Source organism: Equus przewalskii, chromosome 5, assembly GCF_037783145.1.
Source record: "Equus przewalskii isolate Varuska chromosome 5, EquPr2, whole genome shotgun sequence".
NCBI lineage: Eukaryota > Metazoa > Chordata > Mammalia > Perissodactyla > Equidae > Equus > Equus przewalskii.
The window spans coordinates 67,230,102-67,302,190 of NC_091835.1; the positions used below are offsets into that span (position 1 = coordinate 67,230,102).

Consider the following 72,089-nt stretch of genomic DNA (forward strand, 5'->3'; position numbering starts at 1 on the left):
TCTTTGGTAAAGAACTCCTCCTGTTCACTAATTTTATTCCTGATTTTAATAAATTGACTTTCTGAATCTTCTTTGTAGTTTGTTGAATTCCTTCATCACAGCTTTTCTTTATCAAGGAGATTACAATATTCCATGGCTTTGAGTTCTCTTACTGGAAAATTATCATTTTCTTTTTGTGATGCCACATTTCCTTAATTTTTCATATAGCTTGTAGCTATATGTTTCTGCTTTCACATTCAAAGTAGCAGGTGCCTCCCTAGCTAAGCTTTTATGTCTTATTTGGGTCTTACAATTCACCAGGTTGGCTATTAGAAACTTCTCTTTTGTGTTCAGAAGGTTGTGCTAAAGCTCAAATGTGTGGATTCTCCCTTGCTTGCTGACTATGGCCTATTTTCTGAGCATGCTCCTTGTCTACCAGAGTTCACTCTGGCAGATACACAAGGGAGCATGCACTAAGAGGCAGCAACAGAGTGCAGGGAAGTGTGAATCTCACACTGGGTGGGTACATTTGGGAACCCTGCAGACACAGTGGCACTCCCAGAAGCATGTGGGTGGACTTTCTGATGAGCACAATCCCTTCAAGGCCATTTGAAATTCTTATCTGCATCTTTCTCAATATCCTCCCTCCCCGCAGTTGCAGAGTTCTCATCTTAGTACTGCAGGTGCTGGTGGAGGGAAATGGGTTTATTCAGCTGTGTCCAGCCTAGCTAGGATAACTGTGCTCTTGTTCACTACCCTCCTCTTTGCCTGAGGGAGATGTCACCTCTGCCATATAAATCAGCCCCTTCAACACCTTCTTGGGAGTTGCCAGGAAAGTTTCCCTTACTGCCTCTGCTGCAACCAGACTCACATCTGCTGCAACCAAACTCATACGTTTTCTTTCCCTCTTTTTTTTCTTCCATGATGTGTTGGATTCTCCCTTTGAGAGGGCTGGACTTCTGCAATTTCTCTCTCATGGTTAAATGCCTCCCCAATTCAGCATTCACCTGATTCTTGCCCAAGAAGAGCAAGAGGCATACAGGCAATGTGCCTGGCTCTGCTGGTGCTGCAGCCTATATGGAGGTTTGTCTATCTCCTACTACCTACTCTCATGGGTAAGATTCCTCTTGGGTCCCTTGGAGCAAGATCCAAAGTCCGGAAATCCTCGCCTAGATGTTCTTGATTGTGTATGGATGTCTATTTATTCATTAAAAAGGGAGATAAAAAGGAGAAATGTCTTATGCTGTCATGTTGCTGATGTCACCACGAGTGGGAGCATTTTAAGAGTTTGGGCCATGTCTCAATTATCCATATGTTCCAAGTGACTGACACAAAATCTATGCCCTAGTAGAAAGCAAAAATCTTTGCTGTATAATAATGATATTAAAAGAGAATCAATGCAATGAGAAAATTCCATGGGGATAGTAAAACTTTGTGGCCATGCCTTTTCATATTATTTCTAGGGAAAGGCCTTTGTCAATGGACTTGGGGAACAATGGAACCATCACAGAGTTCACCCTCCTCAAATTCTCTGCCAACCCCCACATCCAGGCTCTGCCTTTTGTGTTGTTACTGGATATATACCTCCTAACAATAAATGAGGAATCTTATCATGCTGCTGGTGATAAGTCTGATACTCACCTCCAGTTGTCCATGTACTTCTTCCTCAGTCATCTCTCTTTCCTGGATCTTTGTTTATCTCAGTCATCATGCCCAAGGTGCTAAAGGACCTTCTCTCAGACAAAATCCATCTCGATAAGGGTCTGCCTGGCACAAGGCTTCTTTGTGCTTATCACTGCTGGGACTGAGGACACTCTGCTCTCAGTAATGGCCTATGACTGTTATGCCACCCTCTGCCAATCTCTATGCTCTATGGACAGATGATGAGGAAACAGCTGTGTATGCAGCTTGTGTGGAGGTCATGGGGGTTGGGTTTTTTGAATGCTCTTATCAACATCCTCCTAGCTGCCAAATTGGACTTCTGTGAGAACCATACCATCAGCCACTACAGCTGTGAAGTACCCTCTCTTTTCCCTCTGTTCTGCTCTGATGTCTCTACCAACCTCATAGTCCTGCTCTGCTCCAGTCTGCTGCATGGGCTTGGGACCCTCTTCCCAATCATCTAGTCCTATGCCCATTTTGTTTCCACCATCCTGAGCATCAGCTCCACCACAGGCAGAAGCAAGGCCTTCTCCGCTTACTCCTCCCACATCATTGTAGTGAGCTTTTTATATGGATCTGCCTTTCTTCACTATCTCGTGCCAATCTCAGCATCCTCTGGAGTTGATCTCTTCTGTGAAGTATGCTGTGGTTGCTCCCATGCTGAATCTTCTCATCTACAGCCTGAAGAACAAGGAGGTGAAAGTAACTTTAAGAAGAACACTGGGGAATTACTTTCCATGTTATTGGTGGGAAAATAAAGCTAGAAGATAACAAAGAATCATAAAATATAATACTAGACAGACATTAAGAAAAAATTCCTAGGTCTACACAATATCAAGTGTTGGGAGATAAATTAATAGTGCGTAAGAAATGAATGTAGAGGTATTATACAAGTGTTAGCTTAGTACAAATAGAAAACAATTTTTATATTATATTTATATTATATTAATATTATATTTTAAATAATATTATTTTTTGAGATAAATTGGAAAATAGGAAATAAACATGTTGATTCTCACTACTCCTCAAATATTCACATTGGTCTTATTGCGTGTCTCAACTTAAAAAGCAAATTTGCCTGTTATTTTATCCTTAAAATGAGTTTATTCAGGAATAGCCAAAAGGATTGCAATTCAGAATGTGCATGCTATGGCAAACTATAGGCAAATCCAGAAAACAAAGCAGGGAAGCTGCTTTTATAGAGGAAAATGGAGAGCAAGGATGGGCTGTTGTAAATGAAAGTCCATTGGGATAAAGTAACAGTTCAGGGGCAACAGCTTCTCATTGGCTGAGCTGTGGCACTTCTCATTGGCTGGACTATTGCCAGGTGGGGAGAGAAATCTTCCTTTAGTCTTAAAGTAGTTTTACTTCCTGTGGAAGATGCAAGCATATGTTTCTTCCTGTTTGTTGAAATTCACGATATATGATAGGGCATGAGTACTCTGCCTGCAGGCCTTCCCAACTCCAATTTAGCTAAGATTTCTTTTATTAACTTCCACAGGTGAAATATTTGTGTCTTAAATCATTATTTGCAATTGAGTTTAGGAAGTTCAATGGAAGCCATAACTTCACTATTAAGTAAAGGTTCTGGACAGTTGGATAAAACTAGTGATAGACTTCAAGTCACATGGGAGGAGTAAAGGGGTTCAATATTTCTGGATATTTTGTGGTAATATGCATTAAGAACTTTCACAAAGCTCATATCCTTTGCCCCAGCATTTACAGGTTCAAAGAATTAAACATATATTGCATCAAATTTTGGCCACAAGATTGTTTATCACATAATTTTTTCATGATAGCTATGAAAGCTAGAAATGCTTTGTTATATTACAGAATGTGTAATTTGATTAAGGTAAACTCATGCTATTGAATACTGTAATCCATATTTTGAAATCATATTTAGGAAAGTATTTAATGTAAGGAAATTCTACACATTAAAATGATACATAAAAAAGATTCAAAATTATTCTTGGATTTAATCCACTGTTCATCAAACTTTTATGTGCACATGAATTATCTGGAGATGTGGATGAATGTCAGTCCAATCAATAAGACTAGCATGGGGCCTAAGAGTTTGTATTTCAAACAAATTTCCAGATGATGCTAATAATACTGGCCCATGACCATACTTTGAGTTGAGGAGCAAGAGAGTAATCAATTTTGAGAGAAAGATAGATAGATAGATGATAGATAGATAGATAGATTGACAGATTATAGATTGATAGACAGAATTAAAAGAAAAATACCTTAATATCAGAGTATTTTTCCCTAACTTGTGGCAAATAAAGAAGACTTTATATTGTCTTAATTACATTTTTACTTAAACTTGTGTTACTTTTGTAACTTTTATTGTCTTATTTTAATAGAAGCTCAATATAGAAACACAGAGAATCCCCCTAAAAAGAATAGATAATGAAACACTATTTAATACTGTGCATCCAGAGATAACTACTATTAATACTTTGCAAATATTCTTTACATGAAAACACACACCAACACCTTGCCCATAAAAATATACAAACATGCATATACATGAATCATCTACAACATTCCTAGATTTTATATATATAAATTTTATAATCAGAGAAATATATGAAAATATTATTTCTTTGCATAGATCTATAGAATGACAATGGTAGACCTGAGCTGTTCAATGTGGTAACCACTAATTACACAAGACTATTTAAATTTAATTTTTCATTAATTAAAATTAAGTAAAACTAAAAATCTAGTTCCTCAGTCTCACTGGGCACACTTCAAGGGCTCCATAACCACATGTAGCTAGTGGCTGCTTTATTGGACTGTGCACATATAGAACTTTTCCATCATCACAGAAACCTGTTGGACCACACTAGACAATCGGACTTGAGTTTTCCAGTCTTCTCGGAATTTTATTTGGTTGCTTTCCTAATAAATATTAAGGATTAACTTTTTTTCCTAAAACTAATTTTACTGATAAATCTTGTAGCTCATTTTAATAAATAAATGGAAATTTGTTTTACATCAAGACCACGAAAACTTAAGCAAATGATTCCCCGCATGACATCTCCAATCTGTGGGCATTCATACTTTAAGAGAGCCATTGTTTAGACTGAACCTACACAGATGCATCACAAAAAGGGAGTCAACTGGCTTAAAGAGATCGAGTTCATTGATTTTTTTTCTCTTTACCCATTTGATAATCACCTTAGTGAGTCAGCAGCTCACATCCAGGTAAATTCCCATTGCTTCATAAGGACCATTCAAATACTCTTGGCCAAATCTATCTCCAATCAACTCCCTCTAGACTAACAAAGGTTCACGTTTAATGTTTCATAGTCATCACATCAACCTGGTAGTTCCAAAGGTCAGATTTAAGCAAGCTGCATGAATTTAAACTTGCTGACATTTTTTGGTACGTTTGCTAAAGTTCTTGAGTACAAGATTGACTTCAAATTGTGACTACGGGGAACAGCAGAGTTATCATTCCCCTGAGCTTCTAAACCAGGGACTTAATGCTCAGGCTGTCTAAACATAGCTATTCTGAGGATTCATTAGTCCAGATAATTCTATGAGTGGCTGAGACATGTTATAAACAATCATGTAGAAATCCAAGTGAAGAGCTGCCTGGGTGAAGACATCTGAGATCATTTGAAAGAGGCAACTGTTCTATGCCTATTTCGTATGTTAGTGCAGAATAAAGAAGTAGATTTAATTATCAATTGGATTACATGAATTTAACTATGTTTCAGGATGCAGAAAACTATCTTCTCCAGTTCATTCATCTTCTTAGAACCTTGATATAAATCACATTCTTGCAGCCTTCTTGGGGATGAGATTATCTTGGACAGAATTTACAGGTAATCAGCATTTGGGTTATGGGAAGGGCTTTGCAGCTGAGATTATGTATGAAGAATTGATAAGTAAGGGCTCAGGAGGCACCCTGGCTGGGAAATTAAGTCTGGGCTAGACCTTGCATTATCAGGTACCAAGCAACTCAGGATTAGCCAAAACCAGGAGTCATGCTGTGGCACCATGATGTGTCCTGGAAGTTACCTAAAGGACAGTCTCTAGGCTCTCAGGCTAGAACTAGGAACCATCTGTAACAATGTTTAACTAGACCCCCTGACATTATAAACTAGATATAGAGTCTTAGAAAAAAGTAGAATCTAAGGGCAGGGACATAATCCGGGCATGAGAAAGAGATTTGGGATTTGGACATTGAGAAAGTACCTAAGGATCGAAATCAGAGAGGTACACAACTGAGGTATATACAGGACCGAATGTTTTAAGCTGCCTCTCTACACTGGAGAAAGAAATATGAGATCTATTTTTTAGGGGCAGGGGTCAGCAGTAACTGACAATTTTAACTGAAGATAGGGGCCCCATCAAGCACAATCTGTCACAGGACTGACAGGGTGAGTCCCTGATCTTGTTCTCTAACACTATCCCTGTTCTACCCTGTCTGGGGCAATTGTCCAGAGTGGATTGATCTGGAGAGGGTTTTCTATCCTGGCTGCTCCTTTGAGCACCAGCATGATTTCCATTCACATTCTTTGCTTCCTTCTTTGCCCAGAGTTCTCCACCCAACCAGGATATGCATCCATCCCAGAAAATAACGTAAGGGCAAGCGCCAAAGTTACACCTAGCGTCTCTAATATCTCCCGTCTAATTTATGGCTGCTCTTCCTTTCCAGAACAGTGACATGCCCTCCGTTCCTGAGGGAAATTGCCCTCAATGATTGTAAAATGTTTTAACTTTGGAAGGGATCCACTCCAAAGTGATTTCAAAATGCCAATCTTCAGCCACCTTAGTGATCTCTACATGATTGTCTGAGACTTCCTTTAGAAAACAAGTTCGGTCATTGTCACAGCAAAAACTTTAACTCCTGATTGATAGTGCATTACCCTGAAAGAGGATTTATTTATTATCTGACTTCTGCCCACAATTGTAACCTAAAGGAATAATAGTGATGAAATTAATAATAATAATAATAAGTGAGCCTTTTGTGTAGACATTTTTCTAAATACTTTATATATTTTATCCTTGAAAAAATCCTGTGAGAGTGGTGATACTATTACCTTATTTTATAGACAAGAAAACTGAGGTACAGAATAGGTAAGCCACCTTAATAAGGTCTCACAGCTCATTAGTGGTCGAGCTGGGATTTGAACCTAGACTGATGCCTACCTGTGAATGACTACACTACCTGTGAGTGACTACACTGTGCTGCTAATTCACATTGTAGAGTCATGCTAAAAAGAACTATCCCATTTCCTAATTCTTTATCTTTGAGTGCGCTATTCTCTCAAACTACTTGTCTCTCTAGAGAAGCTTACATTTTCTTAAAATCTTTGCTTACGTACCTCAATATTAACTCATTACTGACTCTTCCAAAAATCATCTTTAGAACTCTCATTTCACCAATCACAATGGTTTCTAGTAGCCTATGTTTATATATGTATCTCATTGAAGTGTGACCTTTAAAATGAGAGAGACCATGTCTTATTTTCCATTATATTCAAAGTGACTGACATAAAAGTTGGCCTAGTGTAGAAGATAAAAATTTAATTGCTGATTAATAGTGATAATAAAAGAGAATCAATGCAATGTGAAAACTGATTGGAGAATAGAAGAAACTTCACTGTTGTGACTTTTTTATATAATTTTTAGGGAGTAGCCTTTGTAAATGGCCTTGGGGAACCACAGCACCATCACTCAATTCCTCCTCCTCGGGCTGTCTGCCGACCCCCACATCCAGACTGTGCTCTTTGTGTTGTTCCTGGATATTTACCTCCTGACCATAATGGGGAACCTGACGATGATGCTGGTGATCAGGGCTGATTCCCACCTCCACACACCCATGTACTTCTTCCTGAGTCACCTCTCTTTCCTGGATTTTTGTTTTTCTTCAGTCACTGTACCCAAGATGCTGAAGGACCTCCTATCTGAGATAAAAACCATCTCAGCAAGGGGCTGCCTGATACAAGGCTTCTTTGTGCTTATCACTGCAGGGACTGAAGTCGGCCTACTCTCAGTGATGGCCTATGACCGTTATGCTGCCATTTGCCACCCTCTGCTCTATGGACAGATGATGAGGAAACAGCTATGTGTACAGCTTGTGTGGGGGTCATGGGGCTTGGGTTTTTTGAATGCTTTTATCAATATCCTCCTAGCTGCCAACCTGGACTTCTGTGAGAACCATACTATCAGCCACTACAGCTGTGAGGTGCCCTCTCTCTTCCCTCTCTCCTGCTCTGATGTCTCCAACAATCTCACAGTCCTGTTGTGCTCCAGCCTGCTGCTTGGGCTTGGGACCCTCCTCCCAATCATCTCATCCTACGCCTGCATTGTCTCCACCATCCTGAGCATCAGCTCAACCTCAGGTAGAAGCAAGGCCTTCTCCACCTGCTCCTCCCACCTCATTGCAGTGGCTTTCTTCTATGGCTCAGGGTTTGTCCGCTATCTCATGCCGACCTCAGGATCCTCCCTGGAATTGATCTTCTCTGTGCAGTATGGTGTGGTCACTCCCATGCTGAATCCTCTCATCTACAGCCTGAAGAACAAGGAAGTGAAGGCAGCTGTGAGAAGAATACTGGGAAGTGTTTGCCATTTTCCTAGTGGAAGAATAAAGCTAAAGGATAATGGAGAATCAAGATAATATGATACTAGCTACACATGAGTGAGTTGACCTTATGAAAAACTCCCTGGCTCTACATAACATCACATCTTACAAAATAAATAAGCAGTGCATAAAAAATGGACACAGAGGTATCAGAAAGCTATTAATTTAGTCCAAACAGAGTGAATACAATGGGTTAAACAACTATCTCAATTTAGAAAATGTGGTCATGATAGTGCTAATTCGTTATTCCAAGTACTCCCCAAATAATCACTTGGGTCTTCTTATTAGGTAAAACATTTGTGTCTTCAGTCATTACTAGTAAGTCACTTTAGGAAAAGTCAGTGGAAGCCACAAATTCATACTTAAGTAAAGGTTCTGGAGGCAAATACCCTTTTAGCCACTCTTTCTATTTTCAACTCCACTAGACTCAGAAGAGTTTAAAATTAATGACTATAGGTCATTGCATTGTCCAGACCTCCCAAAGGCCAAACCTAGGACATCCCTATTGGTCCTTGTAAAATTCAATGTTGAAAACATTGTTTCAAAACTAAACAGTTCTCAAAAACTAAATCTGACTTCAGACTGTGATTACAGAATATAAAATGTGTTGCCTTCACCATGCATTGGGCTGCCAAGGGTAGGAAATCAAACCAACCAACTGCCTAAACACAGCTGCTCTGCAGACTGGTTAAATGCAAACAGTGCTACGCATGACTGAGACATGATATTAGAAACGAAGAAAACGAAAGTATTTCAGACCCTTTGAAAACAGGAACTGCCACAAGGCTATATAAATTTTTTAGTGTAGAATTCAATAAACATTTCATCATCAATAGGATTTCATAAACTCTACCACGATACAAGACTTAGAAGCCACTTTCTCCAGGTCATCTTCTTTATTAGTAGATGAATCTAAATGAAAGTCTTGCAGTCAAACTGGAGAGCAGCTTGCCTTATTGGACAGGATATACAGGTACTATGTGTTTGGGGTGTGGGAAGGATTTTGAGGCTGGGTTTGTGGCTAAGGGGTTAATAAGTAAGGAATCAGAAATACCCCTTGTCTGTGCTTTGGACTTAGGAGGAATGTCCAGGACCAGGAAATTGACTTAGCCACCAAAATGGGTCCTGGGGGGTAACCCCAGGTCAGACTTTAGGGTATACAGCCAAAACTGAGAGTCATAGGTAAATAGTTAGGGTTCTAGGAAACTGAGCAATTTTCTAATCCAGAACTGAAGATTTATGAAAAACAGAGTTGAGGGACATGAATACAATCTGGTCAAGAAGAATAAATTTGGCATATGAAGACTGAGGACAATGTCTTGGGATGAAAGCCAGAAAGCTAATCTAAAATCTATATGACAGAGGAATACATATAAAGGATACATAGAATGCTCTATTCCTGTTTGAAACCAGATTCTGAGGATGAGCAGAGAAAAGTTAGTGGGTGGAGCCTTCTTCCTATGGGGCAGGGATTAGTAGAGTGGGCGTTTCTAATAGAAGCTAGGAGCTCTGAGTGAAGTTCTCACTGTTGTACAGGATGGCTTCCCAAACTTGTTTCCTATACTGTCTGGGAGCATGGTACAGAATGTGTAGAATGGGGAAGAGTCTTTTCTTCTGGCCCCTTCTACAACCAGAATACACAGTTAAGCATTCCCTGACATGAAACTTTTCAAGCATTCCTCTTGGTTACCTTTCTAGAGATTCTGGTCTGTTCTGGAATGCACATCCATCCTAATGACAGCCATCAGGGCAGGCCCAGGGGTCCATACTGTGTCACAATCACTTTCTCTCCCTCTTGTCATTTCTGTGGTCTTGCAGTCATACCTTTTGCAGCAGTTACATGCCCTCCTTTCTGAGTGAAGCTACCCACAGTAATTGCAAAATGGAGACATGCTCCGCTCCAAAATAATTCTAAGCTTCTAATTTTCCTTCCAGCTTGGGTCATGAGCAGGGGAGGGGAGATACTTGTGAGTGGTTTCAATGTGACTTTCTTGCACCTTTCTTGATAAAGGCATTTGAAGTAGTAAGAGCAACAGGAGCATTGGCAGCAGCAGATTTGGCCTTTGCTGGTGCTTCCCCCATGTGAGAATTTAGGTGACATTTGAATAGACTTGCAATCTCAAATATAATAATAATAATAATAAATAGTTAGGAGTAGGTACTTTTGAAGAGCTTTATGTATAATTTCATATTTAACTCCAAAAACCTTCTGTGGTGCTGTTACTAACTGCATTTCGTACACAATTATATTGAGGCACAGAGCTTCATGTATCTTGTTCAAGGTCATATAGCTAATTAGGGGTGGACGTGGGATTTGAACGTAGTCTGATGCAGGAGCCCACACATTTATCTCTTGCTCTATGATGGCATTTATTCCCTAGGCATCAACTTCTCAAAGCTACTCATGTTTTACCAAACTTGGCTCAATTTTTTTCAGTCCTGAGCCTTTGAATACATCGTTCATGCAAAATAGATGTCTCTCAGAAAGATGTTTTTCAAGAGCAATCTTATACATTCTTAAAAATTTTGCTCTAGTTTCCTCAATGTAATATCATTACTGATCCTTACTAAATCACAATTTGTGCTCCCATTGCATTAATTATACTGTTTTAGAATTTCTTATCTTCATATCCACATTCTTCAGTAGAGTGGGAACATTTTTTGCAAGTCGAATGTTTATAATACAATTTTGTTGTCTATAATCACTGTACCATGTATTATGTCTCCAGGAGTTATTTATCTACTAGTTGCAAGTATGTACCTTGAACAATATCTCTCCCATTCCTCTGCCTCCAGACTGTGGTAACCACCATTTTATTTTCTGCTTTTACAATTTCATTTTTTTAGATTCCACATATAAGAAAAATCATATGATATTTGTCTTTCTCTATTTGACTTATCTCACTTGGTATAATGTCCTCAAGGTCTATCCATGTTGTCACAAATGGTAGGATTTCCTTTTTTTCTCATAGCTGAATAGTATTCCATTGTGTACTTGTCTTTATCCATTCATTCGTTGATGGATACTCAGGTTGTCTCCACATCTTGGCTATTGTGAATAATATTGCAACAAACAAGAGAGAGCACATGTCTGTTTGATACTCTGTTTTCGTTTCCTTTGGATACTTACCCAGAAGTGGAATTGTGGATGATATGGTAATTCTACTTTTAATCTTTTGAGGAACCTCCATAATGTTCCTCATAATGGCTAAACAAGTTTACAGTCTCACAAAGAGTACACAAGGGTTCCCTTTCCCCACATCCTCACCAAAACTCAACTCTTGTCTTCTTGATGATAGCTATTCTTACAGGTGTGAGGTGATAGCTCATCCTGGTTTTTTTCTTTTCTGAGAAAGACTCACCTCGAGCTAACATCTGTTGCCAATCTCTCTTTATTTTTTTTCTTTTTGCTTGAGGAAGATTAGCCCTGAGCTAGCATCTGTGCCAATCTTCCTCTATTTTGTTGTATGTGGGACATTGCCACAGTATGGATGGTGGGTGGAATAGGTCTGTACCAGGATCTGAATCCATGAACCCAGGCCTCCGAAGCAGGAGCACACAGAACTTTAACCACTCAGCCATGGAGCCGGACCATCATCATGGTTTTGATTTGCTTTTCCCTGATGATTAGTGATGTTGAGCATATTTTCATGTACTTATTAGCCATTTGGATGTCTTCTTTGGAAATGTCTATTTAGGTCCTCGCCCACTTTTAAATCAGATTTTTTTTGTTGCTGAGTTGTATGAGTTCTTTATATATTTTGTATATTAACCCTTTATGTGATACACGGTTTGTAAAAATTTTCTCTCGTTCTGTAGGTTGCCTTTTTATTTTGTTAATTGTTTCTTCTGCTGTGTAGAAGCTTTTAAGTATGATGCTGTTCAACCTGTTGATGTTTTCTTTTGTTGTTGTACTATTGGTGTCATATCAAAAAGAAATCGTTGCCAACACCAATGTCAAGAAGCGTCTTCCATACCTTTTCTTCTAGAAGTCTTATGTTTTCAGATCCTATTTTTAAGTCTTTGATCCATTTGAGCTAATTTTTGTAAGTGGGATAAGACAGGGGTCCAATTTCATTTTCCTGCACTTGATTATCCAATTTTCCCAACACTATTTCTTGAAGAGACTATCTTCTCCCCACTGGATGTTCCTGGCTCCCTCATCAAATATTAGTTGACCATATATGCAGCAACTTAATTCTGGGCTCTCTACTTTATTTCATTGGAATATGTGTCTAGTTTTTATGTCAATATCAAACTGTTTTAATTACTATAGATTTGTAGTGTAGTTTGAAATCAGAAGGTGTGATGCCTCCAGTATTGTTCTTCATTCTCTGGATTGAATTGGTTATTCACGGTCTTTTGTGGTTCCATACAAATTTTAGAATTGTTTATTCTGTTTCTGTGAAAACAGCCATTGGAATTTTGATAGGGATTATGTTGAATCCGCAGATGGCTTTGGATAGCCTAGACATATTAACAATATTAACTCTTAAAATCCATCAACACAGGATGTCATTCCATTTATTTATGTCTTCTTCAATTTCTTTCAGCAAAGTCCTTTGTGCTGTCATAGGATCTCTCTTGGAAAAGTTCTGTGTGCACTCGAGAAGAGTGTGAATTTTGTTGCTGTTGGATGGAATGGTCTATAAATGTATGTTAGTTCTATTTGGTCTAATGTATAGATCAAGTACATCATTTCCTTTTGGATTTTCTGTCTGGATGATCTGTCCATTGTTGAAAGTGGGGTATTGAAGTCCCTACTATTATTGTATTGTCTATTTCTCCCTTCATATCTGTTAGTATTTTGCTTGATATATTTAGGAGTTCCAATGTAGGGTATGTGTATATATTTATAGTTGTTATATTTCCTTGCTAAATTGATCTCTTTATCATTATATAATGACCTTACTTGGGTCTTGCTACCTTTTTTGGCTTAAAGTCTATTTTTTCTAACGTAAGTATACCTACCTCCGCTTTCTTTTGATTTGCACTTGCATGGAATATCTTTTTCTATCCCTTCACTTTGAGTCTTTAAATGTGTGTCCTTTATGTGTGTCGTTAAATCTGAAATGGGTCTCCTGTAGGCAGCACGTAGTTGGGTCTGGGTTTTTTAATCCATCCAGCCACTCTTTGCTTTTGATTGGTGAATTCAATCCATTTATATTTACAGTACTTATTGATATTTAAGGAATTACTAATCCATCTTATTAATTGCTTTCTGACTGTTTCATATTTCCGTTGTTTCTTCTTCCCTCTGTCTATGCCTACTTTGTAAATTGGTTAATTTCCATGGTGGTATGCTCTGTTTCCCCTCTCTTTGTCTTTTGCGAATCTGCTCTAGGTTTTTGCTTTGTTCTTACCTTGAGAATTGCATAAACATCTTATAGATAAACAATACATTTTAGGCTGATAGCAACTTATATTTGAATGCCTATAAAGACAATGCTTTTACTCCTCTCTTTTATACTATTGATGTTGCAAGTTACCTCTTCTTATGTCATATACTCATTAACAATTTGTAGTAGCTATAGTTATTTTTAATATTATTTTCCTTTGAATTTTATACTATAGTTGAGTGGTTAATACACCATCCTAATGTAGAGTTACAGTTTTCTAATTTCTTCCTATTTTTCACCTTTACCAGTGTGTTATGTACTTTCATATATTTTCGTGTCCCTGGTTAGAGTCTTTTCATTTCAGCAAGACGAACTCCTTGCAGCATTTCCTGCAAGACAGGTCTAGTGGTGGTGAAATCCCTCAGCTTTGGTTTGTCTGGAGAAGCCTTTGTTTCTCCTTCATATCTGAAGGATAACTTTTTCAGATCAAGAATTCTCGGCTGGCAATTTTTTTTAAGATTTTTTATTTTTTTCCTTTTTCTCCCCAAAGCCCCCTGGTACATAGTTGTGTATTCTTTGTTGTGGGTCCTTCTAGTTGTGGCATGTGGGACGCTGCCTCAGCATGGTTTTGATGAGCAGTGCCATGTCTGCACCCAGGATTCAAACCAACGAAACACTGGTCTGCCTGCAGCAGAGCGTGTGAACTTAACCACTCGGCCACGGGGCCAGCCCCTTGGCTGGCAATTTTTATCTTTCAGCAATTTGAATATGTCACTCCACTCTCTCCTGGACTGTAGAGTTCCTGCTGAGAAATCCACTGATAACCTAATGGAGATCCTTTGTAGGTTACTTTCCCTTGATTTCTGGCTGCCTTTAAGATTCATTCTTTGTCATTAATTTTTGACAGTTTCATAATAATGTGTCTTGGAGAAGATCTATTTGCATTGAGTTAACGGGGTGTTCACTTAGCTTTATGGACTTGTATGTTCAAGTCTTTACTCAGGTTTGGGAAGGTCTCATCTTTTATTACTTTAAATAAACTCTCTGGCCCCTTCTCCTTCTCTTCTCCTTCCAGAACCCCAATTATTTGGATATTTGCCTTTCTGATGGACTCTGATAGCTCTTGTAGGCTTTCAACACTGTTTTTAAATCTTAGTTCTGTATTTTCTTCTAAGTGTATTATTTCTATATTCCTATCCTTCAAGCCACCTGTTCTTTCTTCTATCTGGTCTGCCCTACTACAGATGCTTTCTATTGCATTCTTGATTTCATTCACTGAGAACTTCAGCTCCAGAATTTCTGTTTGGTTCTTTTTTTATCATTTCAATCACTTTGGTAAAGAACTCCTTCTGTTCGTTAATTTTATTCCTGCTTCCAGTGAATTGTCTTTCTGAGTTTTCTTATAGCTTGTTGAATTTCTTCATAACAGCTATTCTTTACCAGTTAGATTGCCATATTCTACATCTTTGAGTTCAGTTACTGGAGAATTATCATTTTATTTTTGTGATGCCATATTTCCTTAATTTTTCATATTGTTTGTAGCTATGTGCTGCTGCTTTCACATTTGAAGTAGTGGATACCTCCTTAACTAAGTTCATATGTCTTATTTAGTTCTTACAATTCACCAGGTTGGCTATTAGAATCTCTCTTTTGTATTCCAGAAGGTTTGCTATAGCTCAGTGTTTGGTTTCTCCCTTGCCCAGAAACCATGGCCTATTTTCTGAGCATGCTTCTTGTCTACCAGAGTTCACTTTGGCAGACACACTCAGGAGCATACATAAGAAGATGGCAACAGAATTGGGGGAGGTGTAGGTCTAGCACTCAGTACATTTGGGGCTCCCACAGACCCAGGAGGGTAATCCCAAGAGATGGTGTTCCCAGAGGCACGTAGGTGGACTTTATGCTGAGCACAATCCCTTCAAGGCCATTTGAAATTCTTATCTACCTCTTTCTCAATATCCTCCCTCCTGCCGGTTTCAGAGCTCCCACATTAGTACTCCAGGTGCTGGTGATGAGAAATGGATTTATTCAGCTGCAACCAGCCAGCTGGGATAGCTGGGCTCTCTTTCACCACCCTCCTCTTTGCCTAAGGGAGGGATCACCTCTGCCACATAAATCAACCCCTTCAGCACCTTCTGGGGGGTGCCAAAAAAGTTTCTCTTACCCACCTCCACTGCAACCAGACTCACATGCAATGCAAGCAAACTCATACATTTCTTTTTTCCTCTGTTTTTCTTCCACTGGTGTGTTGGATTATCCCTTTGGGAGGGCTGGACTTTTGCCAGTTCTCTCTCATGGGTACTTGTCTGCCTAATTCATCACTCGCCTGATTCTTATCCAAGAGCAGTGAGAAGGATATAGGCAGTGTCCCTGGCTCTGCTAGTGCTGCAGCCCATATGGAGGTTTGTCTATCTCCTACCAGCTACACTGGTGGGTAAGATTCAACCTAGGGCCCTTGGAGCAAGATACAAAGTCTGTAAACCCCCACCTAGATGTTCTTGTTTCTGTATGGATGCAAAATTCATTCATTAAAAAGGAAGATAAAAAAGAGAAGCATCTTATGACATCATGCTACTGGTGTCACCATAAGTGGGAGCATTTCAAAAGCCTGGACCATATTTCAATTATCCTTATGTTCCAAGTGACTTAAACGAAGTATATGCATTAGTAGAAAGCAGAATTGTTTGCTGAATAATAGTGATATTAAAGAGAATCAATGCAATGAGAAAATTCCTTAGGGATAGTAGAACTTTGATGCCATGGCTTTTCATATTAGTTCTAGGGAAAGGCCTTTGTAAATGGAATTGGGGAAACACAGCACCATCAGAGAGTTCACCCTCCTTGGACTCTCTGCTGACCTCCACATCCAGGCTCTGCTCCTTTTGTTGTTCCTGGATATTTACCTCCTGACAATAATGGGGAATCTGATGATGCTGTTAGTAATCTAAGCTGATTCTCACCTCCTCACACCCATGTACTTCTTCCTGAGTCAACTCTCTTTCCTGGATGTTTGTTTATCTTCACTCATCATGCCTAAGATGCTGAAGGACTTTCTATCTGAGACAAAAGCCATCTCAGTAAGGGGCTGCCTGGCACAAGGCTTCTTTGTGTTCATCACTTCAAGGCCTGAGGTTTTCTGCTCTCAGTATTTAATGGCCTATGACTGTTATGCTTCCATCTGCCTCCCTCCGCTCTATGGACACATGATGAGGAAAAGGCTGTGTGTGCAGCTTGTATAGGGTTCATGGAGCTTGGGGTTTTTTTTAATGTGCTTATCAACGTCATCCTAGCTGCCAACCTGGACTTCTGTGAGAAACATACCATCAACTACTACATCTGTGAGGTGCTCTTTCTCTTTCTTCTGTCCTTATCTGATGTCTCCACCAACCACATAGTCTTGCTCTGCTCCACCCTTCTACATGGGCTTGGGGCCTTCTTCCTAATCATCTCTTCCTATGCCCACATTGTCTCCACCATCCTCAGCATCAACTCTACTTCAGACAGAAGCACGGCCTTCTCTACTTGCTCCTCCCATATCATTGTGGTGTACTTCTTCTATGGATCCGCTTTTCTACGCTATCTCATGCCTATCTCAGGCTCCCCACTGGAATTGATCTTCTCTGTGCAGTATGGTGTTGTCACTCCCATGCTGAATCTTTTTGTCTACAGCCTGAAGAACAAGGAGATGAAGGCATCTGTGAGAAACACTGAGAAAGTACTTTCCATGTTACTGGTAGAAGATATGATACTAGGCAGACATTATGGGACTTGACATTAGGAAAACGTCCTAGGTCTACATAATGTCAGATGTTGGAAGATAAATTAACAGTCCTTAAGACATGAATCCAGAGGTGTTGTAAAGGTGTCAGCTTAGTACAAATAAAGGGAAAACAATGGGATAAATTACTATCTCAATTTAGAAAATATGGAAATGGAAGTGTTGATTCTCAATACTCCTCAAATATTCACTTTGATCTTCTTATTAAGCAAAATATTTGCAACTTAAATCATTTTTTGTAATTGAGTTTAGGGAATTCCATGAAAGCCATAACTTCAATATTAAATAAAGGTTCTGGACAGTTGAATAAAAACAAAGATAGACTTCAGGTTATGGAAGGAGAATAATGAAATTCTACTGAGTGGCCCTTGGATATAGGCAAAATGAACTGAAATTGCTGAAGAAATTGCTTTTGTATATTTGGGCAGAGAACAAACTCAGATAAACTTTCCAAAAACTCTATTGTTTCTTGCTACAAAACCCTTAAATATGCACATTCATAGATGTAGAAATTTTTAGATACAGGAGTGAATGAATGTTATCAAATAATTTTTTAAAAAACTTTAAAATCAATCTATAGATTAACAAAGAGAGCAAACATTCTAAAATATGGACTTAATTGTTCCAAATATGCTTGAATCATGTTACATTTGTTACTTATTTAATTGACAAGTAAGAGTAACGAAAAAATTATGCCGGGACAGTCTAGTTTGACTAAAACCTATAGCTCATTGTAAATAAATAAAAGAAAATTTTGATTTATGTAACGGTTTATTTATGCTTAAGATTACAATAAACTTTTTAAACAAGTGCTTCACTAAATACTCCCAAATTTGGAGCACTCAAACTCTAATAAAGTTTCATTTAGAAATCTAAATGTATTCATAAAGAAATTGATTTGAATAAATAGGTTAGACAATTAACTGTGCTTGTTAACTTTTTTTATGTCTTCATTTAACCAACAAATCACTTTACACAGCAAATTTAGCTGGATTTGATTTTGCCTGAGAAGTTCCAGAGAGAAGACATATCCCTTAGAGTATAAATTGAAAACTATTCCTTTCCTGCTTGGGGAGAGGGCAAATGCCCTTTTGGCCACTCTCTCTACTTTTAATTCCCACTAGACTCATAAGAGTTTATAATTAATGATTATAGGTCATCGCATCATTCAGACATTTCAAAGGCCACACCTAAGTGCTTCTTGTTGGTCCTTGTAAAATTCAATATTGAAAACTAAATCCGACTTTAGGTTGTGACTATAAAATATAAACGCTATTGACCTCACTATCCCCTGGGCTGCCAAGGGCCAGATATCAAACCAAACAGCTGCCTAAGCGTAGCTGATTTGTGGACTGGTTAAACCCAAACAATAATATGTGTCACTGAGACATGATAATAGAAACACAAAAAAACTAAAGTATTTAAGACTCTTCTGAGAAAGAACTGCCCTATGGCTGTATAAATTTTTTAGTGTAGAATTCAGTAAAACATTTTATCATCAATAGGATTTTATAAACTCTACCATGATACAAGACTCAAGAAGCCACTCTCTCCAGGTCATCTTCCTTCTTCATAGATGAATCTAAATCAAAATCTTACAGTCAAACTGGAGACTGGATTGCCTTATTGGACAGGAGATACAGGTAAAGTGTGTTTGGGGTGTGGGAAGGATTTTGAGGCTGGGTTTGTGGATAAGGGACTAATAAATAAGGAATCAGAACTACTGCTTGACTGGGCTTTAGGCTTACTGGGAATGCCCAGGACTAGGAAATTGACAGCCACCAAAATGGGTCCTGTGGGTGACCCAAGGTCAGACTTTAGGGTGTATCGCAAAGCTGGAAGTCGTGGGTAAATAGTATTTCAGGAAATTACGCAATGTTGTAATCCAGACCTGAAGACTTATGAAAAACAGAGTTGAGGGACATGAATACAAGCTGGTCATGCAAGATAAATTTGCATATGAAGACTGAGAGCAATGTCTCAGGATGAAAGCCAGAAAACTAATCTAAAATCTGTATGACAGAGGAATACATATAAAGGAGTGAATGCTCTATTCCTGTTTGAAACAGTCCTCTGAGGATGAATAGAGAAAAGTTAGTGAGTGGAACCTTAGTGGGGCAGAGATTAGCAGCAGTAGGTGTTTCTAACAGAAGCTAGGAGCTCTGAGTGAAATTCTCACTGTCCTACAGGATGACATTCCAAACTTGTTTCCTATACTGTCTGGGAGCATGGTCCAGAATGTGTAGTACTGGGCAGAGTCCTCTCTCTGGTTGCTGCTACAGCCAGGATACCCATTCAAGTATTTCCTGGTATGAAACCTTTCAAGCATCCCCCTTGCTTACTTTTCTCCAGATTCTGGCCTGTTCCAGGGTTCACATTCATCCTAGTGATACCCATCAGAGCAGGCCCAGGGGTCTACACGGAGTCCCAATCACTTTCTCTCCCCTGAGTCATCTCTGCAGGCTTGCTGTTCTACTTATTACAGCAATTACACACCTTCCATTCTTAGTGAAAGCACTCATAGTATTAGGAAAGTAGAGACAGGCTCCACTCTCTCTCAAATAATTCTAAACTTCCAATTTGCCTTCCAGCTTGGGTCATGAGCAGAAGAGAACAGCTATCGGGCGTGATTTCAATATGATTTTCTTGCACCTCCTGGTAAAGGCATATAATGTGACAACAGCAACAGCAGCATCAGCAGCAGCAAGTTAATCTTCAAAGTGCTTCAACCTATATGAGAATTTAAGTGACTTTTACCTATAGTTACAATCTAAAGAAAGAATAATAATAATAATACTAGTAATAATAGATAGGAGTAGGTACTTGTGAAGAACTCATATCTCATTATCTCATATTTTTCTAAAAATTTTCCATGATACTGTTATTATCTGCATTTATACATAAGGAAATCAAGGCAAAGACATTCATGTATCTCGTACAAAGTGACATAGCTAACTATTGCTAGAGCTGGGATACGAATCTAGTCTGACACAGGAGCCTACATGTTCAACCACTGATTTTTGATGCCCACTTATCCCCTACACATCAGCTTACCAGAACTACTCATGTTTCACCAAACATGGCTTGATTTTTCTCAGTTCTGAGCCTCTGAACACATTGTTCATACAAACTAAATAGCTGTCAGAAACATATTTCCAAGAGTAATTATATGCTTTCTTAAAAATCTTGTCAATTTCAATCCAGGTAGTGTCATTATTGACTCTTACTAAATCACAATTTGAGCTCCCATTGCCTTAATTGCAGTTATATTTTGTCTTTATATCCATTTCTTCAATGGAAAATATTAAGCTCAGGGATTATATCTTAATCATCTCTTTATGTTAAGTGGTTGACACAAAAACTAGGTCATAATAGAAAGCAAAAGTGTTTACTAAGCAACAGTGATATTAAAAGAGAATCAATGCAATGAGAAAATTCCTTCAAAGATAATAGACCTTTTGCTCCCATGTCTTTTTACATTATTTCTAGAGAGAGGCCTTTGTAAATGGCCTTGGGGAACCACAGCAACATCACAGAGTTTATTCTCATTGGACTGTCTGACAACCCCAATGTCAAGGCTCTGCTCTTTGTGATCTTCCTGGAGATTTACATTCTGACCATAATGGGGAATGTGATGATGCTGTTGGTGATCAGGGCTGATTCCCACCTCCACACCCCCATGTACTTCTTCCTGAGTCACCTCTCTTTTGTTGATATCTCTTTCTCTTCAGTCACTGTGCCCAAGATGCTGGAGAACCTTCTGTCTCAAAGGAAAACTGTATCAGTAGAGGGTTGCTTGGCTCAGGTCTTCTTTGTGTGTGTTGCTGCAGGGACTGAAGCCTGTCTGCTCTCAGTCATGGCCTATGACCGTTATGCTGCCATCTGCCACCCTCTGCTCTATGGACAGATCATGAGTAAACAGCTGTATATGCAGCTTGTGTGGGGATCATGGGGACTTGGCTTTCTGGATGCACTCATCAACATCTGCTTAGCTACAAACATGGTCTTCTGTGAGGCCAAAATCATCCCCCACTACAGCTGTGAAATGCCCTCTCTCCTCCCTTTGTCCTGCTCTGATACCTCCAGAAACCTGATTGTCTTGCTCTGCTCCACTCTTCTGCATGGGCTGGGAACCTTCCTTTTGGTCTTCTTATCCTATGCCCGCATTATTGCCACCATCCTGAGCATCAGCTCCAACTCAGGCAGAAGCAAGACCTTCTCCACCTGCTCCTCCCACCTCACTGCAGTGACACTTTACTATGGCTCAGGGTTTCTCCGCTATCTCATGCCAAATTCAGGTTCCAGCATGGAGTTGATCTTCTCTGTGCAATATAATGTAGTCACTCCCATGCTGAATCCTCTCATCTACAGCCTGAAGAACAAGGAAGTAAAGGCAGCTCTGAAAAGAACTTTGGAAAAGTATGTACAACATATCAGGTCCTGAAATAAAAACAGAGCATCATAGGGAATTGAATAAAACTGCATTCAAAAGGACATTAGGTGAGTTTACATCAAGAAGGACGACTCCTGACTACCTAAATGTCACATGCTGCAAACTAAATTAAAAGTGCATCATAGAATGGGATGGAGTTATTATAAGAAGGATAGTTCACTTTCATTCCTTCTAAAGGCAAAGCAAATGATTAAAAATAATAATCTAGAAAGTTTTGTTATGAACATACTGGCTCCTTTTTTCTCATTCTAAAACATTCACCTTAGCCTTTGCATTCAGTAAAGTCATTACTATCATGAATCTATCATTATTTTTTATTGACTTTGGGGAATACACTGAAAGCCATACATTTGATAAGAATGTAGGGTCCTGGATATATAAGAGTGAAAAGTCATAGATAAGGGTAGATGAGGAGAAAGATAAAGAATTCCAACTGGGTGGCTATAGAACATTGGTATGAAAATCTAAAAGTTCTGCAGAGAGACAATGAACATATTGAGAGAGAGCTCAGACTCATAAAATTTCCAAGAACTTTTCTGTATGTGCACTGTGGTGGCCAGATCTCCAGTGTGAAAGGCTGCAAGGAGGCTCTGTGGCTCTAGAAACTTCGTTTCTCTCACAGTCTTCATGAAGATTTGTAATTTCTCCAATTAGCTGGTCTCATCAATGTTCTTTTCCTTGTAGAGTGCAGGTTATGTGTCCTAGACAAATAATCTGGTTTTGATCTCATCACGAACAAATCCTAAAATCATCTTCGTCTTTCATCTTTCAGCTGTCAAACAACTGGTCAGTGTTTAGTGGCTGCTGATTTGCTGATTTTAAGGCACTGCAGCACTCTTGCATAATTCATTTTTAGCTATAAAACATAAATCCATTCTCACAGTGCTTCTGATCTGTTTAATATATATTTTACAGTTGTCTAGTTCACTGTATTTCAGTGAAAAGGGGCAAAACCTAAGTACAAGTGATTGAATTTACTTAATATTAACTTGCACTTTTCTCAAGCTTCTTTCAGAAACTCACTTTATTCCAATTGTCAGTTATAAAGACTTTTCATCCTCATCTGCCCATTGATAACTCAAAATTGGAGCCTCTTCCCAATTGATACTCCAGAAAACTTTAAATACATTATCCCCCTCCACAGACAACAGGATATTCAAGGACTTTCTTGGTTTCTTTGACCTAAGTTTCAACACCAGCAACCCTCTAAGGTCAAGCTTCCTATGGCGAAGGGGAGCATAAGGAACTACACCTTGGGATGATGGCTGCTTATAGTCAGTGCACAGATGCCACCAGATGACAGTGATTGAGAGAAAGATACGAACAGACTTAGTCAAATTCCCTAAGTATAAGTCAAAGACATGAAATCATAACTGTGTGAAGACTTCCCTATAAATCAAGAGGCTCAGCAGTGTTCTCTTCGTTGGAGGAGGAATACCCTTGAACTTCGATGCCCACAATAGAACCCCACTGCTTACTATAGCGACTGATCAGTGAAAGGATCCTGTCTAGGCCTTAGAGAAGCTCTTTGTACCATTCTCCCAAGGATTTTTCTGCCCTTCTGGCCTCCAGAAATTCAAGGAGACTGCCTGCATATTGGCCTTCCCAAGAAGTATAAGTAACTAGTAACAATCCTAGCATAAACCTGAGTGCTTATTACTGAGAAGTTGAATTTGAGGGAAAATTCTCAGTATTAATTTCCCAGGAACATCTTTCCCTTATCAGGCCTGAAGATTCGTCCTCTAGGACGGGTGACAAAAAAGCGTAGCAATTATGCCAGAAAGGGAGACTTGCAAGGTGACAGTTCCTGCTAAGTTTTTCAATTTTACCCTAGTTTCATTATGTTCTTTGCTTTTTTACTATTAAAACCCTTGCAGCCTATTCTATTTCTTTTATCATTTTATCTTATAAAAATATCACTCTTACAAAAAACATGTACAAAACACGTGTGTACCAGTTAAAGAATGATTATGAAATGAACGCTCATGTACCCAATACTCAGTTTAAGAAATTATTCACTTCACGACCTCTTCTCCACTCCCCCAAACTGACCAGTACTCTGAATTTTCTTTGATTTTCTTTATATAATTTAGTTTTGCCTGTCTGTGAACTTTAAATAAATAGAACTATGAAATATGTATAGTTGTGACTCACTTCTTTTCACTCATAGGAAGTTACGCCCATCAGACGCTTTGGTTTTGGCACTCCACTGTGATGTGTTAAAAAAACTCACATAGGCTGCTGCTTGCCTCACTAAGGGACCTATACCCTTTGGCCTAAGATGGAAGTTTTCATATTTGGGTCTCTAACCAACAGCTTTGGCACCCTTCTCAGGTGCCAAATGCACCTTCTGACAAGGCAAAATATTTTTGAAGATATCTTCAGATTATTTAAAAATAATATGGTTAAATCCTAGGGCAACCACTAAAAAAAGTTTTTAAAAGAGATATAAATAATAAGTTAATAAAGGAGATACGATGGACTCTTAAAAATACACAACTAAACAGGAGAAGGCAGAAAAAGAAGAAAAAAAGAAACAGAACAAATAGAAAGTTAAGAAGGTGGTAGATCTTAATCCAACTATATTAAAACTGAATTTAAATATAAATGGTCTAAAAACGTAAAGTAGGGATATTAGCAGATTTCACTAAAAAGCAAGCCCTAACTATAGAAACCAATTTCAAATATATGACACAAATAAGTGGGAAAAAAAGTGATGGACAAAAATATACCATGAAAGACTAGCCAAAAGAAACCCAGAGTAACTATTTTAATTTCAAAGTATACTTCAGAATAAGAAAGATTATCAGCAATAGAGGTACACTACATAATGATAAAGGAGTCAAAACGTCCGAAAAGATATAACTTCGTAAATGCATGTGGATCTTAAAGCAGAGCTTCAAAAATAAATAAGGTACATAGACACTGGTGGAGTAGGGAGCCATTGAGTGGGTCCCTCCACTGAAGCAACCACGAAGCTGCAAAAAGTAACAGAATCCACTTTCTTGAAACTCTGGAACCTGATCAAAGACTTATGGCAAGCAAGGGAATACCTAAAAAAGAAAAAGGCTGCTAAATTTCAGTAAGAAAGTATTGTGGTGTTTTTGCTTTCTTGCCTACCATCTCCCATCCTCAGCTCATCAGAGGCTGTAGGGTTAGGGCCTGTGTTTCTGGTGCAGCTTGCTGGTGCTAGGAAAAGGCCATACAGACCTTGTTTTCAAAAATTGTGGTTGTATATTTTGACTTGTTTAGTGGTTACTTGAAGGGGTAGGACACAGGTTTGCCTTTGATCTGCCACCTCTAGCTGATGCAGCTTGCCAGGTAGCTTTTGTCAAAAGCATTTAAAATTCTTAGAATGAAAGAGAGCCTGGGACCAGGGGTGACCTGTTGATATCACTCTACATATGATGGGTAGAGTCAGTGTTCTGATGTCACTTGAAAGACAATGATTGAGAGAAAAATAATGAAGACTCAGGCAAATACCCTACAGGGCAAAGAGGAAGGGGTAAGACAATATAATAGCATAAAGGCAGCCCTATAGATCCCAAGGCTCAGGAGGGCTCTCTCCAATGCTGGGGCTGCTCCCTTGGGCTTTAATGCGCACAGACTGTTGACCATAATTCCTGACCAGATTAAGGATTCCATATGGTTCTCAGATGCTTGGAGAATCTGGTTATTTGTAAGATGGCCTCTCCAGTGTAAATAACTGGTAATAACCCCAGCACATACCTGAGTGTTATTTATAGGATGGGTGAACTTATGATTGTGTTTGAGCACTGATATACTGGGAACATCACTCTCCCTATCATATCTGAAGGGTATTCCTGAAAGGTGGATGACAACAGAGGCAGGACAGGTTCTTGAGGGGGAATCTCTTAAAGGGACCAGTTCATGCTCATGTTTTTAATTTAACTATAATGTTCCATACATTTTTCTTTTTTATTATTGAAACATTAGTAATTTATTTATTTTTTATTATTGTTAAATATTTCATTATAAAAGAGTATAAAATATGTGCGTCAAGTTCAAATAATTTTTAAATAGGCAAATGATAGATTATGGGGTAGGGTATAGCATTATCTCATTGCAATTTAAATTGCACTTCCTGAATAATGTTCAGCATATATTAATTTGTTTATTGATTATTTTGAAATCCTCCTTTGTGAAGGGACAGTTTAACTCTTTTGCCTAATTTAAAATTGTCTATTTGACATTTTATTATTTATTTGAAGGAGATTTTTTTTTCTGAAGAAGATTAACTCTGAGCTAACATCTGTTGCCAATCTTCCTCTTTTTCTGCTTGAGGAAGATTAGCCCTGAGCTAAGATCTGTGCCAGTCTTCCTCCATTTTGTTTGGGAGGGTGCCACAACTGCATGCCTGACAGAGTGGTGTTGGTCCATGCCTGGGATCCGAACCTGCAAACCTGGGCCACCAAAGTGGAGCACACCAAACTTAACCACTAATCCATGGGGCCATCCCCAGGAGATCTTTTTATATTCTACATATATCTCTTTTTCATACATATGTAATGTATTTATCTTCTCTCAATTGCTGGCTGTTTTCACTTTCTTAATGTTGTCATTCAATTAACAGAAATCCATAATTTTAATATTAGTGAATTTCAATTAATTAATCTTTTGTTTTAGGAAATAACAGCCAAGAACTGCATAATAAATATCATTCATCATGGTACACTATACCAAAGCTACCATAACTCTTTGAATATATATCTTTTTACTTGGACACACACATATACACATATAATCAAAGATGGATTCATATAATTTTCATATGGGGGAAGTAGTTATATCAAACTTTCACAGAACCCTTAAAAATACACATATGTGCGTGTAGAAGTCCTTAGGTACAAGAATATATTAATATTATAATCAGAAAAAAAAATACCTCACCACTCCATATAGTTAAAAAAGAGAAAATATCTGAAAAGTAGACTTGACTATTCCAAAAATTCTTTAATTGTATTACCATTACTTACTTTCATAATTGGCAAGTAACAGTGAGGAAAAATATATTATGCCAGAACAGTTGAGTTTGACTGAAAATCTTATAGCTGATTGTAGGAAATAAATAGAAATTTTTATTCATAAAGCAATCTATTCTTACATAAGATCATAGTAAACTTATTAAACAAAACTTCCCTAAACACACCCAAGGGCTGGGAGTGCACAAATTGTAACAGTGTCCTGTGTAGGAATCTAACTGGATCCATCAAAGCAAATGGATGTGAATAGACAGTTTAAGAAAAGACTGTAAAATAAAAAATGTTAAAATAAAAAATGCTAACTTATTTTTTTCTTTTTACTTCTTTGCTCAAAAAATCACTTTTAGACACCAAATTTGACTGGAGGTGTTTTTACCTAAGACCCACAGAGAAGATGAAGCCCTTAGATGGCAGATTGAAAACTTTTCCTTCCCTGCTTGAGGAGCCAGGCAAATAACACTTTGGCTATTCTGTCTACTTTCAACTCCCACTAGACTCAGAAGAGTTTAAAATTAATGATCATAGGTCATTGCATCACCCAGATGTTACAAGATCACAGATATGAGAGATCCTCACTTATCCTCAAAAATGTCAATGTTGCTAAGGTTCTTGACAACTAAGTCTCGCTTCAAGTTGTGATTATAGAACATACAAACTATTGCCAAGAGCAAGGAATCAAACCAATCAGTTGACTAAACAGAGCTGCTCTGCAGACTGGTTAAACCAAAACAGTACTACACATGGCTGAGACATGATGTTAGAAAACCAAAGAATTTGAGACTTTTTGAAAAAAGGAACTGCCCTATTGCTATTTAACTTTTTTAGTGTAGAATTCAGTAAAACATTTCATCATCAATAGGATTTTATAAACTCTACCATGATACAAGACTTAGAAGCCACTTTCCCCAGTTCATCCTCCACTTAGTAGATAAATCTAAATAAAAGTCCTGCAGCCAAGTTGGAGAGCAGATTTCCCTATAGGACAGGATACACAGGTAATGTGTGTTTGGGGTATGGGAAGAACTTTGCGGCTGGGTTTATGGCTAAAGAGTTATTAATTAAGGAATCAGAACTTCCCCTTGGCTGCACTTCAGACGTACGAGGAATGACCAGAACAAGGAAACTGAATGAGCCATCATAATGAGTCCGATGGCTGACCCAATGTGAGAGTTTAGGCTAGAAGGCCGAAGCTGGAAGTCATGGGTAAACAGCCGATGTTCTAGGAAATGGAGTAATGTTGTAATCCAAACCTGAAGGATTGTGAGAAACAGAGTTGAGGGGCATGAACACCATCTAGCCATGAAAGAGAAACTTGGCATATGAAGACTGAGGAGAGTGTCTCAGGATGAAAGCCAGAAAGTTAATCTAAATATCTGTATGATAGAGGAATATAAAGGATTGAATGCTCTATTCCTGTTTAAAACTGGCCTCTGAGTATGAGCAAATTTGGTGAGTGGAGCCTTTTTCTTGTGGGGCAGCGATTAGCAACAGTGCGTGTTTCTCACAGGAATTAGGAGCCCTGAGTCAAATTCTCACTGTCCTAAAAGATGACTTCCCAAATGTGTTTCCTATTCTGCCTGGGAGCATGGTCCAGAAAGTACAATACTGGGTAGAGTCCTCTCTGCTGGCTGCTGCTATAGCCAGGATACCCATTCAAGTATTCCCTGACATGAAACCTTTCAAGCACTCCTCTTGCTTACTTTTCTAGAAATTCTTTCTTGTCCTGGAATACACATCCATCCTACTAACGCTCTTCTGGGTGGGCTCAGAGGACTACACTGAGTCCTAACCACTTTCTCCCTTGTCATCTCCGCAGTCTTGCCCCTATAACCATTGAGGCAATTACGTACCTTCTTTTCTTTGTGAAGGTGCCCATAGTAACAGCAAAGTGGTGATGGGCTCCACTCCAAAATAATTGTAAACTTCCAACTTACTTTACAACTGGGGTCATGAGCAAAGGAGGGCAGCTACCGTGAGAAATTTCAATGTGGTTTTGTTACACCTCTCTTGGTAAAGCCATATAAAATAATGACAAAACAGCAGCATTAGCAGCAACAACTTTGGTCTTTGATAGTGCATCACCCTATGTGAGAATTTCGGTAATTTTGCCTAGCCTTTTAATCTCAAGAAATGATAATAATAATAAATAATGAATTTTTCCTTGAGAGTTACACCTTAACTTTCAAAAAATGCGTACATATTATTAAAAATAAAATAAAAGGTGCAGAATGATATAAAATTAAAAAGTAAAGTAGTATCACATGTTTTCAAAACAAGCATGCTATATGTGTGTGGAGGGAGTGAGTGGAATTTTTATGTATATATATGTAATTATGTGACTGGTTTGTCAAACAAGTCTTAACTCAAAACTTTATTTTTTTCCAATTTCTGTTTTCCCCCTTGCTGTATCCAATCTTCCTTTTCTTTTTCTTTTTCAGTTTACAGTCCAGGATTATTAGCTGTATTCATCAAACTGCCCAGTCAGTTCCAAGACTTTTTCATCCTACATAATTCTAACCTGTGTCCTTTGACCAACATCTCCCCATTCTTCCACCTCCTTGCCCCTGGTAACTCCACTTCTACTCTCTGCTTCTATGATTTGACTTTTTTAGACACCACAAATAAATGAGAGCAAACAGTATTTTTCCTTCTGTGTCGGGCATATTTCACTTAGCATCAATGTCTTTCTAGGTCTCCCATTTTGCCAAATGGCAGGATCTCCTTATTTTTTAAAGCTCAATAATATTCCATTTATTGACTTATATATGTATATAATTACATATGTATATATAAATAAATATATGTATATAAATTCTCTCTCTACATAAATTTTAAGGCTAAATAGTATTCATTCTATATATATCACAGTTTCAATGGAATACTTAGGAAGAGGTGCTTTTGAAGAGCTTTATATATAATTTAATATTTAATCCTAGAACCCCTCTGTGGCACTGTTATTATGTGCATTTATACATGAACAGATTGAGGCACAGGGCTTTATTTAGCTTATACAAAGTCAAATAGCTAATTAGTGGAAGAGCTGGGATTCGAACCTAGTGTGAAGCAGGAGCCCACGTTTAGCAATGAATCCATCATACCCACTCATACTCTACATCAACTTTTCAGAACTACCCATGTTTTACCAAACATCGCTTGATTTTTCTCAGTTCTGAGCCTTTGAACACGTTGTTCATGTAAACCAAATGTGTCTGAGATAAACATTTTCCAAAAGCAATCGTATACTTTCTTAAAAGTTTTGCTCAAATTTCCTCAATGTAATGTTACTATTGAGCCCTCTCTAAATCATAATTGCAGCACCAATTGCATAATTTATATTGTGTTATTATTTCTTGGCTATGTATCCACGTTATTTGATTGAGTGGGAGCATTTTAAGAGGAGGAAATAAGCTTAATGTTCTTTATGTTCCGAGTGACTAACACAAACCTATGCAATAGTAGAGAGTAAAAACGTTTACTGAATAATAGTGATAGGAAAAGAGAATCAATGCAATGAGAAAATCATTGGGGGATAGGAGAATTTTGCTGCCATGGCTCTTCATATTATTTCTAGCAATAAACTATGTAAAAGGCCTTGAGGAACCATAGCACTATCACTGACTTCCTCCTCCTCAGGCTGTCTATTGACCCTCACATTCAGTCTATGCTCTTTGTGCTGTTCCTAGATATTTACCACGTGACCATAATGGGGAATCAGACCATGCTGCTGGTGATCAGGGCTAAGTCCCACCTCCACATACCCATGTACTTCTTCCTGAGTCACCTCTCTTTCCTGGATCTTTGTTTCTCTTCAGTCACTGTGCCCAAGACACTGAAGGACATCCTATATGAGATAAAAACCATCTCAGCAAGGGGATCCCTGGCATAAGGCTTCTCTATATTTATCACTGCAGAGACTGAGGGCTTTCTGCTCTCCGTGATGGCCTATGACTGTTATGTTCCCATCTGCCACCCTCTGCTCTATGGACAGATGATGAGGAAACAGCTGTGTGTGCAGCTTGTGTGGGAATCATGGAGCTTGGTTTTTTTTTTTTAATGCTCTTATCAACATCCTCCTAACTGCTAGCCTAGACTTTTGTGAGAAATATACCATCAACCATTAAAGCTGTGAGGTGCCCTCTCTCTTCCCTCTGTCCTGCTCTGATGTCTCCACCAATCTCATAGTCCTGTTCTACTCCACACTGCTGCTTGGGCTTGGGACCCTCCTCCCAATCATCTCATCCTATGCTCACGTTGTCTCCACCATCCTGAGCATCAGCTCAACCTCAGGCAGAAGTAAGGCCTTCTCCACCTGCTCCTCCCACCTCACTGCAGGGAGCTTCTTCTATGGCTCAGGGTTTTGCTGCTATCTCATGCCAATCTCAGGATCCTCCCTGGAATTGATCTTCTCTGTGCAGTACAGTGTGGTCACTCCCACGCTGAATCCTCTCATCTACAGCCTGAAGAACAAGGAGGTGAAGGCAGCTGTGAGAAGAACACTGGGAAGTGTTTGCCATTTTCCTAGTGGAAAGATAACACTAAAGGATAATGGGGAATCAGTATAATATGATACTAGCCACGCATGAGTGAGATGACATTAAGAAAAACTTCCTGGCTCTACACAATGTCAGATGTTACAAGATAAATAGGCAGTGCATCAAAAATGAACATGGAGATATTAGAAAGGTGTTTATTTAGTCCAAGTAGAGGGAAAACAATGGGCTAAAGAACTATCTCAATTTAGAAAATGTTTTCATGAAAGTGTTAATTCATTGTTCCCAGTACCCACCAAATAATCACTTTAATCTTCTTATTAGGTAAATGTTTGTGTCTTCGGTCATTATTAGTAATTGACTTCAGGAAAAGTCAATGGAAGCCACAAATTCACACTTAAATAGAGGTTCTGAATGGTTGAGTAAAAACAGCAATAGACTTCAGCTATGTAGCAGGAGAATCATGAGCTTCAACTGAGTGGCCCTTGAACATAGGCCAAAGGACCTGAAGATGCTGAAGAAAGTGTTTGTATATTGTGACAGATGACAGACTCAAATAAATCTTTCAAACACTGTGTTGTTTCTCACCATGATGCTTCCATGGAATCCTTAAATATGCACATTCATATATGCGTAGATTTTTAGATACATATGTGAATGAAAGGTATAATTGTAGCAATAATTAAAAACAAAATACTTTAAAATCATATAGATAAGAAAGCACATATTCTTAAAAAGTGAACTTGATTGTTATAAAACATCCTTGAATTGTGTTTTCTTTGCTTATTTATTTGATAACTAATAGTAAGGAAAATATTGTGCCAGAACAGTCTAGTTTGAATGAAAACCTAATGGCTCACTGTAAATAAATAAATGGAAATTCTGATTTAGACAGCTGTCTAGTCATACTTAAATCTGTAATAACCTTTTAAACACATGTTTTCCTAAATACTCCCAAATCTGGGAGTAATCAAACTGTTACAGGGCCCTGCGTGGGTCTCTAAGTGGATCCATAAACACAATGGATTGAAATAGGCACCATAGGGAATAAACTGTGCTAGTTAACTTTTTTTTTTTTTTTTGGACTTATTTGATGAACAAATCCCCTTACAGAGCAAATTTAACTGCAGGTGATTTCACCTGAGAAGTGCCAGAGAGAAGATACAGCCCTTAACTTCAATTCAGAACTATTCCTTACTGCTTGGGAAGGAGGCAAATACCCCTTTGGCCACTCTTTCTACTTTCAACTCCCACTAGACTCAGAAGAGTTCAGAATTAATGATTACAGGTCATTGCACCATCCCAAACTTCCAGAGGCCACACCTACAAGATTCCCATTGGTCCTGGTAAAATTCAATGTTGAAAACAGTTCTTGAAAGCTAAATCCGAAGTCAGATTGTTACTATAGAATATAAAAGCTGTTGCTCTCACCATCCCCTGGGCTGCCAAGGGCAAGAAATCAAACCATCCAGCTGCCTAAACATAGCTGCCCTGCGGACTAGTTAAACCAAACAATACTGCATGTGACTGAGACACAATATTAGAAACAAAGAAAATGAAAGTATTTGAGACCTTTGAAAAAAGGAACTGCCCTGTGGCTATATAAATTTTTTAGTGTAGAATTCAGTAAAACATTTCATCATCAGTTTATTTTATAAATTCTACCATGCTAAAATACTCACAAGCCAATTTCTCCAGGTAATCTTTCTTCTTAATAGAGGAATCTAAAGGGAATTCTTGCCATCAAACTGGAGAGCAGATTGTCTTATTGTGCAAAATATACAGGTAATGTGTCTTTGGAGTTTGGGGAGGATTTTGAGGTTGGGTTTATGGATAAGGGGTTAATAAGTAAGGAATCAGAATTACCACTTGACTCAGCTTTGGACTTACGGGGAATGGCCAGGACTAGGAAATTGACTGAGCCACCAAAATGGGTCCCGTTGGTGACCCAAGGTCAGACTTTAGGGTGTGCAGCCAAAGATGGGAGTCACGGGTAAATAGTGTTCCTTGAAATTGAGCAATGTTGTAATCCAGACCTGAAGACTTATGAAAAACAGAGTTGAGGGACAGCAATACAATCTGATCATGAAGGAGAAATTTGGCATATGAAGACTGAGGACAATGTCTCAGGATGAAAGCCAGAAAGCTAATCTAAGATCTGTATGACGAGGAATACATATAAAGGATTGAATTCTCTATTCCTGTTTGAAACAGGCTTCTAAAGATGAGCAGAGAAAAGTTAGTAAGTGGAGCCTTCCTCCTGTGGGGCAGGGACTAGTAGAGTGGGTGTTTCTAATAGAAACTAGGAACTCTGAGTCAAATTCTCACTGTCCTACAGGATGACTTCTCAAACTTTTTTCCTTTGCTGTCTGGGAGCATGTTTCAGAACATGTAGTACTGGGCAGAGTCCTGTTTTCTGCACCCTGCTACAGCCAGGATACCCATTAAGTATTCTCTGGCATGAAACCTTTCAAGCATTCCTCCTGCTTACCTTCTAGAGATTCTGGCCTTTTCTGGGTTGCACATCCATCTTAGTGATACTCATCAGGGCAAGCCCAGGGGTGTACACTGAATCCCAATCGCTTTCTTTCTCCCTTGCTATTTTGCAGTGTTGCAGCCATACCTATTGCAGCAATTTTATACCCTCCTTTCTGAATGAAGCCACTCGCAGTAATTGCAAAATAGAGACCCGTTCCACTCCAAAATAATTCTAAACTTCTAATTTGCCTTCCAGTTTGGTCATGAGCAGAGGAGGGGAGATATTGTGAGTGGTTTCAACGTGATTTTCTTACACCTCTCTTGATAAAGGCATATGAAGCAGTAACAACAACAGCAGCATGAGCGGCAGCAGATTTGGTCTTTGATAGTGCTTCACCCTATCTGAGAATTTAGGTGACATTTGTATAAACTTACAACCTCAAATATAATAAAAATAATAATAACAAGTAGTTAGGAGTAGGTGCTTCTGAAGACCGTTACATATAATTTCATATTTAATTCCAAAAGCCCACTGTGGTTATGTTACTAACTGCATTTCATATACAAGTATATTGAGGCACAGAGCTTCATATATCTCATGCAAAGTCATATAGGTAATTAAGTGTAGATGTGGTATTTGAACCTATTCTGATGCAGGAACCCACAAATTTAACTCCTATGCTATGATGCCCACTTCTTCCCTAGGCATCAGCTTTTCAGAACTACCCATGTTTTACCAAACTTGGCTTGATTCTTCCCAGTCCTGAGCATTTTAACACATCATTCATGCAAAATAGCCATCTCTCAGAAACATGTTTTCCAAGAACCATCTTATACCTTCTTTAAAATTTTGTTCTAATTTCCTCAATGTAATATCATTACTGATCCCTACTAAATCACAATCTGTGCTCCCATTGCATCAATTATGCTGTTTTATGATTTCTTGTCTCCATATCAACATTCTTCAATGGAGTGGGAACGTTTTTTGAAAATTGAATGTTTATGATACAGTTCTGTTGTCTACATTCACTGTACTGTGTATTATGTCTCCAGGAGTTATTTATCTGCTAGTTGCAAGTATGTACCTGTAAACAACATTTCTTGGAATTTTATTTGTTTGCCTTCTTGATAAATGTTAAGGATTACTTTTTTTTCCTAAAACTGCTTTTATTAATAATCTTATAATTCATTTTAATAAGTAAATGGAAATGTGTTTTACATCAAGACCATGAAAACTTAAGCAAATGAGTCCCCACATGACATCTCAATCTGTGAGCACTCAAACTTTAACAGAACCATTGTTTAGGCTGGATCTACACAGATGCATCACACAAAGGGAGTCAAGTCCTTTAGAAAAGTGATCAAGTTCTTTGATTTTTTTTTTCTTTGCCCATTTGATAATCACCTTAGGGAGTCACTAACTCACATCCAGGTAAATTCCCATTGCTTCATGAGGGCCGGTCAAATACTCTTGGCCCAATCTATCTCCGATCGACTCCCTCTAGACTAACAAAGGTTCGCGTGTAATGCTTCATAGTCATTACATCAAACCAGTAGTTCCAAAGGCCATATTTAAGCAAGCACCATGAATTTAAACTTGCTGACATTTTTTAGTACATTTGCTAAAGTTCTTGACTACAAGATTGACTTCAAATTTTGACTGCTGGGAACAGCAGAGTTGTCGTTCCCATGAGGTTCTAAGCTAGGGAGTTAATGCTCAGGCTGTTTAAACACAGCTATTCTGAGGATTCATTAGACCAGATAATCCTATGAGTGGCTGAGATATGTTATCAACAATCATGTAGAAACCCAAGTGAAGAGCTGCCTGGGTGAAGACATCTGAGATCATTTGACAGAGGCAACTGTCCTGTGGCTACTTCATATTATTATTATTGCAGAATCAAGTACATTTAATTAACATCAGGATTACATGAGCTTAACCATGTTTCAGGACGCAGAAAACTACCTTTTTCAGTTCATTCATCTTCTTAAAAGCTGGATTTAACTCACAGTCCTGCAGGCTTCTTGGGAATCAGATTGTCTTGTTGGACAGAATTTACAGGTAATCAGGATTTGGGTTATGGGAAGGGCTTTGAGGCTGAGATGGCAGATGATGCATTGATAAGTAAGGGCTCAGGAGTCACCCCTGCTGGGTAGTTAAGTCTGGGCTGGACCTTCCATTATCAGGTACCAAGTAGCTGAAGATTAGCCAAAACCAGGAATCAAGCTGGGGCACCACAATGAATCCCGGAATATACCTAAAGGACAGGATCTAGGCTGTCAGGCCAGAGTTGGAACTATGGGTAACATTATTTAACTAGACTCCCTGATGTTATAAACTAGCTATAGATTCTTAGAAAAAAAGTAGAATCTAAGGACAAGAACATAATCTGGGCATGAGAAAGAAACTTGGGATTTGGACACTTAAGGATCAAGATCAGAGATGTACACAACTGAGGTATATACAGGACTGAATGTTTCAAGCAGCCTCTCTAGACTGGAGAAAGAAAGATGAGATCTATTTCCTTTGGGGCAGGGGTCAGCAGCAGCTGAGGATTTCAACTTAAGATAGGGGCCCTGTCAAGCAAGAGCTGTCACAGGACTGAAAGGATAAGTCCCTGATCTTCTTCTCTTACACTATCCCTGTTCTACCCTGTCTGGGGCAATTGTCCAGAGTGGATTGTTCTGGAGAGAGTCTTCTATCCTGGCTGCACCTCTGGGCACCTGAAAAATTTCCACTCACATACTTTGCTTTCTTCTTTGCCCAACCAAGATATGCATCCACCCCAGAAAATAATGTAAGGGTAAGTGCCAAAGGTACACCTAAAGTCCCTAAATCTTCCTGTCTCATTTATGGCTTCTCTTCCTTTCCAGAACAGTGATATGCCTTCCCCTCCTGAGTGAAATTGCCCTCAACAATTGTTAAATGGTTTAACTTTGGAAGGGAACAACTCCAAAGTGATTTCAAAATGCCAAACTACAGCTTCCTTAGTGATGTCTGTGTGATTTTCTTACACTTCCTTTAGGAAAAAAATGCAGTAATTGTCACAGCAAAAGCTTTAACTCCTGATAGTACATTGCCCTGCAAGAAGATTTATTTTTTATCTGACTTCTGCCCACATTGTAACCCAAAGGAATAATAGCGATGAAAATAATCACAATAATAATGTGAGCTTTTTCTATAGGCATTTTTCTAAATACTTTATATATTTTATTCTTGCAAAAATCTTATGAGACTGGTACTATTATCACCTCATTTTACAGACAAGAAAACTGAGGTATAGAACAGTTAAGCCACTTGAACAAGGTCTCCTAGGTAATTAGTGGTGCAGCTGGGATTTGACCCTAGCCTCATGCCCACCTGTGACTGACTGCACTGTGCTGCCAATTCACACTCTAGGGTCTAGCTAAAAAATAACTATCCCATTTCCTACTTCTTTATCTTTGAGTGTGCTGTTCTCTCAATCTGCATGTCTCTCTAGAGAAAGCTTACATTCTCTTAAAATCTTTGCTTAAGTACCTCAATATTAATTCATTCTTGACTTCCAATAATCACCTTTAGAACTCCCATTTCACCCATCACAATGGTGTCTAATTGCCTATCTTCATATATGTATCTCATTGAAGTGTGACCTTTAAAATGAGAGAGACCATGCCTTGTTTTCCATTATACTTCAAGTGACTGACATAAAAGTTGGCCTAGTGTAGAAGATAAAAATTTAATTGCTGATTAATAGTGATAACAAAAGAGAATCAATGCAATGTGAAAACTGATTGGAGAACAGAAGAAACTTCACTGCCATTATTTTTTTGTTTAATTTTTAGGGAGTAGCCTTTGTAAATGGCCTTGGGGAACCACAGCACCATCACTCAATTCCTCCTCCTCGGGCTGTCTGCCGACCCCCACATCCAGTCTGTGCTCTTTGTGTTGTTCCTGGATATTTACCTCCTGACCATAATGGGGAACCTGACGATGATGCTGGTGATCAGGGCTGATTCCCACCTCCACACACCCATGTACTTCTTCTTGAGTCACCTCTCTTTCCTGGATCTTTGTTTTTCTTCAGTCACCGTGCCCAAGATGCTGAAGGACCTCCTATCTGAGATAAAAACCATCTCAGTGAGCGGCTGTCTGGCACAAGGCTTCTTTGTGCTTATCAGTGCAGGGACTGAAGTCGGCCTACTCTCAGTGATGGCCTATGACCGCTATGCTGCCATCTGCCACCCTCTGCTCTATGGACAGATGATGAGGAAACAGCTGTGTGTGCAGCTTGTGTGCAGCTCATGGAGCTTGGGTGTTTTGAATGCTTTTATCAACATCTTCCTAGCTGCCAACCTGGACTTCTGTGAGAAATATACCATCAACCATTACAGTTGTGAGGTACCCTCTCTCTTCCCTCTGTCCTGCTCTGATGTCTCCAACAATCTCATTGCCCTATTTTGCTCCAGCCTGCTGCATGGGCTTGGGACCTTCCTTCCAATCGTCTCTTCCTACGCCTGCATTGTCTCTACCATCCTGAGCATCAGCTCCACCTCAGGTAGAAGCAAGGCCTTCTCCACCTGCTCCTCCCACCTCACTGCAGTGAGCTTCTTCTATGGATCTGCTTTTCTCCGCTATCTCATGCCCACCTCAGGATCCTCCCTGGAATTGATCTTCTCTGTGCAGTACAGTGTGGTCACTCCCATGGTGAATCCTCTCATCTACAGTCTGAAGAACAAACAGGTGAAGGCAGCTGTGAGAAGAACATTGGGAAAGTATTTGCAATGTTCCGGGTGAAAAAATAAAATTAGAAGGTAACAGAGAATCAAGGTAATATGATATGAAGCCAGACATTATGAGAGTTGACATTAAGAAAAACTTCCAAGGGCTACACGATGTCAGATGCTGGGAGGTAAATTAACAGTGCATAAAAAATGAACACATAGATATGAGAGAGGTGTTAATTTAGTCCAAATCAAGGGAAAACAACGGGTTAAATAGCTATTTCAGCCCAGAAAATGTGGTCATAAAAGTGTTGACTCGTTCATTTCAGTACTCCTCAAGTAATCACTTAGTCTTCTTAATAGGTGAAATATTTACCTCTTGAATCATTATTTTTAATTGATTTAGATAATCACTGAAGGTTATAACCTCACTATTAAGAGAATATACAGGTAATTGAGTATAAAGAATCATAGACTGGGGATCATGCAGGAGAAGAAGAAAGAACATCAACTAAAATGGCCCTTGGATATAGGGAAAAGGAGCTAAGGGTTCTGAAGACAGTGAGTTTCCATATCAGGACAGCAGATCAGACTCTGCTGTTTCTTGCCAGCATTGGACCGTTGAGAATTCCACATCTCAAGCTGCAGAGGAGTTCTGCTCTTTCCTTTTTCCAGACTCTACCTGGGGCACACATTCCTGAAGAGGAAAAGACTCTTGGAAAGATGGAAGAAGGAAAACCAGATTTACCAGTACAGTGCAGAACTGCTGGCTGCCCGAAGCTATGGTTTGGTTCAAGATGGTCACTGGACCAATGCCTGCCTGGTTCTGCAGCTGAAGGGCAGTCTTTCTCCTCAGAACTCCACAATAAATCTCAGAGATGAGACCTAGGATGAAAGGGATCTACAAGAGCTTTTTAAAAGATGGGAAAACACTGTGGCTTCTGGGCAGAATTTAAAAACTGAACGACATAGATGATCTCTACCTTCCCTTTGTGCACTCAGCTCCTTTTCATCCTGTTCTGTTCTCTACTCTCTGCAAAACTTTCCCAACATCTCACTAGCTGTCACTTTATCAATAACAATTTACTCAAAAGGAAACGTTAAATTCCTTCTTTTCTAATGACAAATTTCTATCATGATACATTCTTTCAGTCATAATACAAATTTTGCATAGACACATTTCATTCCATCTAATATCTTGTTATGTAGTTCTCCTTTGCATACTTGGATAATTTCAAGAATTCTTAGCCATTTGCTCCAAAGGCATTTTCTTCTACAGATTAGATTCTAAAAAGTGCTTATCAGCAAGCAGACATTGTTACTCGATATATTAAATGTGTTTTTAGGAACTTGGTTGTCTTTAGGCTGCTTTTATTCACATTTGTTTATACTTTTTGGTCTAAAATCTTGCCAATCATAGCAGCTACCATATATTCATTTCCGTATAGTGAGATTCTACTCTGTTGCCAGTGAGCTTCGAATGTATACATCAAATTATTTGAAGTTGCATTTCATTTATTTTTCACTGTTTTAAAACATAATAATTTGATCTGAAATACCAATGTGCTTCTTCATTTTACAATGAAAAAGTTTTTATTCAAAGTATACAAATAGAGGAAAGAGTTTTCATTCTACTGTACTTTCAGTCATCTCTCTGGCTCAATGAGAGGAAGGAATATATGAAGAATTTTGTGATAAAATAAAATTGCACTTTCCCACAGGATGAAGACATTGTAGACTCCTTCATTCCTCTCTCCTCTCCCAAGATTTCTTACATAGATTGGGAAATGAGTGTAGTGTGGTGGTTGATGATGGCAGATTTGTACTGACACATCTTGGTAAGTTCAGAGAAAAAGTATCTGGCCCCAGTGATTGCCAACTTTGTTTAAAATATACACCACTCTCTCTGTGATCTCTGTTATCAATTTCAGCACAGCAGAAAAAGTCCAAATCAATGTTTTTTATAGTATTCTGCATTTTTATGCCTAGTAACAATCATACAATATGCACCATAGGATATCCAGATTTACCTATTGAATATTATAACATAAGAATTTTTCCATGTTAATGCAAGTGTATTGCAAACATTTGTTTTAGTTATTTTAAAGTTCTGTTAAGCATCTTACCCAAAGTTTGCCGAGCTTTGTTTAAAGTTTACTGCTATTAGGCATGTTTAATTGTTGAACTTTCAGATTTAACTGCCTCACATTGTTTAGAACAGAATTTGAGTTAGACTTTCACCATTATAGATAACATTGTATGAAACTACTTCATACAGAACATTGTTTTGACATTTAGAATCATTCCTGAACTGTTATTACTGGGTTTATGCGTAAGAATATTGATGAATCTCTTGTCAAACACTGATAGATTGCTTTCCAAAAACATTGAGAGGGTCACTCTGATGCCAGAAATGATGCAAATGTCTGTTTCTCCCCTGAATGTATACCATTGCCTTCTAAGAAAATACTGTACTAGTTTGAAAAGCAAGAAATGATACGAATTTTTATGTTTATATTTATTTGGTTATCATGCCAATGAAACATTGTCTATGTATATTTACTAATTACATTCATTCTTCTGGAAATATTTTCTTCATTTAATTTACTCACCCCATTATATGGTAGTTAATGATTTTCTTATCAATTTGAATGACATGATAAATACACTAAACCTGATCTGTCTTGGGGTTTGCCAATTTTCATTTTATTGGAGTGACTGTGCTTTATGATTTTTTTCTGTTAAACAGAATTACTAAATTTTTAAAAATATATATTTAGAGGGAGAAAGTGTTACTTTCCTTTTCTAAAATTAAGATATAATTGGCATATAACAATGTATTAGTTTTAGATGTACAACACAATGGTTTGATATATGTATATATTGCAAAATGATAACCACAGTAGGTTCAGTTAACATCCATCACCTCCAGTAGTTATAATTTTTTTTCTTGTGATGAGAACTTTTAAGGTCTAATCTCTTAGCAACTTTCAAATACACAATACAGTATTGTTAACTATAGTCACCATGTCATACATTACATACCCAGGGCCTATTTATTTTCTAATTGGAAGTTTGTACCTTTGACCATCTAAACCCATTTTCCCTACTCCCCAAACCTGCCTCTGGCAGCTACCAATCTGTTTTTGTATCTAGGATCTCAGTTTGTTTCTTAGATTCCACATATAGGTGAGAATGTACAGTATTTGCGTTCTCTGTCTTATTTCTGACTTATGTCACTTAATGTCTGACTTATTTCACTTAGCACATTGCCTTCAAGTTCCATCCATGTTGTCACAAATGGCAGGATTTCCATCTTTTTTTTGGCTGAATAATATTCCATTGTGTATATACACAACATTTTCTTTATATATATATAAATTTCTTTATATAGATATATAGATGGATATATAGACAGATTTTCTTTATTCTTTCATCCATTGATGGACACTTAGGTTGTTTCCATGTCTTGGCTATCATGAATAATGCTGCAATGAACATGAGGTGCATATATCTTTACAGATAGTGATTTTTTTTTCCTTCAGATAAACACCCAGAAGTGGAATTGCTGGATCATATGGTAGCTCTCTTCTAATTTTTTGAGGAACCTCCATACAGTTTTCCACAGTGGTGCACCAGTTTACATTCACATCAACAGTGCACAATAATTCCCATTTCTCCACATCTTGCCAACTCTTGGTATTTCTTGTCTTTTTGATAATAGCATTTCTAATAGGTGTGGGGTGACATCTCATTGTGGTTTTGAGTTACATTTCCCTGATGATTAGTGATGTTGAGTACCTTTTCAAGTACTTAGTCCTTTTTATGTCTTCTTTGGAAAATGTCAATTCAGATCCTCTTCCCATTTTATAGTTGAATAGTTTGGTTTTTTTCCATTGAGGTTTATGAGTTCTTTTTGTTTTCTTGCATATTAACCAGTTATGAGATATGTGATTTGAAAATATTTTTTCACATGCCATAGGTTGCTTTTTCATTTTGTTGATCATTTCCTTTGCCATACAGAAGCTTTTTAGTTTGATATAGTTCCAGTTGTTTATTTTGTTTTTGTTGCCTTTTCTTTTCATGTCAAATTAAAAAATCATGCCAAGACTAATGTCAAAGAGGTTAACCCTCATTTCCTTCTAGAAATTTTATGGTTTCAGACTTTCATTCAAGTCTTTAATCCATTTTGAGTTGATTTTTGTGTCTGGTGTAAAATAGTGGTCCTGTTTTATTCTTTTGCATGTGTCTAGTTTTCCCAACACCATTTATTGATGAAACTATCCTTTCCCCATTGTTTATGCTAGCTTTTTTTTGGTAAATTAATTGACTATAGATGCAAGGGTTTATTTCTGCGGTCTCTCTGCTATTCCATTGATTTATGTGTCAGTTTTCATATTGTTTTGATTACAATAGCTTTGTGATATAGTTTGAAATCAGGAAGTGTGATGTCTCCAACTTTGTTTTTCTTTCTCATGATGGCTTTGGCCATTCAGGGTCTTTTGTACTTCCAAGAAAGTTTTAGGATTATTTGTTTTATTTCTGTGAAAAATGCCATTGGAATTTTGATAGGGAGTTGCATTGAATGAGTAGATGGCGTTAGGTAGTATGGACATTTTAACACTATTAATTCTTCCAACCAATGAGCACAGAATAAATTTCCATTTATTCGTGTCTTCTATTTCCTTCCTCAATGTTTTATAGTTTTTGGTGTACAGGTCTTTCACTTCCTTGGTTAAATTTATTCGTATGTATTTTATTCTTTTTGATGCAATGGTAAATAAGATTGTTTTCTTAATTTCTCTTTCTGACAATTTTTATTAGTGTTTGGAAAAGTGATTGATTTTTGTATATTGATTTTGTATGCTGCCACTTTACTGAATTCGTTTATTAGTTTTAACAGTTTTTATGCAACATCTTTAGGGTTGTCTATATATAAGATCATGTCCTCTGCAAGTAGTGACAATTTTACTTCTTCCTTTCCAACGTGAATGCCTTTTATTTCTTTTTCTTGATTAATTGTTCTGGTTAGGACTTCCAAAATACTATGTTGAATAAAAGTGGTGAGTGTGGGCATCCTCATCTTGTTCCAGATCTTAGAGGAAAAATTTTCCAATTTTCCCCATTGAGTATGATGTTAGCTATGGCTTGTCTTATATAGCCTTTATTATGTTAAGGTGCACTCCCTCCACTCTCACTTTGTTAAGAATTTTTATCATGAATTTGTTGAATTTTGTCAAATGCCTTTTCTGCATCCACTGAGATGATCATATGGTTTTTATCCCTCATTTTGTTAATATGGTGTATCACATTGATTGATTTGTGGATGTTAAACCAACCTTGCATCCCTGGAATAAATATCACTTGGTTATGATGTATGATACTTTCAGTGTGCTGTTGACTTCTGTTTGCAAACATTATGTTGAGGATTTTTGCATATGTGTTTGTCACGGATTTTGGTCTGTAATTATCTTTTATTGTAGTGCCCTTATGGGCTTTGGTATCAGGATGATGATGCCCTCATAAAATATATTTGGAAGTGTTCCCTCCTCTTATATTTTTCAGAAGATTTTGAGAAAGATTAGCATTAATTCTTAAATGTTTGGCAGAATTTGCCAGTAAAGTCATCTATCTTCAGGCTTTCTTTGTTGGGAGATTTTCAATTATTCATTCAATCTCCTTACTAGTAATAGGTCTGTGCAGATTTTCTATTTCTTCGTGATTCAGTCTTGGCAGGTTATATTTTTGTAGGAACTTATTCATTTCTTCTAGGTTGTCCATTTTGTTGTTGTGTAATTGTTATAGTAGTCTCTTGTGGTTCTTCATATTTTGGAGGTATCAGTTGTAACGTCTCCTCTTTCATATCTGATTTTATTTATTTTACTCCCCTTTCTTCTTGGTGAGTCTGGCTAAAGAAGAATCTAGTTTATATTTACAAAAATATAGCTCTTGGTTTCCTTGATCTCTTCTATCGTCTTTTTAGTCTCCATTTCACTTATTTCTTCTCTGATCTTTATTTCCTTCCTTCTACTCTTTAGGAATCTTTTGTTCCTCTTTTTCTAGTTTCTTGAGATGTAAAGTTAGATTGTTTATTTGAGATCTTTCTTGTTTCTTAATGTAGGCATTTATTGCTATGAAATTCCCTCTAAGAATGTTGTTTTTTATGTTTAACATAATTGTTAAATTTTTATGTGTACAAATTATGTGTTTTATCTTTGAGCTTACCCAGTTATCCTAAGATTAAAACATAATGTTTTTGTGGATAGGTGAATAATCATGTCAGCCATTGTTGGGACTCTTAGGTTGTTCCAGGTCTGGATGAAATACATTATTTCACTATCTCCTTATTGCAGACAACAATATATAAGGTAAGTATAGACATCCTTTGCAAGTGGATGGCAAAAATGAGGTTAAGTTGGGTTAAATAAACTTGCCCATGGACACAAAATCAATAATGGAAGTGGAATTTAAATCCAAGTCTATCTGAATATAGAACCCATGCCCTTAACTCGTGTCTTAAGAGAAATCTCAAATAAATTTCAAAGGATTCCATTTATTGATATAAATATCTGCTTATTACAAACACACACAGACACACATACACACACACACACTAAGAGGGCACATCTGTTGTCTGCATCTGTGGTTGGCCTGTCCTCCAGTGAGAGAAACACAAGAAGACTCTGCCACTCGAGAAACTTCAATTTTCTCTCTTCTTTCTCTGCTAAGGAAAGTTTCCTCGTCTCAATTCCCTTTGTATGACCCTGATCTCCTCTGTACCGGGGTCCGAGTGCTTTGTCTTGTGGAGTGAAGGTTATTTACCCTAGACTAAAAATTCAGTTCTGGTCTCATTTATGGTGGTCCTGAGTGGACTTTGGCTGTCGCCTTTCAGCTCTCAGGTAATCAATGAGTGTTGAAGACTGTTATGCTTTTCTGGTGGTAAGCCCATTGTTTTAAGTCTCCTACAGTATTTCTTATCTACCTATAAAATTACAAATTTGCTTTCATGTTGCTTGTGATTACATGATTCCAAATTTCACAGTTATCTGATTAATTGTCATTAAGTGAAAAAAGGTACAAGGTAAGTAAGAATTCCAGGATGTAATGCTAAGTTAACGTTTCTGAAGCTTCTTTAACAAACTCACCTCATTCCAATTGGTCATGATCATGGCTTTTCTTACTCTCCTTGTCATTCACGCCCCCAAAGTGAAGTCCATTCTCCATTGCTCTCAAAAATCAAACAAAACAAACAGAAAACTCAGTGAGCATTGTAACTCTCAGTGAAAAACAGAATGAATCCTCCATGAATAATGGAATATTTCTGTCTTGCATTCTTGGACATAGGTTGGGACACAAGCCACAACTCCAGGGGCCATGCTTCCTTAGAATGAAAGAGAGCCTGGGATCCAGCTGACTTATTGATATCAATCCACATGAGTGTTGGGTAGAATCAGTGTTCTGATGTCACGTGAAGGACAGTGATTGAGAGAAAGATTATAAAGACTCAGGCAAATAGCCTACAAGAGAAAGAGGAAAGATAATACAATAGCATAATATAAAAGAGGAAGATAATATAATACCATAATATAAAAGAGGGAGATAATATAATAGCATAAAGGCAGCCCTATAGTTGCCAAGTCTCAACAGCACTTTGTAAGATGCTGGGGCTACTCCTTTTGGCTTTAATGCTCCCCACTGTTGACCATACTTCCTGACCAGGTTAAGGATTCCATTGATTCTCAGATACTTGGACAATCCTGTTACTTATCAGCTGGTCTATCAAATGCAAATAACTGACAGTAAATCCAGCACATACCTGAGTGCTATTTATAGGAAGGGTGAATGTATGATTGTGTTTGAGCACTGATATACTGGGAACATCACTCTACCTATCATATGTGCAGTATATTCCTGCAAGGTGGATGACAACAGAAGCAGGACAGGTTCTTGAGGGGGAATCTTTTAAAGGGACCAGTTCATGTTGATGTTTTAACTTTAACTATAATGTTCTATATATTTTTATTTTTTATTGTTGAAATATTATAATTTAAGTATTTTTGTTTTTATTATTGTTAAATATTTTCATTATAAAAGAGTATAAAATATGTGTGTGCAGTTTAAATAATTATAATTTTTAAATGGGGAAATGATAGATTATGGGTTTTGTATAGCATTATCTCATTGTGATATAAATTGCACCCCCTTAATAATGTTCACCATATATTAATTTTCTTATTGAGTATTTTGAAATCCTCTTTTGAGAAAGGACAGTTTAACTTTTTTGCCTAATTTTAAATTGGCTATTTGACATTTTATTATTTATATGAAGTAGATTTTTTTTTTTTTTTTTTTTTTTTTTTGCTAAGGAAGATCAGCCCTGAGCTAACATCTGTTGCCAGTCTTCCTGTTTTTTTGCTTGAGGAAGATTAGCCCTGAGCTCACATCTGTGTGAATCTTCCTCCACTTTATATGTGGCTTGCCACCACAAAATGGCTGACAGGGTAGTGTAGGTCCACGTCTGGGATCCAAACCTGCAAACCTGGGCCGCCGAAGTGGAGCATACCAAACTTAACCACTACTCCATGGGGCCAGCCCCAGGAGATCTTTTTATATTCTACATATATCTCCTTATCATATGCATATACTGTATTTATCTTCTCTCAATCGGTGGTTTATTTTCACTTTCTTAATGTTGTCATTCAATTAAGAGAAATTCATAATTTTAATTTTAGTGAAGCTCAATTAACCTTTTTTTTCAGGAAATAACTGCCAAGAAATGCATAATAAATATCATTCATCATGGTACACTATACCAAAGCTACCATAACTCTTTCAATATATATCTTTTCACTTGGACACACACATGTACACATATAATCAAAGGTGGATTCATATAATTTGCATATGGGGCAAATAGTTATATCAAACTTGCTTGGAACCCTTAAATATACACACACATGCATGTATAAACCCTTAGGTACAAGAATATATTAATATTATAACCAGAAAAATAAATAAAAATAAAATACTTCAGCATTCCATATAGTTAAAAAAGAAAGAAAATATCTAGAAAAGTGGACTTGACTATTCCAAATATCCTTTAATTGTATTACCATTTCTTACTTTTTTAATTGGCAAGTGACAGTGGAGGAAAAAATGTTACCCAGAACAGTTGAGTTTGACTGAAAACCTTATAGCTCATTTTAATAAATAAATAGAAATTTTTAGTCATAAAAGTCTGTTCCTATATAAGACTATAATAAACTTATTAAACAAACACTTCCCTAAACATATCCAAAGGCTGAGAGAGCACACATTATAACAGGGCCCTGCGTAGGAATCTAACTGGATCCATCAAAGCAAATAGATTTGAATAGATGGTTCAGGAAAAGACTGTGCTAGTTAACCTACTTTTTCTTTGTACTTCTTTGATCAAAAAATCACTTTTATACACCCAATTTAACTGGAGGTGTTTTCACCTAAGTCCCACAGAGAAGACGCAGCCCTTACAGCACAAACTGAAAACTATTCCTGCCTGCTTGGGGAGCCAGGCAAATACCCCTTTGGCTACTCTGTCTACTTTCAACTCTCACTAGACTCAGTTTAATTAATGACTATAGGTCATTGCATCATCCCGATGTTGCGAAGATCACACACGTGAGAGAATGCGTGTGACTCTCTACGTCCGATTTCAAGTTGTGACTATAGAACATAAAAGCTATTGTCAAGTAAGGAATCAAACCAATCAGTTGCCTAAACAGAGCTGCTCTGCAGACTGGGTAAACCAACCAATGCTACGTGTGGCTGAGACATGATATCGGAAGCAGAAAACCAGAGTATGTGAGACCTTTTGAAAAAAAGAACTGCCCTGTGGCTATTTAACTTTATTAGTGTAGAATTCAGTAAAACATTTCAGCATTAATAGATTTTATAAGCTCTACCATGATGCAAGACTTAGAAGCCTCCACCTAGTTCATCCTCCACTTAGTAGATGAATCTAAATAAAAGTCCCGCAGCAAAGCTGGAGAGCAGAGATCTGTCTTTATCGGACAAGATACACAGGTAACGTGTGTTGGGGTATGGGAAGAATTTTGAGGCTGAATTTACGGCTAAAGAGTTATTAATTAAGGAATCAGAACTTTCTGTGAGAAATTTACCTGTGAGAACTTCCTGTGAGAATTTAGGTGACTTTTGCTTAGACTTCCAATCTCAAGAAATAATAATATTAACAATAACGAATTTTTTCATGAAAGTTGCACTTTAACTTTCAAAATAATGCACGCATATGATTAAAAATAACATAAAAGATAATGATGTAAAATAACACCACGTGTTTTCAAAACAAGCATGGTGTATGAGTGTAGAGAGAGCGTGTGAGATATATACATATATTTAGTCATGTGACTGGTTTGTCAAACAAGTCTTAACTCAAAACTTTATTGTTTTATTTTTTTCCAATTTCTTCTTTCCCCCTTGCTGTACCCAATAATCCTTTTCCATCCCTTAATGATTCTTGGGATTATTTCACAATTTCCCAATCACTGTCAATTATTGAAAGTCTGTGCAGTCAAATATTTTAATACCAAACTCAATGTACACTGCACCTGTTCCCCTCTCCCCAGCATAGGCTTGACCTGTGCCTCTGGGGAACTTCAGTGGGCAGGAGGGTTCTCCACTCTTCTACTCCTCATCCCACTTCAGCACCTGAAATTCCATTACTGGGCAAGGAAAAGAGTAGGATAAGAGTGTTTTGCACTGAGTTTGACTTTAATCCTCTGTCTGTGAAGTATACCTGTTCAAGCCCGGGTACCTTCTGGTGGTCCATTTCATACACCAGATACTCACTGTTTTAAGTCTCCTACAGTATTTATTATTCACCTATAAAATTACAAATTGTTTTCACATTGCTTCCGATTACATGATTCCAAATTTCACAATTACGTGATTTATTGCCATTAAGTGCAAGGGGGCACTAGTTAAGTAAGAATTCCAGGTTGTATTTAGAACACCCTATCTTGGGCTGCAAGTCTCTCCTCTGTTGTCACTCTACCCCTACCCCAATCTCTGTGCCCTACCATCTGCCTCTATTACCCTTTTGGCTCAATTCTTCACTTAGACTGGCAGACAGGGACATGAACCCAGAATGTGAAGCCAGTTACTTCTTCATCTTTTTCTTTCTCAGTATACAGTTCAGTATTATTATCCATAATAATAATAGTGATAGAAAAAGAGAACCGGTTCAATGAGAAAATCAATAGAGGATAGTAGAACTTTGCTGCCATGACTTTTTATATTACTTCTAGGGAATAACCTACGTAAATGGCCTTGGGGAACCACAGCACCATCACTCAATTCCTCCTCCTCGGGCTGTCTGCCGACCCCCACATCCAGTCTGTGCTCTTTGTGTTGTTCCTGGATATTTACCTCCTGACCATAATGGGGAACCTGACGATATTGCTGGTGATCAGGGCTGATTCCCACCTCCACGTACCCATGTACTTCTTCCTGAGTCACCTCTCTTTCCTGGATCTTTGTTTATCTTCAGTCACTGTGCCCAAAATGTTGAAGGACCTCCTATCTGAGATAAAAGCCATCTCAGTAAGGGACTGCCTGGCACAAGGCTTCTCTATATTTATCACTGCAGGGACTGAGGGCTTTCTGCTCTCAGTGATGGCCTATGACCGCTATGCTGCCATTTGCCACCCTCTGCTCTATGAACAGATGGTGAGAAAACAGCTATGTTTACAGCTTGTGTGGGGTTCATGGAGCTTGGGATTTTTGAATGCCCTTATCAATATCCTCCCAGCTTCTAACCTGGACTTCTGTGAGAACCATACCATCAGCCACTACAGCTGTGAGATACCCTCCCTCTTCCCTCTGTCTTGCTCTGATGTCTCCACTAACCTCCTAGTCCTGCTCTGCTCCACCCTGCTGCATGGGCTTGGGACCCTCCTCCCAATCATTTCATCCTATGCCCGCATTGTCTCCACCATCCTGAGTATCAGCTCCACCTCAGGTAGAAGCAAGGCCTTCTCCACCTGCTCCTCCCACCTCACTGCAGTGAGTTTCTTCTATGGCTCAGGGTTTCTCCGCTATCTCATGCCGACCTCAGCATCCTCCCTGGAATTGATCTTCTCTGTGCAGTACAGTGTGGTCACTCCCATGGTGAATCCTCTCATCTACAGTCTGAAGAACAAGCAGGTGAAGGCAGCTATGAGAAGGACCCTGGGAAAATATTTGCCATGTTCCTCATGGAAAAGTAAAGCTAAAGGGTAATGGAGAATCAGGATAATATGATACTAGCCACATATGAGTGAGATGACCTTAAGAAAAACTTCTAGGCTCCACATAATGTCAGATGTTACAAGATATATAGGCAGTGCATAAAAAATGAGCACAGAAGTATTTTAAAGGTGTTAACTTAGTCCAAATAGAGGAAAAACATGGGTTAAATAACTATCTCAATTTAGAAAATGTTTTCATGAAAGTGTTAATTCATTGTTCCCAGTACTCACCAAATAATCACTTTGGTCTTCTTATTAAGTAAAATATTTGTGTCTTCGGTCATTAGTAGTAATTGACTTTAGGAAAAGTCAATGGAAGCTGCAAATTCACACTTAAATAAAGTTTCTGGACAGTTGACTAAAAACAGTAATAGACTTCAGCTATGTAACAGAAGAATCGTGAACTTCAACTGAGTGGTCCTTGGATATGGGCCAAAGGACCTAAAGCTGCAGAAGAAAGTATTTGCATACTTGGACAGAAGACAGACTCAAATACTCTATTGTTTCTTACCATGATGCTTCCATGGAACTCTTAAATATGCTTATTCGTATATGCATAAATTTTTAGATAAATATGTGAATGAATGTTGTAACTGTAAAAATAATTAAAAACAAAACACTTTGAAATCCATATAGACAAACAAGAGAGCAAATATTCTAAAAAAGTGAGCTCAATTGTTCTAAAACGTCCTTGAATTGTGTTCTCTTTGCTTATTTATTTGATAACTAACAGTAGGGAAAATATTATGCCAGAACAGTCTAGTTTGAATGAAAACCTAATGGCTCATTGTAAATAAATAAATGCAAACTTTGAATTTTGTAGCAGCATAGTCATACTTAAGTCTATAATAACATTTAAACACGTACTTCCTTAAATACTCCCAAATCTGGGAATATCAAACTATTACAGGGCCTTGTGTAGGACTCTAAATGGATCCATAAACCTGATGGATTTAAATAGACAGTTATGCAAAAAACTGTGCTAGCTAATTTGTTTTTGTCTTTTACTTATTTGCTCAACAAATCACTTTACACAGCAAATTTATCTGCAGGTGATTTCACCTGAGAAGTACCAGAGAGAAGATACAGCCCTTAGAGTATCAGTTGATAATTATCCCCTTCCTGCTTGGGAAGGAGGCAAATACCCCTTTGGCCACTCTTTCTACTTTCAACTCTCACTAGGCTCAGAAGAGTTTAGAATTAATGATTATAGGTCATTGTATCATGCAGACATTTCAGAGCCCACACCTAAGAGATACCTATTGGTCCTTGTAAAATTCAATGTTGAAAATAGTTCTTGAAAACTAAATCTGACTTCAGATTGTGACTACAGAATATAAAAGTCGTTGTCTTCACCATGCATTGGGCTGCCAAGGGCAAGAAAGCAAACCAACCAGCAGCCTGAACATACCTGCTCTGCGGACGGGTTAAACGCAAACAATACTACCTGTGACTGAGACATGATATTAGAAACAAAGAAAACGAAAGAATTTGAGGCCCTTTGAGAAAAGGAACTGCCCTATGGCAGTATAAATTTTTTGTGTGGAATTCAGTCAAACATTTTATCATCAATAGGATTTTATAAACTCTACCATGCTAAAAGACTCAGAAGTCACTTTCATCAGGTCCTCTCCCGTATTAGTAGATGAATCTAAATGAAAGTCTTGTAGTCAAATTGGAAAGCAGATTGCCTTGTTGGACAGGATATACAGGTAATGTATGTTTGGGGTGTGGGATGGATTTTGAGGCTGAGTTTATAGCTAAGGGGTCAAAGAGTAGGGAATCAGAGCTACCCCTTGCTTGGGTTTTGGACTTGCTGGGAATGGCCAGGACCAGGAAATTGACTGAGCCACCAGAATGGGTCCTGGGGGTGACCAAGATCAGACTTTAGGGTGTATGGCAAAGCTGAGAGTCATGGGTAAGTAGTTAGCTTTCTAGGAAATTGAGTAATGTCTAATCCAGACCCGAAGACTTATGAAAAACAGAGTTGAGGGACATGAATACAATCCGGTCATGAAGGAGAAATTTGGCATATGAAGACTGAGGACAGTGTCTCAGGATGAAAGCCAGAAAGCTGATCTAAAATCTATATGACACAGGCATACATATAAAGGATTGAATGCTCTATTCCTGTCTGAAACAGGCTTCTGAGGATGAGCAGAGAAAAGTTAGTGGGTGGAGCCTTCTTCCTCTGGGGCAGGGATTAGCAACAGCCAGTGTTTCTAACAGAAGCTATGATCTCTGAGTGAAATTCTCACTGTCCTACAGGGTGACTTGCCAGACTTGTTTCCTATACTGTCTGGGAGCATGGTCCAGAATGTGTAATACTAGGCAGAATCCTGTTTTCTGGCTTCTGCCGCAGCCAGGATCTGCATTCAAGCATTCCCTTGTAAGAAACCTTTCAAGCATTCCTCTTTCTTACCTTTCTACAGATTCTGGCCTGTTGTGCAATACACATAAATCCTAGTAATACTCATCAGGGCAGGCCCAGGGGTCTACATTGAGTCCTGATCACTTTCTCTTCCTCTTGTCATTTCTGCAGTCTTAAAGCCACACCTATTGCACCAATTACATGCCCTCCTTTCAGAGTGAAGCCACCCAGAGTAATTGTGAAATGGAGACCTGCTCCACTTCGAATTTGCCTTCTATGTTAGCCATTCATAGCCACATGTTGGCTATTGTGAATAATGTTGCAAAAAACAAGAGACAGCATATGTCTCTTTGATACCCTGTTTTCATTTCCTTTGGATACAAACCCAGAAGTGGAATTGCTGGATAGTATGCTAGTTCTATTTTTAATTTTTTGAGGGACCTCCATACTGTTCTTCATAGTGGCTAAACCAGTTTACAATCTCACGAACAGTGCACAAGGGTTCTCTTTGCTCCACATCCTTGCCAAAACTTAACTCTTGTCTTCTTAACGGTAGCCATTCTTACAGATTTGAGGTGACAGCTTGTCGCAGTTTTTTTTTTTCTTTTCCTAAGGAAGACTTACCCTGAGCTAATGTCTGTTGCCAATCTTCCTCTTTTTTTTTTTTTTTTTGCTTGAGGAAGATTAGCCCTAATCTAACATATGTGACAATCTTCCTCTATTTTTTTGTATGTGGGACACCAACACAGTGTGGCTGGTGAGTGGAATATGTCTGTGCCCAGGATCCAAACCCAAGAACCCAGGTCGCTGAAGTTGGAGCATGGAACTTTAACCACAAGGCCACAGGACTTGGCCCTCATGGTGGTTTTGATTTGCATTTCCCTGATGATTAGTGATGTTGAGAATATTTTCATATACTTATTGGCCATTTGGATATTTTCTTTGGAAAAATATCTATTTAGGTCTTTGCCCACTTTATAATCAGATTGCTTTTGTTACTCAGTTGTATGAGTTCTTCATATATTTTGGAATTAATCCTTTATCTGATACATGGTCTGTAAAAATTTTCTCTCATTCTGTAGTTTGCCTTTTCATTTTGTTCATTGTTTCTTTTGCTGTGCAGAAACTTTTAAGTATAATCTTGTTCCACTTGTTGATTTTTTATTTGTTGTTGTGCTTTTGGAAAAATCATTGCCAAGACCAAAGTCAAGGAGCTCCTTCCTTACATTTTCTTCTAGGAGTTTTATGGTGTCAGGTCTTATGTTTTAAGTCTTTGATCTTTTTGAGTTAATTTTTGTGAGTGGTATAAGACAGGGGTCCAATTTCTTTTTTCTGCATGTGGTTATCCAGTTTTCCCAACTTGTTAAGGAGACTGTCTTTTCCCCATTGAATGTTCCTGGCTCCCTTATCAAATATTAGCTGACCATATACACAGGGGCTTACTTCTGGGCTCTTTACTCTATTTCATTGGTCTATGTGTCTAGTTGTTATGCCAATATCATGCTGTTTTAATTACTATAGCTTTGTAATATAGTTCGAAATCAGGAAGTGTGATGCCTCCAGTATCGCTCTTCATTCTCAGGATTTAATTGGTTATTTATGGTCTTTTGTGGTCCCATACACATTTTAAAATTGTTTATTCTGTTTCTGTGAAAAATGCTGTTGGAATTTTGATATGGATTATGTTGAATCCATAGATGGCTTTGGATAGCATAGACATGTTAACAATATTAACTCTTTCAATCCATGAACACAGGATGTCATTCTGTTTATTTATGTCTTCTTCAACATCTTTCAGCAAAGTCCTTTGTGCTGTCATAGGGTCTCTCTTGGAAAACTTCTGTGTGCACTTGAGAAGAATGTGAATTTTGTTGCTGCTGGATGGAATGGTCTATAAAAGTATGTTAATTCCATTTGGTCTAATGTATAGACCAAGTACATCCTTCCCTTTTGGATTTTCTCTCTGCATGATCTGTCCGTTGTTGAAAGTGGGGTACTGAAGTCCCTACTGTTTTGTATTGTCTATTTCTCCCTCCATATCTGTTAGTATTTGCTTGATATATTTAGGTGCTTCAATGTCGGATGTGTATATATTTATAACTGTTATATTTTATTGTTGAATTGATCTCTTTATCATTATATAATGACCTTCCTTGCCTCTTATCTTTTTTGACTTAAAACGTATTTTTTCTAATGTAAGTATACCTACCTCTGCTTTCTTTTGGTTTCCACTTGCATGGAATATCTTTTTCTATCCCCTAACTTTGAGTCTACATGTGTCCTTAAATCTGAAATGGGTCTCCTGTAGGCAGCATATAGTGGGGTCTGGGTTTTTAATCCATCCAGCCACTCTTTGCTTTTGACTGGTGAATTCAATCCATTTATATTTACAGTACTTAGTGATATACAAAGAATTGCTAATCCATCTTATTAATTGCTTTCTGACTGTTTCATGTTTCCATTGTTTCTTCTTCCCTCTGTCTATGCTGACTTTTGAAAATTGGTTAATTTCCATGGTGGTATGCTCTGTTTCCCCTCTCTTTGTCTTTTGTGAATCTGCTCTAGGTTTTCGCTTTGTTCTTACCTTGAGAATTGCATAAACACCTTATAGATAAACAATCCATTTTAGGCTGATAGCAACTTATATTTGAATGCTTATAAAGGCTTCACCCTTTTGTTCCTCCCTTTTGTATTATTGATGTTACAATTTACCTCTTCTTATGTCGTGTATTCATTAACAATTTATACTAACTATAGTTATTGTTAATATTCTTTCCCTTTAAGTTTTATTCTATACATGAGTGGTTAATACACCATCAAAATGTAGAATTACAGTTTTCTAATTCTGCCTATTTTTCACCTTTACCCATGATTATGTACTTCCATGTGTTTTCATGTCCCTGATTAGTCTTTTCATTTCAGCTTGATGAACTCCTTTCAGCATTTCCTGCAAGACAGGTCTAGTGGTGGTGAACTCCCTCAGCTTTTGTTTGTCTGGAAAATCCTTCATTTCTCTTCCATGTCTGAAGGATAACTTTGCCAGATAAAGTATTCTTGGCTGGCAATTTTTATCTTTCAACAATTTGAATATGTCATTCCACTCTCTCCTGGACTATAGAGTTTCTGCTGAGAAATCCATTGATAACCCAATGAGGATTCTTTTGTAGGTTACTTTCTTGTTTCTCTGACTGCCTTTAAGATTCTTTCTTTGTCATTAATTTTTGACAGTTTCATAATAATGTGTCAATTTAGAAAATATGGAAATGAAAGTGTTGATTCTCTCTACTCTTCAAATATTCAATTTAATCTTCTTCTTATGCAAAATATTTGTCTCTTAAATCATTATTTGTAATTGAGTTTAAAGAATTCAATGAAAGGCATAATTTCTCTATTAAGTAAAGCTTCTGGAGAATTGAGTAAAAAACAGTAATAGACTTCAGGTTACCAAAATCTCTCAATCATATTAAAAATCAGCAGAGTAGCAAACTCTGGAGGTGGAATGATGGGGTTGGATCTCCTTCAAGCACCACACCCCCATTCCCAGAGAACAGTCATTATTTTACCTTCATGGTGATTCCTAGGAAGACCCCACTCATAAGGCTTAACACCCAATGTGAACAGTATTTCATCATGGGATGTTTGTTGATAAACATCAGAGTCAATTGTTAAACATCACAGCTGCCTAAGGCAGTAGATAACAATTGGGGAAAACAATAGGCTAATCAAAAACTTAAAAGGAAAAAGCTGGAGAATGAGACGTCCATAAGGGGCTTTGAAAAGCTCCAGCGTCTTCCTTGGAATCTAGCAATTCACCCACATTCATAGGTCTGTGCATATAACCAAGGCTGTACGTAACCTCAGGAAGTGAATATGTCAGTTAAAAAACTGGTCATTAAGAAAAACTTCTTTAAGGAAATTTGCTCTTGTTGAATTGTTCTTAGATGATTTGTTGAGCTTCTGAAAATTCAAGGAGGTGGTGAAAAGGAAGTTCTATAAAGGGTCGTTTGAGGGCACTGGGCACATGAGTGGAAAAGGGGCATCAAGAAGCGGGAGGGGCAAAAAAAGAGAAGAAGGCCACCTACCTCTCTCCCTACATGCCCCAAGTTTCTCTGCCTGGTGCTACCTGACCATCCACTAGGACTATCTGTAATGATGGACATGCTCTATATCTGCACTGTCCAGTACAGTCACCACCAGCTATGTGTACCTACGGAGCACTTGAAATACATCTAATTCATCTAGTATATCTAATGGAATTGAAATTCTCATTTTATTTCATTTTAATTATCTTTAATTTAAATGAACACATGTAGCTAGTGGCTACTATATTGGGCGATGCATCTCTAAGAGAGGTTGGCAAATTTCCTCTGTAAAGGGTCAGACAGTAAATATTTTAGATCTTAAGAACCATGTTGGAACTATTAAACTCTGCCATTTTTCTGCAAAAGCAATCACAGACAAACAAATGAATGAGCTTGGCTGCCTTCCCATAAAATTTTATTTATAAAAACAAGCAGGGAGCCAGATTTGGTCCATGGCCATAGTTTTCCTGCCTCTGCTCTAGACCATCCAGATCCAGATGTCCCAGGATATCAGAAACTTCAGTGTTCATTTATCCCCTGGACTGATCCTTTTACTTTAATCATGGCCTCAGATGACTTCCTTTACTTTCTTATCAGTTCATTTAAGATCTTTTTTTCAGTTTCATAATAGATTGATCAGATTTAGAAATTATGTAGCAGTAGTGTTTCAGGATTTCAAGTTCCCCATTTTGCTGGATACTTTTTTATATGTGGTGGCACTGGCATCCAAGAGGTCCTTCAGATTTCAAACTTGGATATAACTCTGACTCCTCTTTCTCATTTACCATAAACATCGAGAAATGATTAGAACTTAACTCCTTAGAAGTTTTCTGTCCTTTTGACCACAGGCCTAGTTCAAATCTTCATTAAGTTATAAACATCCTCCTAGTTAATCTCCTTGCCCACACCTCTACTCACCTCAAATCCAACTTCTACACATATGATACAATTTTACATATAAAATGCTTACTTGCCAATGTTCTTCAAAGCTTAATACCTTATGCCCAATGCTTGGGGAAGTTAAAATCCAAGTTACCATATTCAGCATGAAATAGAAAACCACAGATAATCTTCCTCTAGGGTCTCCTATCTAATCAATTTCAGTTTCCAATCACTAAATTCATGATTTTTTCCCACAAGAAACATGCTATTTTTCATATATTTGAACTTTAATCAAATTGCCCACTCAACCACTCATCTTCAAGTATGCTGGGTAAGGATCGTCTGTCTACATCAGTATTGTCTTTTGCACACCACCATTTCATGCCTGGCACATTTCTCCACTACTGCCCTCTCATTGACATGACCCTCACAAGATGGTCAAAATCTCTGTAGGCCAGGAACTCTTCCATAATCATTGTTATAATTATGTTTGTAGCTCATTCTGGGCATTTAAAATGCCCTTTCATAAGCAGATGCCCAAGGCAATATGCTAGCAGCGTCCCAAAATGAGAACATGAATTGCTTTCACATATATGAATGAGAACATATATTTATGTTTCTAAATAAAATTTGGATTCTGTAATTTTATACCAAGTGCAGAGCTATTAATAAGAAAATTTAAAAAGTGCTTTTATGATACTGACATGTGAGATTTATGCATCCCTATGTTCACTGCAGCATTATTCACAATATCCAAGACATGGAAGCAACCCAAGTGCCTGTAAATGGGTGAATAGATAAAGAAGGTGTAGTGTATATATACACAATGGAATAGTACTCGGCCATAAAGAAAAACAAAATTGTGCCATTTGCAACAACATGGATGGAACTTGAGGGTATTTTGCTAAGTATAATCAGAGAAAGACAAATACCATATGAATTCACTCAGATGTGGAAGATAAAGAAACACATAGATAAGAAGAATAGATTAGTGGTTACCAGGGGATGGGGAGAGGGCAAAAGGGATAAAGGGGCACATATGTTTGGTGATGGATTTAAATAAGACTATTGGTGGTGAACACAATGGAGTCTATACAGAAACTGAAATATAATAATGTACACCTAAAATTTTAAAATGTTAAGCCAATATGAACTCAATTAAAAACAAAGTGCTATTAAAGCAAAATATTTCACTATCCATAATCCTTTCACTTGTCTTAATACAGTAGTTTAACATTTATTATAACACAAAATGGTAGCCCAAAATATTTAGATATGAATCCCGACTAAACTCTCATTAGTATACATATAAGCCATCAAGACTTTGTGTCCATTGTGAGTTTATTCAAGTCCACAAGTCAAACAGTTTTATAAAAATCTACTATCTAAAGGAGACCTCACAAGTTCAGATTTGTATTCTTTTGGCTCCATAAAAAATTTCAGTACCTTAATTGTGATAAAGATAATCTTTTGTGTAATAAGATAACATATATACTGAAATGATATATATATATTTCTGTATGTATACGTACATATATCTTATACATGTTCTCTCATTATTCTGTTTCAAATAATTATGTAGTATTTCACTCTTTCCTCTAGTGTCCGTCAGTGTGATATTTTCCAATAACAACAAAACTTATCATAAATTTTTGACTAGTTTTATACATCCAAAGGTATCAGAGTTTATACATCTGAATACCTGTAGGCAGCTAAATATTGTACCTGGCTTTTTGTATATAATGAACATAATGAAAATTAGAAAAAAGGTGTAAGAAAATGTTGTCCTAGCTCTGTCATAAATTACCATCTAACTTAGGGCCAGTCACTTCTCTTCAGATCTAAGGTATTTACTTGAATAACTTGAACAGAAGTTGGACTGGATCATCTCTGAAGATGATTACGTCGAAATCCCAAAACATCCCTCCCAGGTCCTCATGAGCCAGCTCTTCACTCAACAGGTTCAGCTGGACCAGGCCAATCCTGTCAGCAAGTTCAATCCTTTGAAAGTTTCAAAACCATTACAGAGGAATATTGGCAGAACACACTTTACAAAGGTAGTGTTACCACCTACAAACATAGGTTCTTTACCTACCACACAAAAGAGGCCAAATAAAAACTGGAATGCGAGGTTTACGGCAAGGAAAGTGGTTTTTTTTCAGATGATATCAGCCAGGAGACAAGAATAAGCCCTCAAATTTGTCTCTTTTCATCTCTTCTCCCGCAAAGAGGGGAGGTGAGGTGTTTTAAAGGTTTGTGAGGAATGTGGTTGTTTGTTGGAGGGAAGAGGGGGTGAGGGGGGCAGGGGGCCAGGGGCTGGGAGTCAGTGGCCTTGCTGGTCAGAGCTTTCCCACCAGCTTGCATTTGGCCTTGGGACACTGCTTGCAGGGAGGAGGAGGAGATGATAAGGAACCCAGGTGGGCAAGCTTTGCCATTGGTCTTCATGGCAAATAGTGGATTCTGGAGCCAGGGAGCTAGGCAGTAAGCAGGGAAAGAGTGCTTTGGTTTTAACCCCATATATGTTGGGTTTAATGTAGGGGAACTGATATCAGGGCCGGCATCATTAGTACCCATCTCCAAAGCTTGATGTTCATCACATAATAAAACATTTACAACAAGATAGAATTGTTTACAAAGACCACTTATAGAAAAATTGTTGAACTAATCCATTCAGTCAATACTATGAGAAAAAGCAATACATTAAAACAGCAGATTGGGGCTGAATTTATTCTCATGAAGAATAACATTTTAGAGATGTTGGTAAGTTCCTTCTCTAGATTGTAAGTTTTCCAAGAACATCTTATTTTACTGAGACTGTCGAATTTTTTCTCAGTACTAAGAATTTGTTGGGAAGGAAATATAAGTTTTTTTAGTTAACATTTTTATAATTAATCTTCCATTGGCTTTCTTAAGTGCAGCCACATAGTCTTGTGTATGTGAATTATTACATATGGATCTATGTGTGGATCATATAAAATATACTGACATTTCTACCATGAAAAAACTCATCAAAAAATATCTATAAATGTATTTTATTCTGCCCATGTAGTTGCATTGTTTAGTTGATAATTCATTTCTGGAGATAAAGCTGCAAAGGTGTGTTAGCTTAAGACTCGTTTTCACAATAGTGCTTTTCAGTCCCATAGTGTAGGTGAGGGTTCACAGAATCCTCTGATAAAATACCCACATAAAAAGTTTTGTTGTTTCATTTGCTTCAGTCATCTTATCGTCAAATTGTTTCTGTTCAGAAATGCAGCTCACATAAACACAGGAAAATCTATGGAAAAGAGGAGTAGTACACAGCACAACTCCCAGGAATTCACACATGAGGTTTGCAGGCAGTGAGTACTGAATGAGGAAATTCTTCCAGCCCTGCCTCCTTTCTGAAGGGAAACAGACCCTCAGGGACATTCATCCAAGATTTAAAAATATTGTATCAACCCAGAAGGCCCAAAAGTCCCACATGCTAAGGAATTCCCTGTGATTAGAAGTTAACTTTAATCAGACAATGAGTTAAAATCTGGCTTCAGGCTGTGACTTCAGGGAATAGATGTTACTGACCAGATGTCTCTTCGACTGTCAGGCTCCACTAAATGTAGATGCCATTCTAAAAGACCAGATATGAAAATCACTCATTTAGTAATGTATATAGACGTATCACGAGAAATAAATGAACAGATGTTCAAGTGACAGAACCTAGCATCAAATGAGAGAAATTCTACATTTCTATTACTATTTTGACCATGGGGAACTGTTCCAAAGATAAAGCTAAAGAAAATTTTCCTCTGAGGATATCAAGAATTTGGTCTCCTCTACTTTCTAGCCAATTTGGGGCTTTTCACAAGAAAAAAAAGTATTGTGTGCTGTTTCTATAGTTCCTTGGAAGAACTGGTTCTCTTCTATGGGAAGAATTACTGACCTTAGACAAGTTCATCGGGGACAGGAGACAGAAGTGGACGTGTTCAGCACCAAAAAAGCCAGCAACTGGGTAGATCAAATATGATTTCTCCCCAGCGTCTTCCTCCCTCTTTCCAGTTCTTTTCAGTTCTGTTTCTCTCTCCTCTTCAGATCTTCTCCTCCTGTCCCTCTAAAGTATATCCTCTCAGTTTGAATCTTCTTCCCTTCTGTGCCTCCTGTTGCCGTTCTCTCTCTGCATCACTGCTCCTTGCCTTTCCCCTTTGGTTGGATCTTGTACTGAGCTGCCCAGAGAGACCACGGCCCTTTCCTGACTGATCATGAGCATTGGCAATAGAGACTCTTTGCATTCTGCACACAGTCTCTGCCTGGCCTGGGGCCCTGGAAGATTAGGGAAAGCTAAAACACACAAGCTCAACTTCTTTTCTGAGAAGAAGAGGGAGAACACTTCAGAACAGATAGTGGTTTCTTGGTGGCTTATGCTTATCCTCTTTGTAGAACCTAAATTCTAATGTTATTGCAAACTGCCACTGCACCTCAACCATGGACTCTGCTGAGGTAGGTGGTAGAGGAAACAGAAGAGTCAAGAATCAGCATAGGTTTGGGTGGTTGGAAATCTATTGCAGATCAGAGGGTACAAACTTTAGTTATAAGATGAATGAGTTCTGAGGATCTAAAGAACAGCATGATGACTATAATAAGGTTTTGTACACTTGAAAATGGTTAGACTAGATCTTAAGCATTCTCCCTACACACGCGCGCATGCTCAACGCACACACAAATGGTAACTATATAAGGTTACGAAATGTGTTAATTAGCCTAATTTTGGTAATCATTTCACAATGTGTACATAAACCAAATCTTCACATTGTACACTTTAAATATATCCAATTTTATTTGTCTCTTATCCATAAAAAATAGAGGAAAAATGAAAATCCATGAATCTATTTGATTTACTACTTAGAGTGATTTAATACTGTCTGATTGAAATTGAACAGTATCAAGAATCTTAACAGCATTCATAACCTTTGACCCAGTATTCAGGATCTTGAAATATTCATAAATAGAACTTCATGCTGAAATAGTTTAATGCATTATTGTACATTTCAATGAGCCTGCCGTAGATTTAATTTAGAACAATATTAGAATAAAGAAATTGGTGTTATGATAAAAGGCTGAAAATATGTCTAGTAATAGTGTATTATTACAACAGTTTGTGTACTTGATGAAACTGGATGATAATTGAAAATGAGGTTTTTAAAATTAGAAATAACGACAAATTGTTTATGATATAATTTTAGGTTAGATGGTAGGATGTTAATAAATTTATCCAAGAATGCATTACAAAAAGATTTTCTGTAGAACAGATTTAGAAGAAAAGAATTATAACTATTTCAGTGTTACCAATTTGATTTAGTTGGTGAATCTTTTTAAGTAATTTGTAATTTAAATATTTACTTAAACATAGAAAATGTTAATTAGTGTTATTTAAATAATATGATTTAACAGTTTTATAACTAAAAAGTGAAAAATAAAGTGAAATGAAATTTTAAAATGCTGTAACATATCCATCACATATTTTTATGCTCAATTTAGATTAATGGGAAAAATAAAGCTAACTGTGGGAACAAGTATTGACTAAAAACATAAAAAATATTTATGTTTCATAAAACCATATAAAGTGTGCAAGCAAATAGTTTTAAAAATAGCAAAAGGAAGACAAGAATCCTCAAAAAGACTTAGTGAATCACAAACGAATAATGCATATTTCATAGAACTTGCTAAAATATGCCGGTAAAAGGAAGAGATAAGTTGGCCAAAATCTCCCCAAAGAATCTAAACTGGAAAATAGATAGAAAATAAAATAAAATGTTGAAATAGGCCTAAACATGCTTTCTAACATGAAATTCTAAAGTTTCACAATTATGGATATTAAGAAAATGGTTTAAAAGAAAAATTGATGTTGGCAAAAATAATAAACTGTGATTACGATTGACAAAATATATCTATAATGATTATGACCTTTAGACAAATATCTTGTAGGAGAAAAGTCAAAGGAGTTCTGCAGAAGGTAGTTTGAAGGCACCAGGTTTGCACAGAGAGACCAAGAGGTGGGAAAGTTGCAGAATGAGAGGGAGGAAGAAAAGAGAAGGGAGGCTCCATACTTATCCTGGACCACAGGGCCTTCTAGAACTCTTCCAAGGTCTCCATAGCATGAAAGAAAGTACCACGGACCTTGTGCAAGACTATATACCTGTATTTTGTGCCATTTTTTTTGTGCATAGTAAAGCCCAATGGAAAAGAATTGAGAGCAAAAGTGCCAATTAAATCAGTCTGGGATATGCCTTGTGTTCTGCATGATGAGATGACTCTGAAGAAGGCAGTTGATAGACCACTGAGAAACACCGACATGAAGAGTGATTTCATCTTGAAATGGAGAAGTCTGGTACAATTATAAATCCAGGTTAGAGAAGAAATTTTTAAAAGTTAGTGTCTGGAACACCCTGGTTCTTTTTTATGACTTTTTATCTACTGACTGGCATTCAGATTTTCTCTTTGCATTATGTTTCCTGATGTTTCACTATGATGTGATCTGAAGTAATTTTTTAAAAATATATCCTACTTTGATTCATTGGACTTCTTGAATGTGAGGATTGATTTCTTTCATCAGTTCTCAACCATTCTCTCTCCAAATATTGCTTTGCTTCAACTATTTTCTTCTTTAGGAACTCCAATAAAATTTATGTTAGTCTTTCTCACTGTACCCCATGTCTCTTATTCTCTTCACTGCATTTTTTTTTTGTCTTTGTGTTGTTTCTATATATCGTTCAAGACATGTTACCCAATAAACTAATTCTCTTCAGCTGTGTTGCATCTGCACACTGAGTTCCTAACTTTGGTTATTTTAATTTTGTTAAAGAAATTTTTTCAACTCTGTACTGCCACTTTTTAAAGCTTCCAATTTTCTGCAAAGATACACAAGCTTAGATTTTATTTCCTTGAACATGGTGGCATCATTGCTTTATTATTGGTATCTGATAATAGCATTATCTAGAGTACCTGTTGGTCTGTGTTTATTGTTTGTTACTCTTCTTAGTTCTTACTCATCGTTCTTGTCTACTTGCTTATCTAGTTGTGTTTGCTTGTAGGCTAAGCATAGTAATTGAAAAATTATATGTAGTAATAGAGACCTAGGGTGAAGTTATCATCTTGTAGAGTTGATTGATTATTGATTGATTGCTTCTCCCATATGCCTATGAAGTAAGCAGTCTAGGATCATATAAATTAAAGTTCAAGGTTTGATTGAGATATTCTTCTTTACTCAACAGACATGATTTCAAACTCTTTGGTCAGTTTTCTGAGTTCCTGGACTCACCCTGATCTTGATCTGGTAAATACTCACTATCTGGTTAACGCTTTCTGGAAGACATTTCGTATATTTAATTCAAAATTTGCAGTTCTTTTTAGTGGGAGGGGTGGTCTGAATATCCTGCTCTGTGATTCGTGGAAGTGGAAACTCAACAGAGCTCATTTTCAGTTTTACTTTGGCTCATACTCAGCAACCACCCCTCCCTCTTCCCTGGCTGCAAATTTGGTTCCATCATTCAGAGCTGGAGACCGTGTGGAAGAAACAGCTACACTCAGGCAGTATTGACAGACATAAATAGATAAAAACATTTGGACAGCAATTTAGCCCTATCTGTCAACATTTTACACTATAAATATTTATAGATTTAGAAACCAAAGTCCATACTTTTTTATATTTCCTTAGTTTTAATCTATTGTCCATTTATATTCCAGGACCTCATCCAGGGTACTACATTACATTTAGTTGTCATGTTCCTTAGGCTTCTTTTTTCAGATTTTCTTTGCTTATTATGGACTTGAGAGTTTTGAGGAGTAATGGAGGTATTTTGCAGAATGTCCCCCTACTTAAATTTGTCTGATGTTTTTGTCATGATTAGTTGTGGGTTATGGGATATGGGGATGAAGACCACAGAGATGAAGTACCATTGTCATCACATCATCTCAAGGGTACATACTATTAACATAACCTATCACTGTTGATGTTGATCTTGATCACCTGACTGAGGTATTCATCCAGTTTCTCCACTGAAAACTTACTCGTTTTTCCTGTTTATGTATTGTAGTCTTTGGTAGGAAGTCCAAAGTGTACTATTTTTAAGAGGTAGGTTAAGAGGTTATGCTCTTCCTGCTTGATATTAGAATATTTACATAAAGTATTTGGAATTCTTGTGTGGGGGATATTTGTCTCGTCTCTCTCATTTATTCAGTTATTCACCCATTATTTATATCAGTATGGACTCATGGGTATTCATTTATATTTTTGTTTATAATCCACTAAATTGTCTTAGTTCAGTCTGTTATAACAAATTAACACAGACTGAGCGGTTTAAACGACAAACATTTATGTTCACAGTTCTGGAGGCTGGAAGTCCAAGATGAGAGAGTCAGCATAGTCAAGATCTTGGTAAAGGTCCTCTTCCTGCTTCACATCTTCACACAGCCTTTTCTTGGTGCATGCACGTGGAGAGAGAGATTTTGTGTCACTTCCCCCTTTTAAAAGGCACTAATTCAATCAAGGGGGCTCCACTCTAATGGCCCAATCCAGCCTTAATTATAACTCAATTGCCTCATCTCCAAAATTCATCAGATTGGGAATTAAGATTTCAAAATATGAATTTTAAGAACACAAACATTCAGTCTTTAGCAAATATTTAATTGGTTTTATAGCTCAGATTGCTCCAGCTTTGGCCACTGGGAACTCTTTGATTTGACTCTAGTATCATTTAGATATATGTCTATCATTGAGGTTTTGGAGCACTTCCTCACTTTCTGGCTCTACAAGATGGTGCAGCTCATTTTGTATATTCTCTACCCTAGTCTTAGAATCATCCATTTCTCCAGTGAATCCTGGTTCCTTTTATTAGAGAATGGTGTTAGAAACCAAGATCTCCTTATTGGAGAGATCTCCCTATTGTTGGTTCCTGGCTTTCTCAGCTGACAGTGGAAGGAGCTACATGTGTGTATACCAACCATGTACACATATATAAAATCTCACTCTTTTTATCTGTACATATATCAATAAATATTTATATATCTATAGTATAGCCACATATAATATATAATCAATATTTGTAGATCTATATATAAATATAGATCTAAAAATATTTCTATGTATCCAGGGGGAGAAGATTTTCATTTTTTAAAAGAATGTGTGTGATGTAAGTTGTTTAAATATATTTTAAATCAGTAGTTTGCACAGCAAAGAGATAATTTCAAAGACAATACACATATAATAATTAAGAGAAAGGGACAGAAGAAATATGAGAAAGTGTTTGCAACCAATACAGATATATTGATTAATGTCCTTTTTATATAGAGAGCTCTATCAAATTTATAAGAAAATCACTAAATCCTTATTAGTTCAGTGGATGGAGAATGTGTCAAACTGTTTACACAACAGTATAATTAGGATGTAATAGGTTCAAATTATAATTGGTGAGAAAATGAAGAAAAATTCAACTTCACTAGGAAATGAGTGAAAAATAAATTTACAATGATATAATTGACTGATTGTCATGATACTGCAATTTGTATAAAGAAGTAAAATCTAATTTAGTGACTATCAGCATGGAAGAGACAAAAAGGCAATTTCATAGTTTGCTATTTCAATGCAATTTATTATCATCTTCATTGCAAATCACTTTGGCTGAGATGTCTTGATAGGTCTCATACTCTTTGACATGGCAATTCTTGTCTGGAAGATTTCCAAAACACAGAAAAGGCTAAAATGTTTTAAATTATATTATGTACAATGGTGAATTTCTTAAGGTTATCTTTTTGATCAGGGTAATAAATGAAAAACTGCATAAAGTACATAATATCAAGGACAAAGAAAAGATCCTTAAAGCAACAAGAAAAAAAAAGAAAGATATTCCCTACAGGATCAGATTGACAAGTAGATTCTCAAGAGCAATAATGAAAGACTACCAAGGAAAAATACCTCAAAATGTTGAAAGAAAACAAGTGTTCGCCCAGAATTATGTATCCATCAAAAAAATCTTTCATGAATGGGGAATAAAGAAAGATATTTATTCACAAATAAACAAAAACTGGAAAAGTTCACAGTTTAGTGATGTCCTCTAGAAGACATCTAATGAATGTACTTGGGAAAGAAGGAAAATAATCCCAAAGGACGTTTAAGTTGCAAGAAAAAATGGCAAACACATAAATGGTTAAACACAGGTAAAACCAAACTGAAACTAACATGATAACTTATTCTTAATGTTTCAGATTTAAAAAAGACTGGTGCAAGGGTGAGGTGGTGTACCAACAACATGACCAACAATAATGTACAACTGTAATTTCACAAGGTTGTTAACTATCATAATCTTAATAAAAAAATGTGAAAAAAAAAGACTGGTGAAATATTTGGTGACTATTGTTTGGGATGGGAAAGAAACTCAAGATAGATGTGTTTTGTTAGCAATAGTTTAGTTTTGGGGCTAAGTGGTGGGGTCATGGACTATTAAATACTATTAAACTCAAACAAATATACAAACAAAAAGTAAAATATGAAAAATGAATCAAAATGAAATAAAATGGGGACTGACCGCGTGGGACAGTGGTTAAGTCTGGCGTGCTCCACTTTGGTGGCCTGGGTTCGTGGGTTCATATCCCAGGCACAGACCTACAGCACTCATCAAGCTGTGCTGTAGTGGCAACCCACATACAAAATAGAGGAAGTTTGGCACAGATGTTAGCTCAGGGCTAATCTTCCTCAAGACAAAAAAAAAAGAGGAAGGTTGGTAACAGATATTAGCTCAGAGCGAAGTTTCCTTGCCAAGAAGAAGAAAAAAGAAAAGAAAAGCTATGTATGTGTGGAGCAATATAACACATTATGAATGAAGGATTATGGTTCTAATTCTATGACATGAGGTCCTAAAGGAAAGAAAAAAAGAAAAAAGGAAGGATTGATGGAAGGAAGGAAGAAACAAACAAATGAATGAAGGAAGAAAGGAAGGGAGAAACTCTGAATTATATTGTTTTTGGAACAACTGCATGGTTAATAAAATAGGTCAATATTAGACACATTTAAAAGTAGAGGAGTTATTAAATATACAACAGTCTATATACTTAGTGGAATATAAAAGAACTTGAAAATTATGTTTTGAAATATGGAAAGGCATTTATTCATAATGTTAGAATGCTGGATACAATATTGCACATAAATATGATTATAATTATGTATAAAAATGCATACCAAAGGTCTTACCAGAACAAAATTTGGAGAAAAATGAAACTAAATGTTAGCTATTTCATTGAGAGAGAGAATCTTTTTTTTGTATTTTTCAAAATCTCTAAGATGAAAACTTTTGTCAATTAGGCAAAAGATGTCTCTTACTTTGTACTGTACAGAAATCAATCACGTTTTCAAATTTTTTGCCAGGACAAGATCTTCCAGACTTATCCTTTGGAGCCAGCAGTAAGACCCAAGATGGGTAACAAGCAGGACTCCTACACTCCCCTAGAATGAATAAAATTCTCTGCTATTTGCCACATACCAGAAAATGCTTCACAGAGCTTGGGGAAGATGTCTGTCAGCCTGGACTTTAGCCCCACAAGCTGACTTCCTCTCTTAGACCCCTTCAGCTGCATCTGCTTTGTCTCTAAGGCCCTCTTCAGCCAGAGCACATCTTAAACCCACCTTCCACTCACCCCCTCCATGAGTCTCAAGCCTATGTCCTTCTTCCTTCAGAGACCCCGATTTTGCACTTTGCATCAAAACTTCATCCCCAATTTCATACCCACAGGAATCCATGTAAGAATTCAGGGCATAAACAGTTTTCCCAATGCTAAGAATTTTGTTAACATTTCACAAACAAAAAGAATAATATATCTGCATGTCTGTAACCATACTACCTGGATTGAAATAGCTATCTGATGCATTTTTTTCTGCCTCTGAGAAAGACAAAATATGAACCAAAGCAAGCAAATACTTTGCTGCTATATTTTTTGTGCATTTCCAATAAAGGAGGCTTTTCAAGATAGCTTGCCGTGTCTGACATTATGAGCAACCGAAATTTTTCCTTAATGTCTGTTATTGAGGTGTCTTTCTGTAATTCCATCCTGTTTCCCAATTATCCTCTGCCTGTTCTCTGCTACCTGAGATGTTGTAAATTTTTCTGCAACATGTTTTTTAGAGATGCTTTTAATTCCTTGTTCTTTAGGCTGTAGACAAGGGGATTCACCAGGGGAGTGATCACACAGTACTGCATGGAAAAAACCAACTCACATGGGGAACCTGAGATCGGCATGAGACAACGAAGCAAGCCTGAGCCATAAAATAAGGTTACTGCAGTGAGGTGGGAGGAGCAGGTAGAGAAGGCCTTGCTTCTGCCTAAGGTGGAGCTGATACTCAGGATGGTGGAGATAATGCGAGCATAAGAGAAAACCAGGAGAAAAGTCCCAAAGGCATGCAGGAGCACAGAGAAGAGAAAGGCCTCAAAATTATTAGAGCTATTGGAACAGGATGGAGGGAATAGAGAAGGTATCTCACAAATGAAGTTGGAGATGACTTGAGTCTCACAGAAGTCCAAATTCCAAGCTAGGAGGGTGTTGATGAAACCATCTAAAAAGGCCAGGCCCCAAGATCCCCATACCAGTCCCACACACAGCTCATTGCTCATCATCTGACCATAGAGTAGAGGGTAGCAGATGGCAGCATAGCGGTCATAAGCCATCACTGCAAGGAGGCACAGCTCTCTTCCCCCAGAGTCAAACACAAAGAAGGCCTGGGTCAAACAGTCCTCCACTGAGATGGTTTTCTTCTCAGACAAGATGTTCTCTAGCATCTTGGGGACAGTGACTGAAGAGCAACAGAGATCCAGGAAGGAGAAGTGACTCAAGAAGAAGTACGTGGGGGCGTGAAGGTGAGAATTGGCCCTGATAAACAGGATCATCAATAGATTCCCAGACAGAGCGAAGAGGCAAATTGCCAGAAAAAGCACAAAGAGTAGGACCTGGATGTGATGATCAACAGGCAGCCCAAGAAGGAAGAGCTCAATGACGGTGCTGTGGTTTCCCAAGGCCATCTAAAGATGATAATCCTTTGGAAGAAAACAGAAAGAGGAATGAAGCATCAACTGTCTCTTCTTTGGGTACAACCCAGAGTTTCCACCCATTCTATCACATACTTTTTTTCTTCAGCTTCCCATTATTGCCATAGTTGTCTCATAACTCTCATGGAGTCCGCTGAAGAATGCCCTTCCCTATGTTGATTTCCTGGTGCACAAGTCCTGAACCTTCTGAGCTCTTTCCATTTGTTGCTCTTTCCTTACAAATAACTCTAGAGAAATTCGCATAATTTTTCAGATCTGACTCTTGAATAATGTTGTGTCTATTTAAACTGGGTCTTTGATTTTGAATATTCTGGTCAAGAGCTCACTTTCGGCAGATGTTCTAATCTTTCTTGTTCTTCTCAGTTTCAGCCTTCGCCTCCCATTCAAAACACTGTAATAGTTCATCACTACTTAATTATATATTCTTTGTGTTACCTTTTTCCTTTTTATTATTATCTTTCATATATTTGGAACGTTTAATCTTAGAAACAACTTTGAAAGTTGTGTGTGTGTTAGGGACTTGAAATAGGGAGGAAATTGCTAAACCTACATTTTAAAGTTAAAAAACAAAGCTAAAGAAATAATAAAGGTAAAACAAAGCTGAATTGCTCATCAAGGGAACCATTAAAAAAGAGAAAAGGTGGAGCCAGCCTGGTGGCATAGCAGTTAAGTTCCTGTGCTCTGCTTCAGAGGCCCAGAGTCGCTGGTTCAGATGATGGGCTTGGACCTATGCACCGCTTACCAAGCCGTGCTGTGGCAGGCATCCCACATATAGTGTAGAGGAAGATGGGCACAGATGTTCGCTTAGGGCCAATTTTCCTCAGCAAAAAGAGGACTGGCAGCAAATGTTAGCTCAGGGCTAATCTTTCTCAAAAAAAAAAAAAAACTGAGAAAGAGAAAGCAAGCTAAAGACTGGGAG

The 72,089-nt window shown here is 37.6% G+C and overlaps 6 protein-coding genes and 2 pseudogenes across 6 annotated transcripts; 7 read left to right on the forward strand and 1 right to left on the reverse strand.

The window, feature by feature from the left end:
- The first annotated feature begins 1,458 nt into the window (after positions 1 to 1,458).
- LOC103546813 (olfactory receptor 8S1-like) lies at positions 1,459 to 2,412 on the forward strand (annotated as a pseudogene).
- A 4,897-nt stretch (positions 2,413 to 7,309) lies between these two features.
- Positions 7,310 to 8,265, forward strand: LOC103546812 (olfactory receptor 8S1-like). Its single transcript, XM_008513648.2, is given in 2 exon segments — positions 7,310 to 8,222; positions 8,225 to 8,265. Coding segments are annotated over 2 exon segments (954 nt in total).
- Positions 8,266 to 9,020: 755 nt separating this feature from the next.
- Positions 9,021 to 22,026, forward strand: LOC103546809 (olfactory receptor 8S1-like). Its single transcript, XM_070619525.1, has 3 exons — positions 9,021 to 9,218; positions 18,868 to 19,005; positions 19,954 to 22,026. The coding sequence occupies exon 3, from the start codon at positions 20,868 to 20,870 to the stop codon at positions 21,804 to 21,806; it is 939 nt and encodes a 312-aa protein (XP_070475626.1). The 5' UTR covers positions 9,021 to 9,218; positions 18,868 to 19,005; positions 19,954 to 20,867; the 3' UTR covers positions 21,807 to 22,026.
- Positions 16,508 to 17,356, forward strand: LOC103546811 (olfactory receptor 8S1-like). Its single transcript, XM_070619704.1, is given in 2 exon segments — positions 16,508 to 16,838; positions 16,841 to 17,356. Coding segments are annotated over 2 exon segments (798 nt in total). The 5' UTR covers positions 16,508 to 16,556.
- An 8,387-nt stretch (positions 22,027 to 30,413) lies between the features above and the next one.
- LOC103546810 (olfactory receptor 8S1-like) lies at positions 30,414 to 31,380 on the forward strand (annotated as a pseudogene).
- A 6,240-nt stretch (positions 31,381 to 37,620) lies between these two features.
- Positions 37,621 to 39,046, forward strand: LOC139073277 (olfactory receptor 8S1-like). Its single transcript, XM_070622156.1, has one exon. The coding sequence runs from the start codon at positions 37,628 to 37,630 to the stop codon at positions 38,561 to 38,563; it is 936 nt and encodes a 311-aa protein (XP_070478257.1). The 5' UTR covers positions 37,621 to 37,627; the 3' UTR covers positions 38,564 to 39,046.
- A 10,763-nt stretch (positions 39,047 to 49,809) lies between these two features.
- Positions 49,810 to 50,766, forward strand: LOC103546808 (olfactory receptor 8S1-like). Its single transcript, XM_008513645.2, has one exon. It carries the CDS (start codon positions 49,810 to 49,812, stop codon positions 50,764 to 50,766), a length of 957 nt encoding a protein of 318 aa, XP_008511867.2.
- Positions 50,767 to 70,210: 19,444 nt separating this feature from the next.
- On the reverse strand, positions 70,211 to 71,143 carry LOC103546780 (olfactory receptor 8S1-like). The gene has a single exon (XM_008513599.1). It carries the CDS (start codon positions 71,141 to 71,143, stop codon positions 70,211 to 70,213), a length of 933 nt encoding a protein of 310 aa, XP_008511821.1.
- Positions 71,144 to 72,089: the final 946 nt, after the last annotated feature.

Coding starts and splice junctions, on each gene's coding strand:
- LOC103546809 (XM_070619525.1), top strand. CDS start 20,868: ATGGCCTTGGGGAACCACAGCAACATCACAGAGTTTATTCTCATTGGA.
- LOC139073277 (XM_070622156.1), top strand. CDS start 37,628: ATGGCCTTGGGGAACCACAGCACCATCACTCAATTCCTCCTCCTCGGG.
- LOC103546780 (XM_008513599.1), bottom strand. CDS start 71,143: ATGGCCTTGGGAAACCACAGCACCGTCATTGAGCTCTTCCTTCTTGGG.
- LOC103546808 (XM_008513645.2), top strand. CDS start 49,810: ATGGCCTTGGGGAACCACAGCACCATCACTCAATTCCTCCTCCTCGGG.